At 38.1% G+C, this 62,445-nt stretch overlaps 1 protein-coding gene across 1 annotated transcript; it reads left to right on the forward strand.

Moving 5' to 3' along the window:
• The first annotated feature begins 31,122 nt into the window (after positions 1-31,122).
• On the forward strand, positions 31,123-55,758 carry DSCC1 (DNA replication and sister chromatid cohesion 1). The gene is made up of 9 exons (XM_001380987.5): positions 31,123-31,546; positions 34,128-34,296; positions 38,700-38,834; positions 39,348-39,438; positions 44,685-44,823; positions 45,122-45,174; positions 45,382-45,536; positions 54,420-54,568; positions 55,392-55,758. Exons 1-9 carry the CDS (start codon positions 31,368-31,370, stop codon positions 55,498-55,500), a joined length of 1,179 nt encoding a protein of 392 aa, XP_001381024.1. The 5' UTR covers positions 31,123-31,367; the 3' UTR covers positions 55,501-55,758.
• Positions 55,759-62,445: the final 6,687 nt, after the last annotated feature.

The following is a 62,445-nucleotide window of genomic DNA, read 5'->3' on the forward strand; positions in this document are numbered from 1 at the left end:
GTTCTGATGTTGATCCATTTCTCAGTCACCCCTGAGTCTTCAGTAGCTGTGGTTGCTAAAGAGAGGCACCTGAAAAAGCAGTTGTCCCGTCACATTCACAGGAGTTACTACCTGACCTGACAGCTGGCAGACCAAGTCTGGGCTGGATGCAGAACCAACTGGTCTGAAGAGCACTTTCATTCCCTGGCCTCTTAGGCCTGCAACCCCTTTGGGAGTGGATGGTGAACAATTGGTGTTGGTGGTAGTGTGGAAGGCGAGCCTCTTCAGTCCACCCTAGAAGCAGGGCTGGTGCTCTGGGGACTCAACTGTTCTCTGGGGCTCTTGGGTTCAAGGTCTTGGTCTGTTTTCATCAGTCTCTGAGTGGAAGTTGGAAGTCTTGGAAGTGCTATGACTTGCTGGGCAGTGCTGCCTCCTACCTTTTCCCTCAAAGTGTCATGCTGTTTCAGAAGAGAAGGAGATTAGAAATTAGTAAGGACAAGGTCAGCAGCCCCCTGAGATTCACTGGACCACTGTTTTATTTTGGAACCCAGTTGGAAATATTTACCTAAAGTATGTAAGACAGATAACTGTAGTTCCTTGTCTTAAAAATGTGTAGAGAAATAAATTAATTCAAATAGGAAAAAATATATAAATTAAAAAAAATTGTAGAGAGCAAAGTGGCTCAGTGGATTGAGAGTCAAGCCTAAAGATGGGAAGTCCTAAATTCAAATCTGACCTCAGACACTTCCCAGTTGTGTGACCCTGGGCAAGTCACAACCCATATTGCCTAGCCCTTATAGTTCTTCTGCCTTGGAACCAATACACGGTATTCATTCTAAGACAAAAAGTAAGGTTGTGTTTGGTATTTTTTTTTAATCAAGTCAAGATGGCAAATGGATAGAGCACCTGGTTTCGAATTGGGAGGACCTGGTTTCAATTCCAGCCTCAGGGACCTACTATATATGTGACCCTGGGTAAGTCACTTAATCCCCATCATTGCCTAGCCCTTATTGCTCTACTTGAGAATTAATAGAATAGAATTAATATCCATTCTAACACTGAAGGTAAGATTTTTAAAAAATCTCTAGGCAGGACTCCATGTTGACATTTCATACTAGATGGACCTAGATACAAGACGATTAATTAAAACATAAATGAATAGAGATTTAGGAGAAGGGAAGAGGAATGCATACAACTCTCACGTTCTGAAAAATCACAAATATTGTGTATAATCCTAGAGAAAAGGGATAGTTTCATGTTTTGTCTTTGTATTGTTGTTGTTTGTTGTTCAGTCATAAATTCATGGTCCCATTTATGAAAAAGGTATGGGAGTGATTTGCCATTTCCTTCTCTAGCTCATTTTACAGATGAGAAAACTGAGGCAAACAGGGATAAGTGATTTGTTCAGGGTCACACAACTAGTGTCTGAAGCCAGGCTTGAACTCATGAATATGAGTCTTCCTGTCTCCAAGCTTGTACTTTAATCACTCTGCTACCCCAGTTGCTTTACAAATATTATCTTATTTTATCATTACAACAACCTTGGAAAGTGTTATATGATGTTATATGATGGGGGAAGGTAGATTCTAAATGAACATCCTAGTGCAAACATCAACATGGAAAAAGGTTCTGATCAAGGAAACCTGTAAAACCCAGGAGAATTGCCCATTGGTTACAGGAATGGGTAGGGGGAAGGGAGGGAAAGAATATGATTCTTGTAACTAAGGAATACTGTTCTAAATTGACTAAATAAAATTGAAAGAAAGAAAGAAAGAAAGAAAGAAAGAAAGAAAGAAAGAAAGAAAGAAAGAAAGAAAGAAAGAAAGAAAGAAACCAAGTGTTATATATTACTCCCATTTTACAGATCAGAAAACTGAGCCAGACGGGATCAAGTGACTTGTCCAGGGTCACATGGCCAGAAAGAATCTACAACATAATTTTAATTCAGATCCTCCTGATTCTTAAGTCCTGACACTTTACTACCCTGCTACCTATACACAAAGGGCTGGATCATACTTCCCCTTTGTGTTTCATAGAGAAAAAAATTTAATGATTAGAAAGCACTCTGAAAATGATGCATATTATGAAGTAATGTAAATTGTAACAATGATTATTTTTCCAGTTTACAACCATATTTTATTATCTTGAAATGCTTTAGCCACATTCAATAAACTCCCCTATCCCATCACCACTACGACAACATAATAATAATATAGATTTATGATTTCTTTCAGAGGCCATATTTCTAGTTTTATTCAAGATGTTTTCCTTTCTCAGCAGAAACCCCCTTTCCAGGAAGGGGCTCTGCATCCAGAACAAGGAACCCCTTGGGGCCTGAGGATTCAAATAAACAATTACATTACTAAAAATATACTCAGTGACCCCCAGGGATAGCACATCCTGACCTACTACACCCCTTCCTTTGACACTTGAAAATCATACTAAATATCAGCTTTTTTCCCCCCATCTGGACCTTTAATTTCACTGGCACAGCTCAGACCATAAATTCTAATCATAAAAAATTACGTGGGACACTGAGAACTTAAGTAAATGATCCATGATCACAGGGTTAGTGTCAGAACTAACCTCAAGCTGGACCTCTATCTACTACACCCTGCTGCTGTTGAAACAAAAACTTAATACTTATAGAAATGGCAATGGTGTGAGGTAAGTAGTCTTCTAGGGCTTTTTTGAGTTGACAGTTCTATGATTCTATGATAATGGATTCCAAAAGGCATATGCTATGGCTCAAAGAGCACTAGGTTTGAGTCAGAGTACATGGGTACGAGTTCTGATTTTGATTTCGTAGGAGTTAGCATTTATCAAGAAGGAGATAAATGTCAGAAGTTTATGCAGCCTGGTGAAGAATGTGATATATTCAGCTCCAGGGCAGTTGACCCCAGAATAAATAATTCTCTTTGGGGATTGTTCCCATACACCCTCAATTACTAAGCCTCCCAGTGATTGGCAGGCTGATTATCCAGGGAATCGATTCTCCAGGCCCTGTGTTCTTCTGTATCTTGCTTTGGGATTACTACAGTGACCTGTAGACCTTCACCTGCAGTCAGATAGAGAATGGAAAAAGAGATGACTATCAAATGAGTCATTTTAGGCATTTTTTTTAACACCTATGCTGCTGAGGGATAAAATTGCCATACTTGAGATCTGTCTTATCCATGTAGTTCCATCTAAATTATCCCAGTTCTTCATAGATAACTGAGAATTGTTTGCAGTGGTGATAGTGGAAGGGGTCTTGGAACTGTTAGAAAACACCAGTTCTATTGAAATGACCTCCAGGAACTAATGCAGAACAAAAGGAGCAGAACCAGGAGAACCTTATACACAGAGACGGATATATTGTGGCACAATCGAACACAATGGACTTCTCTACTAGCAGCAATGCAGTGACCCAGGACATTTCTGAGGGACTTACAAGAAAGAACATTATCCACATCCAGAGGAAGAATTGTGGGAATAGAAACACAGAAGAAAAACAATGCCTTGATTGTGTGGTTCAGTAGATACATGATTGGGAATTTTGACCATAAGTAATCACTCTATTGCAAATATTAATAATATGGCAATAGGTTTTGAACAATGATACATGTATAACCCAGTGGAACTGCTTATCAGCTCAAGGAGTGGGAAGGGAAAAGGGGAGGAAAAGAACAAAAATCATGGAACCATGGAAAAATATTTTTAATTAATTAATTTTGAAAAAAGAAAGGAAACCCCAGTTCTAGCCTTTGGTAAGTGTGAAGATTGGATTTAGCTATCTCCTGATTTGTCACAATGAAGATGCTTATTCTAACAACATCAGGGATTTTTTGGGAACTTTGTATTACTCCACCCTACTTTGTATACAAAATTGGAACTTCTGTAACCATGCTTGAAGATTGATTGTTTAGGAGGATGGTCTTTGATAGAGAAATTGACAAATCAGAAATAGCTGACAGACCCCTGAGCTGTCCTAAGTCAAGCTTAGGCTACCATTGGTGTAGAGGAGACAGAGGAGAAGCAGGAAAGGGAGGAAGACTCATCTAGGTTTTTTCCTCACAGGGCTTCCTCTCCTCATGGCTCTGGCTGGCAGTGTGCTAAGCTTTCCGACATCTTGGCATGGTGGCAGCTATTTGTTTGGGTTTTGGCAGTAAGTTTTCCCTTGAGCTAATTCAGGTTCAAGCATCTTGGCTGAGCCCTCTTGGAGTTCAGACTGATTCCTTCCTCCTTCATTTTCCAAAACCTTATCTTTCTAAAGCCTCTAATCTTCCCTCTGGAACAAGCCAGGCGGGAGAAATCCTGTACCCTTTCCTTCTCCCTTCTTAATTTCTTTCTACTATATTAATTAAATCACCATAAATTTCCAGCTGACTTGGGCATTTTTTTTTAATTTGGGATATCCATGGTGACCAATAATTAATATAGTTTAGGTCACAACACGAAAATTATCCTTTACATAAGCCACATGGCCTTTCTAAGCCTCAGTTTCCTGATCTGTAAAATGGAAATAAGAATACTTGTACAAGTTCCCTCCTATGTTCTTATGAGTAAAATACTCAGCAGAATATAAGTGAGAACTATTCTTATTACATTATTTTTAAAAGTTCATCATAATGTAAACCTCAAAATTTCTCAGACTTATGAATGTTAGGGGTTTCCCCCATTGGGGAATCTTCTACTTCAAAAAATTCCCTAGCAGATAGTGAGAATTCTACTTGAATGTGAGGGCTCCTTGCCTTGGGAATATCCCTACTCCACCCTACTTAGGACTACTTTAGGACAGAGAGCTCCTTGAGAACAATGAAAAGTACTTTGATCCATGCTTATGGAAGGGACAGGAAGTTATTTGAGTCATGACTGTTTTAGAATTGATACAATGGGATACTAAGTACCTATAAAGGTGGGGCAACTTGTAAACTACTTAAACCTAAAAGGGTGATAACTTATTCAGAGGTTTTTTCTAATGAAATTTGTCGACATAGCAGCATTTTTTTCCTGACTTACTAAAGAGATTAAAACTACTCAGCTGTGAATTCAAAATGGGTGGTCCTTTAGAAACATCTACAGTGATTGGTAGATGTAAGGACTTAGGGGAGGTGACAGAGAAGATTTTGCCCTTAAAAATAAGAGCTCAGGGAAGAGCTGGGAAGTCATTCTGAAACATTCAGATTGGAGAGACTCATTTTGAGGAGACTGATTCTGAAACATTCAGATGGAGGAGGGAGCTGGTGAAAGCAGCTGAGATGCTGCTGGCCTGGTGTCATTAGAAATCCTTACTTAGACAGATCTTATGGTGAGTGTTAAAAAACTGACTGATTTCTCTCTTAAGGCTCAGGTCTAGGCTATATTGGCTTGAGGCCCTTCATACTTATTCCTTTCTTTCTCTCTCTTTCTTTGATTACTCATTGTATTGTTAATTAAAATCTCTATAAAACCCATTTGACTTGGGTATTTGAATAATTGGAAATATTTCCCTGGTGACCACCTTATATTTGATTTTAAACCCAAGACACTGTAGTGAAACATATTTCTGCGGTCAAACTTACTCACCCTCTCTTATATCTATCATAATTTATATCTTCCACTATTTTAATCACTACAGTTTAAGACCTCAACCATTTTAAATCTCACAATAATAAACACTAATTTGATTTTAATCCAGGAATAAAGAAGGGATTTTCCCAGCATACTATTACCTGGTTAGATTATATGTGGATTATTATGTTCAGTTCTCACACCTGAGTTTAAAAAAGACACTGATAAGGGGTAGCTAGGTGGATCAGAGTCTCAAATACTTCCTAGCAGTGTGACCCTGGACAAGTAACTTAACCCCAATTGATATTTAGTATCCATTCTAAGCCAAAAGGTAATGGTTTTAAAAAATACAACACTGAGAAGCTAGAGAGTTTCCAGAAGAAGGCAACCAAAATACTCAAGGGCCTCACTCCATGCCATGTGATGACCAGGTGGAACAATTAACTTTTTTTTCATCCTGGAAAAAAGAAGCCTGGAAGGGGGGAGAAGGAAGGATAATATAACAGTTCTTCAAAAACTAAAGGGTAAGATAGCTATTTTCCAGTATTTGGAGAATTGTTATGAAGAAGGATTAGACTTGTTTTATAGTCCCAGAGAGCAATGGGTAGAAGTTACAAAGCAGCTTCTTAACGATGAAAACTATCCTAAAGTGTAATGGGAAGCCCAGGAGATAATAGACTCCATTTCACTGACAATTTTCAAGTAGAAACTAGATTACTACTTCTCAGGTATGTTGAACTGAGATGCTTTTCCTGCCATATGGTTTGGATCAGGTGCCCACTGAAATCCCTTCCAACTCTGAAATTGTTCCTGTGAACTCTTGATTCTTTTGTTTCCATTACCTGTGGAGTCTCTTTTGGTAGGAATGATGGCATTACTACTCTGTCCAAATATTTCAGCTGACAATTTGTTTCTATGGGAACTTCCAGGTTCCCCGATTTCTTGTTATACTAATTTTGCATTCATGAATAATTAATATTTAGGTTCATGCTGCCACCTGTTGGCCTCAATAAAAATAACATTTTCCACTGAAGATTGTAAACCTCAAAATTCCTTAGACTTATAAATGTTGGAAATTTCACCATTGGGATATTTCATACTTGGAAAATTTCTTACTGATAGTCTATTGGAATGGGAACCTCATTGGCATGGGAGGTTCCTTCTCTTCCCTTCTTCAGATTACTTTAGGACAGAAACCCTTTGCTGAACAATGGAAAGGACTTTGACCTATGCTTAAGCATAGAACAGGAATTTCTTTGAATCATGATTGATTTTAGAATTGATACAATGGAGATACTTGGAATAAATCTCCACCCTATTCAGTCCTAACAGGATTGAGTAAGGGCTGCAGCCTAGATCAAAGATTTAATCATTTGAAAATATGACCTTCAACAGACATGTGCAAAAGCCAGAAACCTCTAGGCGGTCCTGGGTTAAGCTAGAGCCTCCATTGGCACAGAGAAATTGATGAACAGTGATTGGTAGATGGGAGAACTGAGAGGAGGAACTTGGATGGTTTCCGGAAAGATAGGAGGGTCTGGAGACTTGAGGGGGTTGAGGAGTTTGGTAGGGGTGATTGCCGTGGACTCGGAGAAGCTTGCGCTGAAGGAAGCTGAAGGTGGGGGCCTCTGAGACTGTTTCTCCATTTTGGTCACGTGAGTGATAGGGACTGATCTCTTTTCTTTGCCCCAGCTATCTAAGGGCTTGGGCCTTTTGGCCCAGCCTAAACAGAAGGGGTATTTAAGCCCTATTCCCTTCTCTCCCTTTTTCTCTCTCTCTATCTCTAATTCCTTTCTTGCTCCTATTGTAATTAAACTCCAAAAAAGGCTGACGGCTGACTTGACTTTTTCATTTAGGAATTACATAGCTGAATTCCTTGGCGACCTTAAATTAATATATATCAGTCTTTTAAAGTGATTCCCTTGTCACAAGATGTTTGTCCTTCATTTTTTGAAGAGGACCAATCACTTCACAGGATTATGTCTTGACTTGCTTTTGACTTGGATTTAAGTGAGGCAGAGTTGCACAAAAGTCAGCCTCTCTCTCTCTCTCTTCCAATGTCATGGAAGTCCACTGGCAAGATGAAAGCCAGGACTACTGGCAATGGCCTGGGATGCCTCTTCCATGTCTTCTTACCAAGCTCTAAGCACTCCACAACTCTTGTTTTAGCTGCCTTTGTGGCTGTTGGAGCAAATTGTTCTCATCTGGATGTTCCATTGGGAGAAATGTTCACATGCTTAGGATAGGCATTCCTTCATCTTGCCATTAGGTTTCATGCCTGTCAGTTACCGTCAACCTAGACTGAAGGGATTTTATCAGGATGCATCCACTACACATAGTTACAGTTTCTTAGAGCCAGAGGTGAGGGTTGGGTGGCAAGTGGACACCAAAGATGGATGAAAAGTGCTCAGCAAGACCTCACATGGGAGTCTTCCAGAGTCAGAGGTGGTCCAATTTGGAGGGGTGAGACAGAGGAGGGGGAAAAGAAGAGAAGGGGAGAGAGAGAGAGGAGAGACAGAGAGAGCATATCTCAAGACGCTCCAGTGACTTCTTGCATTTAGAATCAAATATAAATTTCTCTTTGGGGTATTTAAATACTTTCACAATGTGGCTTCCTTCCAACCTACCTTTTTTGGCTTAACTGTACATGATTCTCTTTCACTCAAAAAGCTTCCAGCTAGACTTTATTTGCTGCTACATTTCATCTCCCATTCCCATGCCTTTAATATACTTGTTTTGAGACTATAAAAGGGAGTGAGTTAAACTATTTATTAATTAATTGATTAATCTAAAGAATAAAAGGAGCTATGTTAAGAAGTCAGGAGCCTGGCAGTTAATAGAGAGAAAAACAATTCTACCAGTCCTTTGTAAAAAGAGTATGAATAATTACCAAGAGATGGTACTTTGTAATTTAATCAATCTATCAGAGATATAAATAAGTATCTATTGGATCAATCAAATACTTTGACTAAATTTGAAAAGTCCTCGATCAACTTAGATTTCTTTAAAATCCACTGATGAATTAGGAAGAATGTCAGGTTCCTTGAAGTACATTGGTTGTGCCTTTAACTTTGTGTATAAATATGGAAGCATTTTGGAACAGAGGGATTTGAACCTCTAGCAGTTGAATGTGGAAGTCTTCTAGCCAAGTCCCAAAGGATGGTTTGGGGCAGGAAAGCTATGCCACCCCTTTCAGATTCACCCATACCCTCCTTCCACTATCTTGGTTAGAGGAGGACTTTGTAAGCTCTGGAAGGTCCAGAGAATTTGGATTCTTGTCTATATCCCAGCAATGTCATAACTGGTCATTCTCTAGTGCTTCATTAAGTATAGTACTGTACTTCTTTTTAAGGCTATTTAAATTTGTCTGATTAATTTACATCAATTGATAATCAATGAAGGGGGGGGACTATTCTTGAGCAAAATACCTACCTCCCAACTCTTCAGTTACCACTAGATTTTAGGGAAAGAAGTAGAACCAAGATCTGAGAACCAGAACTTCAGGGGGAATACATTAGAAAAATAGTGTTAGTATGTGTGGTACACCTTCAGAGTCTAACTCAAGCCCCATTTCTTCTGGAAAATCTTTTATGAGATACTAAATAAGATGACCAAGGTCATCAGAACTAGGACTAGACTTTGGGCTAAAAAATTCTCAATTCATTATTCTTTCTGCCAATTATACCACTCTTCAAAGGCACCTTTTAGGAAGCAGATCATAATACAAGAAGATCCTGACAAACGTGGGTTTTAATACTGACTTTAAAAAAAAAAGAACATGTTAAACTTTTCACTCTGAATGCAAGTAAAACAAATTTGTCATATAGGTCTAGAAATACTTATATAGCAACGTGACAAGAGAATCAAATTCAAAGTACAAACATAGGAAAATAGAGATAAAATTATTTCTGTGAATGACCTGATAGTGTATTTAGAAATTTTGAGAGAATTAGCAAAAGAACCAGTTGTGCCATAAGCATAGGCAAAATAGCTATAATACAAAAACAAAAGATAAAACATTTTTTAAAAATTAAAAAAAAGCCTTTAGGAAAAAGTTTATATTTCTTTCCACAGAACTACAGTTTTATACACACATACTTACACATATACTCCTAAATATACATATGTATATATACACATACACACAACCTTAAAATGTTTTGAAATTAAAAATGGTTTCATTCAATTATCCTTCTTACAGAATTTATTTTTTCAGAACTTTATAGATAGTGAACATTTTCATACAAAGCAACTGACCTGGAGAGGAAAAAATATCCAGTTTCATGCTTAGAGTGAGTTAAGGATAGAATAGATTGCCGGAAGCTACATAGAAAGAAAAAGGTCCTAGGATTTAGAGATGTGGGTTCTCTACCTAAATTGTTTTAGCCTTTGGGCATATTGCTCAACTTCTGAGATCATTCTTTTGTTAAAGATATTTTGTTTTCCCAATTATATGTAATAAAAATTTTCCATATAAGTTTTATGATTCAAATCATCTCTTTCTCTCTCCCTTCTCTTTCCCTTCCCAGAGATGGTAAACAATTTGATCTGGGTTAAACATGTATTATCATGTGAAACATATTTCTATATCGTTCATTTTTATAAGAGAATAATCATTAAAACCAAAACTCCAAGATAAAAACTGAAATAAACTAAAGTGAAAAATAATATGCTCTGATTTGCATTCTGACTCCACAGTTCTTTCTTAGAGATCATTTCTTGCACCAGGCTTTGATGCTTAAAAATAAGAGTTGACATTTATATAAACTTTAAAGTTGGCCAAGTACTTGACATACATCATCTCATTTAATCCTGACAACAGTCCTTTAATATCATTTTTATGGGTGTTATAATTCCTACTTTGTGGAGAGGAAACTGAAGCTACTAAGGGTTCAATGATTTGTCACTTAAAGCTAGGATTTGAGTCCTGGCCTTTCAGATTCCCAAGTCCCCAATTCTTGGGGAAGTCAATTAATTTCTCTGAGCCTTGGTATTCTTTTCTGTAAATTGAGGGGTTTGGACTAGAAAATCTCTATCGTTTTACACTTTCTACTGTAAACCTATGATCCTAAGAAGAGATAACAGTATTGCAATTGAGAAACCCAATATCTCCACCTAGTGGAAAGTTTACCAATTTCTATTTAGTTAAATGAAAATTTCTTCTAAAAACTTGCATAGCTTTTTGTGGTAGCAAAAAATTGGAAAATGAGGGAATGTCCTTCAATTGGAGAATTGCTGAACAAACTGTAGTATATGATGGTGATGGAATACTACTGTGCTATGAGGAATGATGAATTGATGGATTTCTGTAAGAACTGGAAAGACTTCCATGAAATGATGAAAAGTGAAATGAGCAGAAACTGTAATATTATGGGTCAATCAAAGGTAATTGGCTTTCTACTAATAGCCATGCAATGATCCAGGACAATTTTGTGGTACTTAAAGAAAGAATGTTATCCACATCTAGAGAAAGAACTATGGGAGTAGAAATCCAAAAGAAAACATATGATTCATCAATTGTTTATATGGGTATGTGATTTGAGGTTTTGGTTTTAAAGGAGTTCCCTTTTTAAAAAATGAATAATATGGAAATGGGTTTAATTATATATGTATAATGCAGCAAAGCACTGTGGAGTGCTTAGGGCATGTTGGAGCACAAAGAACAACATGGCCATCCAATGCAGCTGAGGAAGTCTCCAGGTGTAACGATTTTTCATGCCAATGGACCCAGGCTTCCAAAGCCGAGAGAGTGGGACTGTCTCAGTGCATCGGCTTTTCCACTTAAATCTCCTTCATGCACAAGTGTCTTTGTGCACACTCATCTACATCACAGATGAAAGCGCACAAAGACAATCGTCTTCCTCTGTTACTGAGAGACTACTACTATAACCCAGTGGAATTTCTTGTCAACTCCCAGAGTGGGGTGGGATGAGGAGAGGAAGAAAACATGAATCATGGAAAAAATTTTAATAGAAAAAAAAATAAAAACTTGCATGATTTTACTACTCTAAAATTCAGATTATTTTATTTCCCAAGGTTTAACTCCTACTTAAAATAAAAATTACTCCATCAACAGTGACAAGATGGATGCAATCAATATCATTTTCATTATTTGTTATTGTTCAGTCATTTCAGTTGTGACTGAACCTTATGGGGTTTTCTTGGCAAAGATTTCTATAGTGTTTATAGGAGTGGTTTGCTACTTCCTTTTCCAGCTTATTTTACAGATGAGTACATTGAGGTAAATAGGTTAAGTGACTTTTCTAGAATTAAACAACTAGGAAGTCTGAAGCATAGATTTGAACTTGGGAAAAGAGTCTTCCTGGTACTCTATTCGATGGGCCACCTAGCTGCCAATTTTCATTATTAGCTATTAAAGCTGTCCCTTGATGCCTTCTGGTCATGTGAAAGAGACTCTGGTTCTTAGACTATGCCAAAGGAGCACAAGCTATGATAGTCCCTACCAATTGCTCAATCAACCAATCAGTGAGTATTTATTAAGTACCAACTATGTATCAGGTATTGTGCAAAAGTTTTACAGCTTTAAGTGAGTCTGTCTGGAAATTGCCCTGAAGTATCAGAGATCAAATTTTAAGTACTAATCTTGAGTACTTTTTTTTGTCTTAGAAGACTCTCTTATTGCATCTTTGTATTTGGAATATTGAAGCTTCTTCTAAGAGGTCAAGCCTGGTGCCTTGACTGTGTTCTGTCCTGTCCTGTTCTGGTGAGGAGGAGATACACACAGTAATTCAATACACAAGAGGTACTTTATTCAAGCTATAGCCTGGGTCTCTACAAGAAGTGGAAGACCCCGAGCATTGTGTGAGCCTGGTTTATATAGAGGGCTAGGGGTGAGGGGTTGTCCTGAAAACCAGGCGCCAAAAGGGAGACACATCAATCTTAGTCTCTGCTACCCAGATGTTTCTCTTTAACATATGGTCACAGTGACCTAGGTCAGGTCAGTGAAACCTGAGATAACATATCCTTAGGGTACTACATAAATAAGGACATGTCAATCTTAGTTCTTGGGCTAAGGGATCCATTAGGGGGTCAGCTGGAGGGCAAGTTCCCATGATATCAGTCTGTTTCTTCATTCCCCACTTCTTTTTAGGGAAATGAGGAATCCTACTCATGGGAATGGAGTCCTCTTAGGGGCTGATGTCATTTAAGGGTAGATATTGCTCTCTTAGGACTATGAGTTAGACTGTGTTAATCTGATCTTTCACAAACTGGACCAAGCGATTGAGTATACAAGGCCCAAAAGCCAGAAGGAAGATGAGAATGGCAAAGGGTCCTACAAGTGTGGAGATCAGGGTGGTGAGCAGGGGGATCGATTAAAGATTTGTTGGTACCAAGGCTCAGCCTCAATTCGCGCTTTCTGGCATTGGTCGAGGCTTTTCTTAAGTTTTGCTAGAGATTCCCTATGTGTAATTTTACTCACGAAAGCTGGACCATTGTCGGAGGCAATGATCTCAGTTAACCCATACTGAGGGACGATTTCTTCAAGAAGATTCTTTGCAACTATTAACGCAGTTTCAGTCTTAATCGGAAATGCCTCTGGCCATCCTGAGAAGGTGTCAACTAGAACAAGGAGATATTTAAACCCAAACTTTCCCGGTTTTATTTCAGTAAAGTCAATTTCCCAATGTTGGCAAGGCCTTTGTCCCCTTATTCTCTGCCCAATGTGTTTGTCAAATTTGGCTGCACGGAGGAGTTGGCATGCTGTGCAAGAGTCAACCAGCTGGAGAAGGAATCAGTTTCTCCCTCTATACTTGAGTTTGCCTTTGTCCAAGAATTGGGCAAGTTTTCAGTCTCCTAGGTGGGAGAGGTGGTGCAAGTGGTTAGTAAGGAGCTGCCTTAATGCCTCTGGAAGGAGCAGATTCCCTTCGGGGTCACAGTACCAAGCCCACTCTGCTTGTCCTAGGTGGCTCCTGATCCAAGTAAGGTCTTCCTCAGTATCTTAGGGTTCCCCATCCATTGGTGGTGGCATGATAGTTGTGGTAAGGATCGTGACTTGTCCCCGAGCCACCTGTTTGACTGCCCAATCGGCCAATATGTTCCCTTGGGCTTCCAAGGAGTCTCCCTTTTGATGTCCAGGAATACGTACCACAGCCACCACTTTTGGTTCTCAGACTGCCGATAGGAGATCCTGGATTTCAGGAAGATTACGAACTGGCACTCCACCAGAGGTAACAACCCCCCTTTCCTGATATATCGGGGTATGCACATGCAAGGTGGCAAAGGCATACCTGCTATCCGTATATACTGTGGCTCTTTTTCCTTCTGCCTTCCTAAGGGCTTGTGTTAGGGCATCCAACTCAGCTTTCTGGGCTGAAGTTCCTGTGGGTAAGGCTGCAGCCCACATAGTCTCACCTGCTGCATTCATGACGGTTGCCCCGGCCAAGTGGTGCCCATTTTCAAGAAGCTGCTGCCATCCATGAATAGAATTAGGTCACTGTTTGGAATGGGTTCGTCTTGTAACCCAGGTCGAGCAGTGATCACCTCTGCTAAAACTTCTCCGCAATCATGTATAGGGGCTGGATTAGTAGGAGATGGATTGAGCAGTAGGGTAGCTGGGTTGAGTGAAGAGATGACCCTAAACAAGATGCGTGAAGTATCTAATAACAGCGACTGGTAATGTGCCAATCTGGCATGTGAAAACCAGCGGCTCGGCAGCTGTTTCAACACCCCTTCAATAGCATGAGTGGTAGAGAGAATTAGAGATTGTCCATAAGTCAGTTTATCAGCATCTTTAGTTAACAAGGCAGCCTCAGCTACCGTGCAAAGGCAAAGGGGCCACCCAGAGGCTCCGGGGTCAAGGTGTTTATAAAGATATGCCACTGGTCTATTCTAGGGCCCTATCCTTTGGGTTAACACCCCTTTTGCAACTCCATGTTTCTCCTTGATAAAGAGTTGGAAGGGTTTTTCGGGGTTTGGAAGTGTTAGGGCTGGGCTGGGGCCTCAAGCATGGCCCTACGGAGATGTTGGAAGGCCTCTTCGGCCTGTGGAGTCCATTCCCAGACTGGGGATTCTCTGGTAGGATTGTATAAGGGCTGTGCAATCTCAGCAAAGGAGGGTATCCACAATCTAAAATACCCCACAGAGCCAAAGAACTCACGGAGCTGTCTGGCTGTGGAGGGATGTGGAATCTGCCAAATTGTGTCTTTCATGGCTTGAGTTAGCCATCTATGGCCACCTTTCAATTTATACCCCAGGAATTTGACTTCCCACAGGACCAGGGAGGCCTCTTTGGCACTTACATGGTAGCCTAAGTGGTCCAAGGTCTTTAAAAGAACTAGAGTGGTTTGCTCGCAATCATCTGAGGTGCCCGCAGCCAAAAGAAGATCATCTACATATTGGAGGAGGGTGACCTCAGGATGAGTAGTTTGAAAATCTTGAAGGTCCTGAGCCAGGGCTTCACTGAAAAGTGTGGGGCTATTTTTGTACCCCTGGGGTAGCCTAGTCCAGGTGAGTTTCCAGGAGGTCTGGGTACTTTCATTAAACCATTCGAATGCAAAAATTGGCTGACTGGAGGGCACCAGGGGTAAGGTGAAGAAGGTGTCCTTCAGATCTAGAGCAATATACCAGGTCAAGTTGGGAGAGAGAGAGCTGAGCAAGGTGGAGGGATTAGGCACAGTTGGGTGGATGTCCTCAACTCTAGCATTTACTTCCCTTAGGCCCTGGACTGGGCATAATTCTATTCCTCCCGGCTTCCGGGTCGGTAGTAAGGGAGTATTCCAGGGGGAGTGACAAGGTACCAGGATAACCCAAGCCTAGGAGTCTGTTGATCTGAGGGGTAATACCTCTTCGGGCCTCCAGGGTCATAGGGTTAATCCAAATAGGCATTGCACCTGGTTTTAAGGTGACAATGACAGGGGTCTGTTTTTGGCCAGACCTACCCTGGAGAGTTCTGTCCATACCCCAGGGGCCCGAACCACTCACAACTGGATATCCTTACAGATGGAAGCTGGCGGTTGGGAGTAGAGGGGCTCATAGAGGCAGTATTCTTCTGGGAGGGTTAAAGTCAAGACCTGTAAGGGGGCACCAGTATTGTCTGTGACAGAAACTGCTGAATCTGTAAAATGAATGTGGGCCCCAATTTTGTGCAAGAGATCCCGGCCCAATAAGGGAGAAGGACTCTCTGGAATAATGAGAAAAGAGTGGGACACCCGATGAGATCCTAGTTTAACAATGCGTTTCATAGTCCAATTATAGTAGTGGGTTCCAGTGACCCCTTGGACCCAACTAGCCCGCAAAGAAACATCTCCAAGGGGGTTCCTAAGGATGGATTTGTCAGCTCCAGTGTCTACCAAAAATTTACCCAGTTTTACCTCCACTTGAGCGGTTACCCAGGACTTGGGGAGGGATGACAAGTCCCATCCTCTTCAATCCTCCTCTCCTTGAAGGGCGAGGATATTTTGCCTCCTCTCTCGCTCCCCCCCCTCCCCCCGCGGGGTTGAGGGCAATTTAGTGCACAGTGGCCCTCTTCACCACAGTTAAAACATCTGTTCCTCCTCCCCAGTAGCCTTTGAGGGACAGATCTATTGGGTATCCCCTGAGGTCTTGGATTACCTGTTGGAGGAGTCTGAGGAGTCTGAACCAGGTTGGCTGCCAGGATGTGGGCCACCTCTCTTTGGCATCTACGGTCTTTCTGCTTCTCTTCCTGCCTGCGTTTCTCTTCCCTCTCTTCTCTCCTTTTTATCTCCTCTTTTTCTTCCAGATCCTTCCTTTTGGCCCTACCCTCCGGAGTTTCTCGGGTGTTAAAAACCCTCTCCGCAATTCATAAGAGGTCAGATATACTCTGGTTCCCTAAATACTCTGTCTTCTGGAGCTTACGGCAAATATCTGGTGCTACTTGGTTAACAAAGGCTAAAAGGATGGCAGCCCAACTAGTTTCTGCTTGGGGGGCCATAAGAGTATACAGCCGGAATGCCTCTTGCAGATGTTCTAAAAAAGCTGCCGGACTTTCATCCACCTCTTGCCTAACTAAATTAACCTTGGCCAAATTAGTGGGCTTGTGGGCCTCAGCCTGGAGACCGGTCATGAGAATCTGGCGATAGACAGAGACACTTCCTACCTTCAGGTTGTTCAAAATCCCAATTGGGACAAGTAAGAGGGAAGGCTTCTTCGATGAGGTGTTGCTGGGTCGTGGGACAGCCATTGAACCCATTAGGCACATTTTTGCGGGCGTCTGTGAAGATGCATTCATGCTTTTCGAGGGTGAAAAGGACCTGCAAAAGCTGCTGACAATTGTCCCAAGTGGGACTGTGGGTAGACATAATAGATTTGCATAGATTGATAAGTTTTGGGGGCTCCTGGGAAAAAGGAGGGTTTGGGGTCTTCCAATTATAGAGGTCACTGGAGGAAAATGGTCAATATTGGTAAAGTCGGGGGGGCCCTTGGAACTGAAGAACCCATGATCTACATAGGTAAGATGGCACTAATAGAAGGTTTCTCAGTCTTGGGGTCCGGGGTTGGCGCCCTACCTCTTCCCCTTGTGCAACTTGCTGGGGGACTAGAGTGAGGGCTAGTAGCTGTGACTGCCTCCCCCAGAAGATGATTTAGGTCAGGATACAAGGGGGCATAAGGAGGCGGGGAAGGATCAGGGGGGCTATTGTCTGAATCCTGAAGAACTGGTTTCTTGGGTGAGGAAGGGGGAGAAGTGGTTGCCTGTAGTTGGAGGGCCAGAACTTGGGGAGAGTCCTGCCTTGTGGGGGATAGGGAAGGGGAAGATTGCAAAGGCTGTAGGAAAGGCTGCAACCACAAGAGTGGGTTCAGAGCCAGATCCTGCCAAGCTATTATATATGGGGCCTGATCTGGGTGACCAGAGGATTTAGGGTTCAGGATACAGGAACTGTGACGGAAGATGACCCCAAGTTAAAGATGCCTCCCTTCGGCCATCCAAGCTCAAGGGTAGGCCACTTTGAATCACAATAGGAGACAAGGCATCCCTTCTTAACAGTGAGGGAGAGATTCTGGGCTCACTCCTTAAAGATGGAGAAGTGAGCCAGGACCAAATCTAAGGGGGTAGATGTTTGTTGGCCCATGAGGACTATTAAAGGCCCAGATATAGAAAGACACACGAGACTAACAATAAAGGCCAGACAACAAATAGACGTGGAAGACAAAAAACAGAGATACAGACTTTCACTAGGTTTCAGGATAGACAAGAGTACACTCCCCCAATCCCAGGGGCTTAATTTAGAGATCCTATTCCTTGGCACATCTGCCAGAATGGAAATTTTTCACACTCATCGTCTAATGGTGTTCCTTAGGACTCATTGGTTCCTCAGAGGACTCAAACCTCTGTTGCAGGGACCCAGTCCCTGTCCCAAGTCCAATTTGGGCAGGGGGCCTTTAACTACCTCAAAGTTCCTGTCCCAAGTCCAACTTGGGTGGGGGGCCTCTAACCACCTCGAAGTTCCTGTCCCAAGTCCAACTTGGGCGGGGGGCCTCTAACCACCCCAAAGTTCCTACTGAGCTCTCTTAACAAATCCTCTAGAAGGGAAATCTCTCAATTTCTCGAAACAACACTTCCACTTCCTGGCTGTTCCGGCCTAGCCCCTCACTGGACTTGGAAACCATGAACTTGACAGGTCCTCACTCAGAAACAGGTGAAAGGGGGTCTTAATGGATCCGACTTGGCATAGGCTGTCTCCTTATAATTCGAGGAGCAAGGAATCTGCCAGTCACTTAGCTGTATGCTGCGATCCAGACTCTCCCTTCCCCATACACATTCACACAGACAAACACACTCAGATTTCCCTTCAGGGATTCAAGTACCTTTACCACTGTGTGGTCCAAACCTTTGGAATCCTGGACGAGGCCCCAAATGTTCTGTCCTGTCCGGTTCTGTTTCAGATTCCAAGGAGGAGACACATGGTAATGCAATACACAAGAGGCACTTTATTCAAGCTATTGCCTGAATCTCCACAAGAAGTGGAAGACCCTGAGCATTGTGTGAGCCTGGTTTATATAGAGGGCTAGGGGTGAGGGGTTGTCCTGAAAACCAGGCACCAAAAGGGGAGACACATCAATTTTAGTCTCTGCTACCCAGATGTTTCTCTTTAACATATGGTCATGGTGACCTAGGTCAGCATCAGTGAAACCTGAGATAACATATCCTTAGGGTACTACATAAATAAGGACATGTCAATCTTAGTTCTTGGGCTAAGGGATCCATTAGGGGGTCATCTTCCCTATGTTCAACTTCCCTATGCAAGTTCCCATGATATCAGTCTGTTTCTTCAACTGGTCCTCCTAGATAATCCAGTCCAGAATTACTCCCCTCCTTATATTTCTTTCCAACTTCCTGATCATTTCTTTAAAATATGGATTTGCTTAGATGTAACCATTGTGACACTATTCTTCAATCTTTTGAAGATGTTAATTAGCTTGAATGTGTTCATTGTAAAGTCATTGTAAAGCTATTCAAAACTCCCTCTCCAACTACAGTAAAATGTTATAATCCCTTCTGGGAGACTTCACTGCATCAAGATTTTCATATAAATAAGGGATTTTTCTGTGAATTTGGGGGCATTTGTCTTGGATCAATAACTTGAGGCAGTGCCCCACATTTTCTCTGTAATCCCTTGGGGCCATCTGTCTTGGGTCCATGACTAGAGACAGTGCCCCTCCCACCCCTCTTTCTCCCTTCCTTCTCAATAAAACATTTTAAAAGATCAATTTTCCCATTCATATATTTTTTAATAAGTGGTAAAAGAGGGTGAACTTTGAAATTTCCAAGGTTCCTTCAATTTCCACTCCATACACTCCTAATCCCAGTCATTGCCAATTCGTGCATTATCTAGATCAATTTCAGTATAAATAATATCATTTCTTATACTTGTAAAAATAAATCAATACTCTCTTTCAGCTCTGAATCCATGGTCATAGAATTGCTATCAAAAAATATCATGGATTTAAAACTGGTCTCTCACTCTTTTTTTTTTCATGTCCAGTCCCCCAATTATGTCCTCCCAACTGTATTCCCATATTAGAAATGCCAGCAATTAAGAGATTAATACTGTTGGGTAGGGAACAAAGTTTAAACAACAAACTATAAACAAACTGATAAGAAACAGACTTTTTTCATATCAGAGGACAAAGGCATCGACTATAGTCTAAGGAGAAAAGGAAAATGAAGGATTTTTGTAGTTGCATGTATGTATGTGTGAGGTGGTGTGGCACTAACATGCTTCGTGCCAGTGTCCTGAACATGGTACTAATATCTCATTGGCTTCCCAAACTCTCCTGGATCCAGGGTGTTCAGCCTAAAGTAGAATCTAGAAACCCCCAAACTTATAGACTCCTGAGGTCTGATAACTCTCCAGTTTAGTTAGCTCGAAGGTGAAGACCTCAAGTTTGGCTTTGTCACATGAGTTTCCCCCTGAGGAAAAACTCAACTTCATAAATTCAGATTAACAATAGACTTTAAAGTAATTTAGGTGGAGCTAGCAGATCCCATCTGGTGTTAAGTACCCTTTTGTCCCAGTGGTTTCTCCCCTTAGGTCAAGGTCCTTTTTACCAAGGTAGCCCAGCCCTTGGCTGCATCTTTCCCTTTTGGGTCCATTGTAAAGCATCAGCCTCTCACTGATAATTCCACCTAGGGCTCCTCATTGTCTCTGTTGCTATTATAAAGTCAATTGACTTATTCTCCCATCCTCAGTCCTCAGTTCCCCTAAAAGAGTATATAAATTGCCCAGATTCCTTGGGGCTTCCAGAGTTGTCAATCTAGCATGGTTGACAAATCTCAGGGGTCTGTGGCCAGAGCAGCCATCTCTGGTCTCTGTGTGCTGTACTATGTGGAGGCCTGAGAGGAATTATGCTGAACCCCTCTCCCTAATTAAAGACTGTTTTTTCTGACTATTTAATAGTTCTGTATCTTTGCCCAGTTTAACAGGGGGAAGTTCTGAGTTCAAATCTAGCATTATATACTTACTAGCTATGTGACCCTGTACAAGTCACTTACTCATTTGCCTCAGCTTCTTCATCTGTAAAATGAGCTAGAAAAGGAAATAGACCACTTCAGGAGTTTTGCCAAGGACATTATGGGATCTTGAAGAGTCTAATACAACCAAAACAACTAAACACTTAACAAAAATTAATACATTATTCATTTGAGTTTCAGGTAATGATCCTTATTTTGCAGATGAGGAAACTGAGGCTGAGATTAAGTGAATTTCCCTGAGTCACATAGCTAGTACAAATATGAGATAGGTAAGATTAAACTCAAGTCTTTTTTTTCATGCTATATCTACAATGCCTTCTAGCTACCCAGTATTCTCCATGTTATTGTCTTCATGCTCTTGCAGCTTTTCATCACAATCTTTTATGATGGATTTGTCAAAGTTGGGTCCCCACCAGTGTGATAGAGTCATAGAGAGAGTGTAGAGGTCCTAAGGAAGGAAGCATTGAGGTTTCCTCTCTGCCAGTAGGCAGATCTCCTGATCTGCTTGAATAGTGTTACACAGAAAAAATACCATCACCAGATGAAGAAGATGGCACCAAGCTACTGAATGTCAGTACTAGTAGTCTATAGGTGATGAGAAGCTCCACAATTTACAGTTTAGAGCAAAATGAGTGAAAACTAAGCCCAAAAGTCTTCTCCCAAAAGACTAGCATGAGAACAAAGTTGAGAAAACTGTAATGTTTTTAAAATGTGAACAAATAGGCCTTTGTGATGGATAAATACATAGCTGGTTTGAAGCAACTGAAACTAATCAAAGATAGATAGGGCAAATGTAGAAAGACAAAGTAAAAAGTCCAAATTCATAAAATATGCTGTATTTATCATTGAGATTTATAAATAATGTTTATCAATGGAAAAGAAAAACTATTGTGTTTGCTTTGTACAAATAAAATGAAACATAATAAACAGAAAGAACATCTCTGAAAATCTAAATCTAAAAAGCAGATGAGAGTCCCCCTAGAAAATCAGTGTTTTTTAATAAAAGTAAGATTTTTTTTAAATTTAAAACCTGTTTGTGAATATCTTTTGGTTTTGCTTTATATTTATTTCTGAATTTCTCTCTCTCCTCCACTACCTAATGAACCATCCCTTAAGCTCATATGACCCTTTGTTAAAAAAAAGATTAATATAGAAAAAAAAATAGCTCAGGAAAACTACCCAGTATAAAATAGAAATAGACAATTTGTATAGCATTCTACAAGCAAGGTTTCCCACTTCTACTGAAAACAAACAAACAAACAAATTTACTTTTTGTCTTAATAAAAAACTCTAAAACAGAAGGGCAAGAAGTAGGGAAATGGAGTTGAGTGATTTGCCCAGGGTAACCCAGCTAGGAGGCCATATTTGAACCCAGGTCCTCCCAATACCAGGCCTGGTTCTCTATCCACTGGGCCACCTAACTGACCTGTCTCCTCCTTCTACAAAGAAAATAAGCAGATTTAAAAATTTTAATTTAATTTAATTTTGTTTGATTTGAAAATTTTTATTTAATTGATTTAGAATATTTTTTCATGGTTACATGATTCATGTTCTTTTCCTATCCTCCTTCCACCCTCCCATAGCCAACAAATAGTTCCACTGGATTTTACATGTGTCATTGATCAAGACCTTTTCCCATATTATTGATATTTACACTAGAGTGATCCTTTAGAGTCTACATCCCTAATTGTATCCCCTTGACCCATGTGATCAAGCAGTTGTTTTTCTTCTGTTTCTACTTTCACAGTTCTTTCTCTGGATATAGATAACATTCTTTCTCATAAGTCCCTCAGAATTGTCTTGGATTATTACATTGCAAGCAGATGTATTTAATTTATTTAATTAACTAATTAATTTGTTTGTTTTAAACCTTTACCTTCTGTCTTGGAACCAAGGCAAAAGAGTGGTAATGGTTAGGCAATGTGGCTTAAGTGAAGTCACAGCTGGGAAGTGTCTGAGGCCAGATTTGAACCTAGAATCTTCCATCTCTAGGCCTCACTCTCAATCCACTGAGCTACCCAGTTGCCCCCCAGATGTATTTTAAAATCCTTAATAGATTGTTACAATTTTGCAGTTTTCTGTTTTTGAAAAACAAACTTTTTACAAAAATCTGTGACATCAAAAAACTTATTGTATTATAGAAAGTTGCATACTGTAACAGTTAAAATTTAGGGAATATGGAGAGACCTGAGGCAGGTAGAAATTAGTTTCTCTGCAAGGAGTATTATATTTTTTTTGAGGTTTATTAAGGATTAAAGATTAAAGAAAAGACAGGATAAGAAACACGTGCCTAGGCCAGAGTGGCCTAGACAAAACCTCACCTACATTATGGAAAGAGCCATGTCTGCTCCAAAATGGAAGTCCAAAAAAGCGAGAGCTCAAAAGCCTTTCAATCAGCTTAAATACCTTCTCGATCTTGGCCCAGTTGAGATTACAAGGCATTCTGGGGAAGTGGAGCAAAGGCTCATGGGGATTGTAGTCCTGTATTCGAGTATTTTTTACAATACAGAGTTGCAAAGTTTAGTAGGAAAAACATTGGTACTAGCAATGGCTGTTTATATGGTCAAAAAGAAAGTTTGTAAGTCACATGCAAAAGCAGTTTGCAAATGGTTCTGCTTGCAAATAATAGGATGGAAAGAATTATCCACATGAGAAGACCTTTGCCATCAGTTGAAAAACAAAAATCTTCCTATTTTGTGTTTCAGGTGGATGAGCCAGTCAAAATATTCATTTGATTACACAAATGTATATACAAAGGTATGTGATTTGTTGTTGAAAATTGATGGAAGGAAGATTTTTAACTTTGCAACCTTGTTGCTAACAATGTTCTATCAAGAGAAAAGTTCCAAATGATTGATAGATTTTAAAATGAAAATGACATAATGTGAGGCGAATTAGAACTGCCAATATCAAGATAAAGTGCTAGTTAAAACGTGTATTCTTGTGGAATTTTGATTTATTACATGTGTAATCAGGATTTGAGAACAGATTGGCATGACAGATCTGAAATTCAGAAACACAAGAATTCTTTGACAGCCATGAGAACATTTTGGACTACTGTAATCTTTGAGCTTGAGTCATACCAAGAGGCACAGATGGCATTCGAATGGGCAGCCTGAGAGGAAGAAGCTGAGCAACAGGGAAGCAGATTAGAAAGCATTGGCAGGTTGGCAGGGATGGACAGGAGAAATTGAAAGGAGGGTGGGGCTGCATCAGAGAAAGGCAATGCTGAGGTGCACCATGGGGACTGTAGGCACCTCAGAATTGAGGGCGTAGGCTAAAGTTGAATTTCATCTTTTACTTAAAAAAATTTTTTTAATTAAAAAAAATTTTTTTTGCTCATCTTGTACTTTTTCAAGGACTTGAAGGAATTCTCTTCCTTGTCCCTAAAAGACCTGCTCTCCAGGCCGGCAGCAAGGTGGCTCATTGGATTGACAGTTAGACCTGGAGATGAGAGATTTTACATTAAAATCTGGCCTCAGATACTTCCTAGCTGTGTAACCACAGGCAAGTCACTTAACCTCCATTGCCTATAGCTTTTTTGCCTTTAATCAATACACAGTATTGATTCTAAAATGGAAGTTAAGTGTTAAAAAAAAAAGTCTGCTTTTTCCTCAAGTTCCCTCCTCATGCCTGTCTAATGCAAATATTATGTGTTCACTTCTGTTGCCTAAACATTTGCTATAATATTTGCTTCACATGTAGAGAGGCCAGCAGTTAGCTGGAAATACAGAAAACTAAAAATTAGGGTCCTACCTGGGATTCTGAGTTATTGTGATTATCCTACTTTTTTTGGTGGGTGTATAAGATTAAAATTAATATCCAGTAGCTCCAAGTAGTATATTTTATAAGATTTATTAGTATTCACTTGAAGTAGAGGAGAAGTATAGCCTGAGTAAAGAGCAGTTTTTCCCTACCATTTTCTCAGGAAAAGAGAGTGAAGACGGAGCTACACAAAACTTTATATCTTCCCTATGTTAGCTCACAATGTGAGGAGAGTGGGGCACAAAATTCTAATTACACAGGTGATAAATTCAATATAATTGCAGAGGAAGGGATCATATGGGCATGGGGCCATTATATGGCCCCAAACTATTTGAGTTAATTGTTGTAACAGGCTGTGACCAAGCATACCACTAGAAAGAAAGGAGGTTGAGAGTAGAGGATGATGACTGAAGAAACAATCACTCTCTAAAGATCCTCCAATGATGGTAAAGTCTGGAAACAATTCAGCTTTGCCCACCCTAATAGGAAGAATCAAGTTCTAACTGGTCAACTCTGCATTCCACAATACCCAACAGGATTATTACAAATATATACAAATTTTCATGGAAAATGAATCCTGCTCAGCCCCCTAAAGACTATCTTTAGGAGTCTAACTTCCTAGACTGATGATTTTTTCAAAGAAGATGATCACTGACTTTATTTTTTTTTCACTTTTTATTTTTTAAATTTTATTTTAATTAACTAATTAAGAATATTTTTCCATGGCTACATGATTCATGTTCTTTCCCTCCCCTCTTCCCTGAGCTGACAAGCAATTCCACTGGGTTATACATGTATCATTGTTCAAAATTTCCATATTCTTAATATTTCCAAAAGAATGATCATTTACTATGAAAATCCCCAATCATATCACTATCGAACCATGTGTTCATTAACTTTAGTCTGGAATCCATAATCCATACTATGTAAGGGGGGAAAGAGGTTATTTTTAAAAGGGTTTGACTTGATTATTTAAGAATGGTCACCAGCAATCTAGTTAATTCCAAAGAGATTTATTTTACAGTTTACTTACAAAATATAGAGAATGAAGAAGAGAATTAGAGAGAGGATAGGGTAAGATATCTAGCCTAAGCACTAAGTAATTTACTTCCAGCCCCTAGCCCAATCCGGGGCAGAAAGAGTTGGTTCTTAGTTGGTCTCAGCAAAGCTGAAGATCTGGGGAGAAACTCTCTCAAGAGGCTAGTCTCTCCTGAGGCTAGTTTCTTCAGAAAATATCCAGGAAAGGAGTCAACTTTTCACTCAACATGTGTCAGTTCAGTCAGCAGATTCTTTATCAGCCTCCACTCCAAGTTAAACTCCCAATAGAGCTCCCAGTAGAACTCTCTCTCACAGGAGGTTCCACTCCAAATGAGAGTTCCAAGTCAAACTGCAACTCAGGCAGTTGTCATTCCCTTTTACAGGTACTTTCTTTTGCGTCACTTCCACTAATTTTTATGTCTACCTATCACAGTTGACAGTTCTTCTTTTACTGCCCAGGGGTAGTCAGTTGATTTTGATTCGTCACCCACTATTTCAAATGTGTGTCATAGACCTCCCACTTAATGTGTGAAATGGGGTGTTTACACCTTTCGTGATTAAATCTAAAAAATGGGCAGATTTCCCCATTACTGTAAGTAGGGTGTTTACACTTTTGGTGATTAAATCTAAAAAATAGGCAGGGTTACAATTTACTCTTCACAATCCCAGGAGAGTTAATTAATTTCATTGTTATAATCAGGGGAGAGTTAAATTTAATCTTCACAACTGCATGGGGTCTTACTCCAGGAATCTGAGTGATCATCTTTCCAATTTCATCTGCAGGCACTTCCCTCTATTATTGTTGACTACCACTCTGCAGTGACTGCTTCCAGTTACTAGTGGGAGCACTATAAGTTCTGATGGGTCTCCTGAATTCATTGGGTCTCCTCTCTCAAAGTAATTCCCTGTTGGGGGTTTGACTAGAACTCCTGCATCTTTAAAATAGCCTGATGCTAAACAGCCTGATTCTGTATCATCTTGTTTGTGTGCCCAATATTTATTTTATTCAATCATAAGATATTTCCTATGTGGTGGTATCTGTATGTATCCCAAGGTCAAAATGCTTTATTTTCCTCATATTACTTAAGGACTTGTTCACACTTATTTTTTTAAATTGATTGAATCAATTGGCCTTTTGTGATTTCACCAGCTGGGGTGCTGGAAATCCTGTTCTTACTATCCTCTCTACTTTGTTCCTCCAATTAAACATTTGCTGTATTCAGCAAATCAACTAAAGTGCTTTTGGCAAAATTCATAACCTCAAATTCAGGATGGCTCTCTGGTGACTTGAGGAGGTTTAGGCATTGTCTCTTTCCAATGACTTGTACTAAAGAGTTTTGGGGGAAAGTCTGACACAATTGACATTCTTCTATATATCAAATTACTTAGTTTGCAACTTAATAAATAAACATCACTTAACAAAATTGCCAAAGGTTACAGTCTATCTTGGTGTTTGCAAAGGTCTTTCCCAATCTAAAAACAATGAGAAGAAACATCAAATTTCCCTTCTCTGAGGGAAATTGGTATCCTACAAAGCTCCTAGAACACATGAGTTTTTCCTCATAGGGATTAGGGACCCTAGGTTGACTGGAAGTTGCCCTCTTATCTTCAGGTAAAATCCCAAAGTATGCTAGATAAAAATTCTGCCATTATTCCCTTTGGCACATAAGGTGATCCAAGTGGAAGTCTGGAAAAAACATCTCTAAGTAGTCTCAGTCAATGAACCCAGATGTTCCTGATTCTGTGATGGGTAAATTTAGGGGTTATTTACTGAATATATTATACTAATGGTCGCCAAGGATTAATTCAAATCCCAATAAAAATACTTAAGTCAGTTTGGGAATTTTATAGTGGTTTAATTAATATAGAGGGAAGGAATTAAGAAGAAGAGAGAAAGAAAGGGGTATAAGATTTCTCCAGCCCAGCCTAAAAAAGGGGAGTTCAGAGACCTCAAATACGAGGCCTCCTCCAAGATTTAATCTAGCTCAGCTTCCAGCCATGAAGCCTCCTCCGAGATGAGGGTCCTCCTAGAAGGATAGAGTTTTAGGAAAGATAAAGGTAAAAAAGGAATCAGCCTAAACTCCGAGAAAGCCTCACCTGACCCCCCTCCCACACTGAGTTTCTTCCAGTCACCCCCCAAGGACCCTCACCCCCAAACCAGGACAAGAGCTGTAGGCACTCCAAGATGCCAAGACACCAAGACACCAAGACACCCAGCCCACTGCCACCAGCTACACCACTCAGCAAGAGGAAGTGACGTGAATATATAGACTTTTTTTTACATCATTTCCTGTGTCTCACATGTACCAGTGGTAGCTTAAGCTTGACTTAGGCCAGCCCAGGGGGTCTGTCAGTTGTTTCTTATTTGTCACTTGCTAGCACATGTCTGTCATAGGCCATCCTCCTCAACACTTAATCCTTAAGTAGGGGTGTATACATTCCTGTTTGTTAGGATTTTAAAAACTTAATCAGGGTGGAGAAAATCTAAAATTCAGAACTCCAAGCTCAATGCCCTTACCACTTTCATGATGCTTCTCATAGTTGTTTCAAAAGTAATCATGTTTATTAAAATTTTTCAAAATCGTGTGACAATATGGAAGTAGAAAAGGATATACTTCCATATTATTGCAATAAATACTGGATTTTTTGTTCCAGAGTACTTCAAAGAATGAGCTAAAAGAAGAAATTGCCAATTTTCTTTGTGATAAAGATGAAACAAATTCATTTGATAACAATTTGAAACTTGCATATTTGCAAGTTCCTGAAAAAAAACCTAACAACACTCTAAATCAGTATAAGACACTCAAATTCACTCTGTCATTTTCAAATTTAATGAAATTTAGGAATTTGTGAAAATTTTTGTAATTTATTATTTTGTAAAATTATGAAAATATTATAGCTAATAAACTTAAAAATAATATTTTTATGTTTCCCAAATTCAAAAACTAACCTTCTCTATAAATGTAATAGAATTGATCTAGAGAATTTGTTGTTGTTTAGTAGTGTCCCACTCTTTGTGAACCCATTTGGTGTTTTCTTTGTAAAGATGCTGGGGTGGTTTGCCACTTCCTTCTCAAGCTCATTTATAGATGAGGAAACTGAGGCAAACAGGCAAAAAGAGATGAATCTTCTTAACTCCAGGCATTTAATTTAGCCACTGGCCACCAACCTGCTTCTATAGAATTAGTCTCATTTAATTTTTTTTAAACCTTTACCTTCCATCTTAAAATCAATATATTGTATTGGTTTCAAGAGTGTAGGCAATGGAGCTCAAATGACTTGCCCAGGGTCACATAGTGAGGAAGTGTCTAAGTCCACATTGGAACTCAGAACCTCCTGTCTCTAGCTCTGGCTCTCCATCCCACTGAGCCTACCTGTCCTCAGTCTCATTTAATTTTAAAGACCTAAATATGAACAGATAGGCATTGGACTTATAATTTTATTTTTCAACATAGAGCAGTGATGTTTAATTCAAAAAGAAAGAGGGGCCATTAATATAAGGATTCCTGTGGACTGTGTAGACAATTTAAAAACATGATATAAAAGCAAAAACAAATAAAACTAAAAATGTGATATTTAAATTTATTTTAAAACTTAAAAAATATTTTTTCTTTAGTATTTCCCAATTACATTTTAATTTGGTTTGGAAGTCATTGGCAGGGTTGCGGGTCATAGGTTTGACACCTCTGGTACAGGGAACTTCTCCTATTAGTGGAAGGTAGCATTTTTTTTTACAACTTTTAGTCTTACTTGGAACACTGAGAAGTTAAATGACTTGCCCAGAGCCTGTATGTAACAGATTTTTGTTTAGGTCTCACTTATTCCTCAGGAATACTGGGAAATCTTCTATCTTATTGAATGTCCATTTCCCCCCTGAAAGAATATGCTCAGTTTTGCTGGATACATGACTGGGTTATAAACTCAGATCTTTTGCCTTCCTGATTCCACAGAAACCAAGCCTTTAATATTTTAGACATCTTTGCCAAAAAGTTAAAACACTAGTGACCTGAAACAACCATATGATGGCAGCCTTTTGGCCTCTTTATAGAAAAACTAGCCCTGCCCTTGTAAAACAAATGCCACCTCTACCATTCTTACTATCCCTAGATAGGAGCTGTCAACAGAACTGCTTTTTGTTGTAGTCTATTGAAACACAAATTTAAACCTGAAAATCTTTTATTTTGGCTATAGAGGTCTCAGGTTTATCAAACAATATGTCATAACATATTTGTATGAAGTACTGTGGTTGTTAAAAAGATAGAAATATTTTGATTAATGATTGAAAAAGGATCATTCATATCAATAGCATCATCTTCTGAAATACTTTGCAACTAAAAACAAGCTTACCCCTCACTTTACTGTTATTTTATGAATTATAAATAATATTATTTTTATATTATATATTATAAAAATATTTTTCATAAACATGTTTTTGTTTATATGTTTAAGACTTGTGTTATAAATACATATTAAAAATTTTTTTATTTGACTAAAATATGAACTAAGGAAATACCTTGAAAAGATCATTTTATGAAAAATATGAGCTTTCTTTTTTCTTTTGCAAAAAAGGAGATAATTCCTACATAAAGTCTGGAAACCACTATGCTAAGCAAAGATAATCAATAAAGTATTTACTACTATGTGCCAAGCCCTCTTCTAAGTGCTGAGAATACAGTCCTATGAAGTAGAAAAAAATGAAACAATCCCTACACACAGGCTTACATTTTATTGGAGCAGATAAGTACATGCAGAAATATTTACAGCATTAAATGATGTTAGTGATGTACAAATGATGTTGACAAAGGGCAAAGATCCTGGACTAGTCTGCCATTTGCCCAGGGTCACATATCTAGTAAGTGTTTGAGGTCAAATTTGAACACAGGATTATCTTCTAGACTTCAGGCTGGCCAACTTATCTATTTCACCATCTCCCTGTACATCCCCACTCCCACCCCAAGTCCATTCATTTTCATAATTTATTCAAATATGTTCTCAGTTCACATTTCATTAAAATGAAATAAAAAACGCATACTAATTTGATAAATTAATCTTTTTTTCCTTTTCTTTAAAAAAAAAAATAGTTTCTACTGTTTCATGATTCGTTTTCTCCCTCCCCTCTTCCTTTCTCCCTCCCAGAACTGACAATTCCACTGAGTTATATATGAATTTCTACTCAAAACCTATTTCCATATTATTCAATTAATTTTAAGCGTATAGTAAAAAATACATTTATTGAGAATTTTTAGTTTTATATTTATAATGAATAAAATTACCATATTAATGTAGGTGGTATTGTTTCATTCTATGTAAGAGCACAGAACTTCCATCATATCTTTATTTACAAATAATACAAGGCTGATTCGTTGCTCTTCGCGAGAAAATTAAATAATGTTTAGGGAGAATGACGGGTTACAGTAAGATTTTTAAAACTATCCTAGAGGGAAGAGTGTGAATTAGATTGCATAGGGTTTGAACTCCGAAAAGTTTAATGCGTGAGGCATTAAGTGATAGAGTGTTTGAAGGGGAAGAGATCCTGTAGTTCAGGATGAACTTGCTTTTAAAAAATGGCTATTTCAATATAATTTGTTTCCTTGGCAATCCGGTGTACTTTATCTTATGCATTTAAAAATATTCTGAGAGCGGGTCCATAGATTTTACCAGCCTGCCAAAGGTGTCCAAGGTTTAGAGCGCCTCCTTTAGGACCAACTCCGCCGCAGTCCCTCCCCCCGCATTACAAACGAGGAAAGGGCGATCCGGCCCCTTTCATTTTATTCCAGTCTGCAACTGAGGACCGGAAGGACCCAAGAGGGAATTCTCGGATCTTTCCAGCTAGCTCCCAAGCAGAAGTGGGGTGGGGTTAGCTCTTAAAAAAAAAAAAATCCTCCCTAATTTTGCGAGGAAACAGCTGCGAAAACGTCTCTCCGCCCCGGAAGCGCGTCCAGGAGCCTGCGCTATTTTGGCGCGCTTTTGAGAGTCCCTTCCCTTTTTGGCCGCGGGTCGCCGGTTTTGTAGCTAGTTTGTTTTTTTTTGCAGAACACACGCCTGCTCCTCTGGAGCCCGCTTGCCATCCTCCTTCCCCTTCTACCCCGCTCCTTTACCAGAGATGCGCACACGCGAGGAGGTGGACGCGACGCTGCAGATAGCGAAGCTGAACCCCTCGGAGCTGCTCCCTACCGTGCACTGCCTGAGTTTTAGTCCCGGGGCCAGCGGTGCTACCGCCGGAGACTTCTGCCTGGTGGAACTGGAGCCGGCTCTCTGCCAGCAGCTGGAGGCGGGACACAGGTAGGACTCGCCCACAACCCCCTCTTCCCACCCCTCCGCTCTCCTGGTAGTATTTAATGGGACACAAGTTCTCCGCCGTAAGTTGTCCACTTCTGGCCAAAATGATGCTATAGCACTTCACGTGCACTTATTATGCCTTCTCACCGAAAAAAAGTATGCACAGTCCAGCAAAGCAAAGCCCTACATTGGTCATGTTGCAAACGATGTCTATTTCTGCATTTTAAATGTATTACTTTTCCACCAGGAACTGAGTGGAAAGGAGAAAAGGAAGCGCCTGCTATGTGCCAGGCACTTGGAGAAGCGTTTTGCCAAAAATATTCATACATTTATTCCTTATAGCAATCCCGTGGCCAGTTTCGTCTTCAATATTTTGGACTTGGGGGTTAATCATTGCATTGATCAGAGTCCTAAAAAGTAGTTTTTGTCTACAATGTTGTGTTTAGTATAATTTGTCTTCTGCATACATTGTTCTGCATCATTTTACAGAGTTCTTCCTACTCTACTCTATAAAACTGTCAGTTTTATAATTTTTGAAATGGAAATTTAATTAGTTAAATTAAATTAAATTAATTAAAATTAAATTAAAATTATAATTTAATTCCTCCTAATTACATGTACAAATATGACACAATTACATTCACATGCCACAGTTTATTTATCCCTTTCTCAACAGCAGGGCACTTCCTTAGATTTCAGTTTTTGGCTGTTTCAAAAATTAGTAACACTTTGAGCATTTCCAAATGTATTTTATCCTTTTAGCCTCATGACTGCCTTGTTGTGACAGTGAAATCCAACAGATAAAATTTAGGCCTAGAGAGATTGGGATTTGATTTCGGTTAACAAGTGGAGAAATGAGGATCCAAACCCATGTATTGATTGGGATTATTATGCTCCCTGCTATTTTCCAGATGATCAAAAGATCAAAGATTTAGAGTTAGAAGGAACCTTAGGAAGTCATCTAGTTTTTTTTAACTCTTTGGCAATCTCCCTAATAAACCATGCTAATTCTCCTTTCCATTTAGTGGGTTCTATTGTTGCTTTTCATCCTTTGTTGATCAGCTGTTTTTGTCCATTGTATTTTCTATTTTCTATTTTTATTTTCGACCTTTAACTTGTATTTACTAGCTCATCAAATGAATATGCTAGCTGAACTAGGTAATTATTGTAGTTGTTGTTCTACCTTGGTTTTTGAAGACTAGTGATAACTAGACTTGCAAGTGAGTTAGATTTAAGTGAGACACAAAATCGTCAGCCTCCAAGAAACAAAAAGAAAGCAAAGGAAAAACCTTCGTCCCTACTCTCTTTCAGAATCATAGGAGTCTAGTAAATAGACAGAAATCAGGATGACCCAGGATTGTAGTAGAAAGTGTCAGCAGACTTGTGTTCTCCAGTCCTAATTGTGACCAGCTGGGCAACCTTTTTTCATCTGTGAAATTGGACATTTTTTCACTTGAGTGTTATTTGGGCACAACCCACAAAAAAGTTGGAAAGTGAATATGGGGAGGGCCCTGGAAGTACTTGGAAAGGGGGCACCTTTTTCTGGTGTTGAAACCAGCAGAGCTGCAGATGGAGAATGATGAGTCTTAATTTCTGCCTATTAGGGAAGGCTTTGGGAAGAGTTTAGTTCTCCCTTCTTCAGCCCTCTAATTAGAGGGGAGAGGAAGCTATAGAATGTGAAAAGGTGTCTTGAGTAGCCAAAGCTGAATTAAAAGCATGGTAATTAGATTAAAGAGGCACTAGGTGTTGCAGTGGATAGAATGAAAGACCTGGAGACAGGAAGACTCATCTTCCTGAGTTCAAATCCTGCCTCAGACACTAGTGAGGTGATCTTTGGTGAGTTGTTTCACCCCATTTGCCTTGGTTCCTCATATATAAAATGAGCTGGAAAAGGAGGTGGCAAATGACTTTGTCAAGAAAACCCCACATGGGGCCATGAAGAATTAGACATGCTTAAAAACAACTGAACAAAATGAGATTAAAAGTGATCAGCTGATCCCAGAGATTAAAGATGGGGAAAGAATCTATTTGTACAAAAATATTTATAGCAGCTCTTTTTGTGATGGCAAAGAACTGGAAACTGAAGGGATGTCCATCGATTTAGGAATGGCTGAACAAGTTGTAATATATGATTGTAATGGAATACTGTTGTGCCATAAGAAATAATGAATAGGACGATCACAAAAAACCTGAAAAGATTTATGAAATGATGCAAAGGGAAGTGAGCAGAACCAGGAGAATGTTGTATATAGTTAACAACCATAATCCATGATGATCAACTCTGATTGACTTTAACTACTATCCAGATCAACCCCAAAAGACTTATGAGGAAAGGGGAGGAGGGATGGGAGCGAGGGAGAGAACATGGTTTACAAAATGTCAGAAAAATATTAAAAATTGAATCTGGAAGAAATAAAAATTTTAAAAAGTGATCAGCTGATCATTATCTTGTGCCATAGAATGGAAACAGGCTGAGTCTTATGGAGAATGAATGAATATACATATGCATGCACAAATGGAAATTTCTTTCATAAAAGTTTCTTACAGTCTCATCTCTATTTTTCCTTTCCCTATTTTTCTCTAGTCTTGTGATCCGTGGTGACAAAGACGAACAGGCAGTGATTTGCAGTAAAGAGAAAACTTATGATCTGAAAATAGCAGATACTTCAAATATGTTGCTTTTTATCCCTGGTTGCAAAACTCCAGATCAAATAAAAAAGGAGGAAATGCCATCTGATATAATTCACACTGAGGTACCACTTACTTTCTATTCACTCTTTTTGATTTCTACAATAGTCAGAAATGATTGATGAGCTAACCTAACACAGCTTTTAATTTGTTGAGCTTTAATTGTTGTTTGTAATGTAATAATAGTAGCTGACATTTGTAAAGTATTTATAATCAATCACTTAACAAACATTTATTAAGCACCAACCATATATGTAGGTACTATGCTAGGCACCGAGTAAACAAATGTAAAAGTTAAACAATCTCTTCTCCCAAAGAAAGGGCTTTATACTGTACTCGTCCTCACACTAACCTTAGGAGGTAGGACATACAACTATTACTATTCCCATTTTATTGATGAGGAAACTGAAGCTCAGAGAATTTAATTGGCTTGGGCATAATCACATAACTAGGAAGTGTTGGAGGTTGGAATCTAAACCCAGAGTTCTTCTAGTCTTGGACAAGTCAAGTAACCTTTCTAGACCTCATTCTTATCTGTAAAATGAGATTTTTTGATCAGTTTTGTCTACCAAATGTCTCTGCTGAGCTCTAGTCTCACACCTCCAGCCACCTTCAGATATCTTGAGCTGGATGGCCAGTCAACATAATAAACTCACTTCCTCCTCTACCCTCCCTCCTTCTGTTTTCTGTATTACTGCAGAGGCAGCAAGCTTCTCAGAGACTTCTGCTTCCAGGAGTCTTACACTTTCCACCCTCCTAATCCCCCCACCCCCAGATCCAGCTGCTGCGAAGACTTGTCAATTTCACTATTATGTCATCTCTCAGAGGCCCCTCCTGTCCTCTGCACTGACACTGCCCTAGTGCAGCCCTCCTTACCTCCCAGCCAAATTACTATGCCAATCAAAAGCCTTTCTTTCACATGGAGCCTTTCCCAATGTTTTTAATTCTGTAAATTATTTCTTATTTATCCTCTATGTGGTTTCTTTGCATAAATTTATTTGCATTTTGTCTTCAGCATTAGATTGTAAGCTCCATGAGAGCAGGGACTATCTTTTGTCTCTTTTTATATTTATAGTGCTTAGTTCAGTGGAATAATGGGAATTAGGGCACATAGGAATAATAATAATAATAGCTAACATTTAAATAGGGGTTACTATATACTAGGCTCTCTGTTAAATGGCTTACAATTATCTCGATTTGATCCTCATAGTGGGGTGGGTGCTGCTATTATCCCCATTTCACAAATGAGGAAACTGAGGCAAACAGAAGCAGTTTAAGTGACTTGCCCAGGGTTGCACAACTTGGAAGTATATGATGTCAAATTTCAGCTTTAAAGAAGTTCAAATTAGGCAAAGGAAGACCAAGTGACTTTTTTTCTCTAAAGCAGAAGACTGTCTTTTAAGTGATTCATTCAGAAAAACAGACCTGATTTTTAGCAAGTTCTTTATAGAAATGTTTTGAAGGAATATTTCTTCATGCCATAGCCACTGCATTTTGGAAAAGCTTGTGAGGATAGAGAAATATAAAAATTATACCTTGTTAAAGAAGGTATTGCTTCATTGCTTTAAACTCGTCAGTTGGTTAAATTTTAGAGCCTAGCCAGTTCTTAATTACTTTGGACCAAAAGATCCAACACCACCATTAAACAGTAGTTTTCCCCCAGTCTACATTGGCTACACAGAACATTATAGTGGGGAGATCCAGCATTAAATAGATCAATAAACTAAATATAATTTGGGGAGAGATACCAAGTAGTTAGTAGGAAGATTTAATTAGACTGAGATTAGCCAGCAAGTTGGGAACCTGCTCCCTTAAATATATTAATGGGCCAGAAAGAAGAGAATGGAGATATTTCAATGATTCACATGAAATTACTGGAATAAAGGGATTTCCAGTTCTTGTTTTAATTCTCTTAGGGATAGGTTCTTTCAGATCATTTATGTTCCTTCCTTGGGAGCCAGTGAATTATGGTAGAAATGATTTCCTTGGGATTTGTTTCTCTTTGTAAAATATATATGATGTTTACCACCAATTTGGCTTAAAGAAACTTGCTGAGAATGAGTTGATACATATGAACTCCTTGCACCTCCTTAACTTACAGCATCATAGATGTGTAGAGTGTAAGGGGACCCACATCTCACCCTGTGTAGGAACAGCCAAGTCACCCAGTGAGTTCAAATCTGACCTCAGGCACTGACTTAAGTGACCTTACTTAGGTCACTTCTGTCTGTTTCAGTTTCCTCAGCTGTAAAATGGGAACAATAATGGCTCTTAAATCCCAGGGGTGTGGTGAGGATCAATGAGATAATAGTGGTGTAGCACTTAGGTACATAGTAGGTACTTAATAAATGTTTGTTCCCTTCTCTTCCCTCCTTCTCTGTCTTATAAACTTTCTCCTTGTCCTATAGATTTCTTAATGGTAGTTATGTGTGTTGTCATTTTGTTTTCTTCTGTAATCTTTCTTTTACTAGTTTTTTCAGATTTTTCTTCCCCATATTCAGTTTCTGACCTTCTTCACAATTCCTATGACCTCTGAATCTCCCTCATAATTCCAGCTCCTTCAAGTCTTTGACCTGCTCTGTCTTCCACAGATGTTCAGTTCTGCCCTTTGTTCAGTGGTTACTCCCCAGAAGCCACCAGAGAAAGATGGAAGAACCACAGGGCATATTTTTTGGCCACTAGGAAGACGAAAAGGGAAACCACAAGGGCAAAGCTACCATTTTTCAATGGAGTCCTCTTTTTTCACCTTCCTTATTACTTCAGTTATTCTTGATGGTTTCTTGAATCCCCATACTTTTGATCACACTCTTTTGAATAGACTAGTTCATTGGCATCTTTCTTTTTTGTTTTAAATCCCTTATCTTCATCCTAGAATCAATACTGGGTATTCCAAAGGAAAAGAGTGGTAAGGACTAGGCAATGGGAGTTGAGGGACTTGCCCAGGATCACATAGCTAGGAAGTGTCTGAGGCCCAGTTTGAACTTAGGACCTCCCATCTCTAGGCCTGGCTCTCATTCCACCGAGCCACCTTGCTGTCCCCTGGCATCCTTCTTATGGCAAAGCACTGAAATGACTGGTTTCTACTGACTTTGTTATTCTGTCATTCAGTCACGTCTCACTTTTCATGACCTCATTTGGGTTTTTATTGGCAAAGATATTGGAGTGCTTTGTCATTTCCTTCTCCAGCTCATTTTTATAGATGAGGAAAATGATGCAAACAGTATTTAGTTACTTGCCCAGGATTACCCAGCTAATAAGTGTCTGAAGCCAGATTTGAATCCAGGAAGACTCATCTTCCTAACTCCAAACCTGCATTCTATCTCATTTAGCTTCTATCAAAAGTCTATGAGAGTATTTCCTGGTAGTACAGGTATTCCTTCCACATCATGGGGAATTAGGAATGTAATACCCCTTACATCTAGAAAGACCTTGTAAATTTTTTTGGCCTTTGACTTTGTACCAGAGAAGAAATCTGAATTTTTTCTTTTTTCTTTTATGGGGTGCTTACAAGTACTTCATTGTAAAATTTGGGCTCAGTATTTGGTCAGTTTCTCAACTTTTTTCTGTGTCATCTGTTGCTCTTCAAGTATCCACAAAACTTTAGAAAATTCCCATTTCATTTCTTTTTTTTTAAAACCCTTACCTTCCATCTTAGAATCAATACTGTATATTGGTTCCAAGGCAGAAAAGTGGGAAGGGCTAGGCAATAGGAATTAAGCGACTTGCCCAGGGTCACACAGCTAGAAATTGTCTGAGTTCAGTTTTGAACCTAGGAACTCCATCTGTAGGCCTGGCTCTCAATCCCCTTAGCCACCTAGCTGCCTCCCCATTTAATTTCTTATATGCCAACTTGAGATATAATGAAATCACAATTTCATTATTGTTATATTGGGAAAGTTGAGATATGGAAGGAATACCTGTATTTAAATTTTAATTCCTACCTAGATAGTGTTTTAGTTTAGATATCCTTTTTATATGCGAAAGTCATGTTTTCAAAATCATTTGTTCCACTTAAATTTTTAAAAGCAGTTTTATTGTTGCCTTTTATGTTTGTATCAACCATTTTCTTTTAGATCCTTCCTGCTTGCCTTTCTTTTAAGAACAACAAAATTATTTTGCAATACTATAGGTGGAACTGGAAAGGGATTTGAAAGCCATTTCAACCAATCTTCCCATTTTAAAGATGAGGAAACTGAGGATCAAGTTGGTTAAAGGACCCATCCGAGGTCATACAAGTAGCAGATATAATTAAAAACTCTACATGGTAACAGACACTGTCACACATAATACATATAACAGACCTGATAAATGTGGTTTCCATCCCAAATATTTGGGGATAGTTTAAGTATATTTCTTCTTGATTCTGTTGTGTTTCTTTATTCATAGATACTTTTTTCTTTTTGGATTTTCTTTGGTGATTTTCATTTAGTACAGTATATAAATGTTTAAAATGCTTTTTGGATTGTAGATCTTTGGTTTTGCAAACAATTATTGGGAATTAAGAAGATGTAGGCCAAAATTAAAGAAACTGAAGAAACTTCTGATGGAAAATCCATATGAAGGACCTGATGCTCAGAAAGAAAAGGATTCAAATCATTCAAAAGTAAGACTTCTTAAGTCATTTTGTTCACATGATCTGTTTTTATAATTAGAGAATTAGAGATTCTCAGTGGTGATATTTTATAAATGAAAAGAAATTGTTATAGATTAATAAGTGAAATTATAGTTTAATAGAAGCAAAATTAATTTGAGATTTCATAAAAAGTATTTCTTAAGGAAAAGCATTATGCAAATGAACACTTTTGAATGTATCAAAATTGATTCAAGAAAATGTGGAATAAATTAAATCAGAATAAAACTATTTTGTGAGGAGCATCTTTAAAAAAATAAATTCAAAATTAAAAGCTCTACTATTATATTAGAATTATTTTTTGTTAGCAGATGTTTCCCTGTGATTTTGTTTTCACTCATTACAAAGAAAACAAATTAAGATTCTGTCATTGGTCCAATTAAATAAATCTGTTTTCATCATCCAGGGCCAAGGTCACAAAAGGAATTATGGAAAGCAGCCTTGGATTGTATGTCTGATGCTCATGTATCCATTTTTGCTTTGCAGTACACAATGGCAGACTTGCTTGATCAAATTCAGGCAAGTGAGGAGGAAATCCTGGCCCATTTACAAGCTCTTCATGCCTGTGAAATTGGAGGTGGTATTATTTGTTTTCATCATTAGTAGCACTAGGAAATAAGTAACTGAAGAAATATTCCAAGAGGTGGAGTACTGGCCAATACATAGTATTGAGTCTAAGATGTGTTTAAAAAAATGTGCTTGTGGATTGATTGATATACTGAATATTCAGTGGGTAAAGCTCAACCTTTCCTCAGTGGCTAGGGCTACTTGCAGAGTTTATCCTTATTTAATTGACTAGAGAAATGATTTAGCAGTGATGCAGAATTCCCAGATTAATTTCCCCTGCCACTATCAACACTGAGAACAACTTTCTGTGATGCAAAGGCCACCAGGCTAAGTTGGAGAGATTTGGAATAGTGTTGTGTAAGGATAATTTTTTTTTTTTTAGGGTTGTGACCTAAAACTAAATTATTTATTGGTCTCCAGGGGATAACCCAAATAAAATACCCAAGTCAGCTGGAAATTTATGGTAATTTTAATTAATATAGAGGAAAGAAATTAAGGAGAAGGGAGAGGGAAAAGGTGTGGGATTTCTTCCACCTGGCCTGTGCTAGGGGGAAGATTAGAGGCTTTCTCTAAGAGGATAATGTTGGAAGGTAAAGGATCAGCCTAAACTCCAAGAGGGCTCAGCTAAGATGCCTGAACCTGAACTAGCTACTCAGCTTCTCCCAGTATAGTATCAAGGAAAACTCACCCCCAAACCAGACAGTAGCTGCCACCATGCCAAGATGTCGGAACACTTAGCACGCTGCCAGCCAGAGCCACCTCTCCAGGGAAAGAGAGCCAAGAGAGGAAGTGATGCGAAATATATGGGCAGTTTTACATCACTTTCCTGTGTCTCACCTATACCAAGGGTAGCTTAAGCTTGACTTAGGACAGCCCAGGGTTCTGTCAGCTGTTTCTGATTTGTCATTTGCTAGCACATCCTCCTAAATAGTTAATCCTTAAGTATGGGTGTAGACATTCCTGCTTTTGTTAGTCTAAGTAGGGTGGAGTAATCTAAAGTTCACAGTTGACAGCAAGCAGCATGATAACTGTTTTGTCCATAGCTATCCTCTGAGGTCAGTTATTAGGACAGAAGGGAGCTTCAGTTTCATCAGTAAAGTGATAAAATCACATAGAATCCCAGTACTTGTTGTTTCATTACTTGTTACCCAGTGTGTCTAGAACACACTCTCTCTTCTTGGGATCCCTGGTGTTCTCTGAGATTTGGTTCATGAAACTTTTATTTGTCTCTCTATCTTTTGAAGTACCTTCCACCACCCTGTTGTTTTCATTTGGTATGATTTTAGTATATACTCATATATACATTGGCTCCCCCATACATAAGCTCCCTGAGGGCAAGGACTATTTCACATTTGTCTTTGTATTCCTAGAATTTTGACACGGTGCCTGACCTCCCAGAAAGTACTTTGTAAATACTTTTGATTGATTGAAGTACTTTTGTGTTGTTATTGTTCATTTGTTTCAATCAAGTCTGACTCTTCATGACTCCATTTGGGATGTTCTTGGCAAAGATACTTGAGTGACTTGCCATTTACTTCTCCAGCTCATTTTACAGAAGAGGAAACTGAGGCAAACATGGTGAAGTGATTTGTCCAGGGTCACATACTAATAAGTATCTAAGGCTGTCAGGTGATCTAGATTTCAGGCTCATCACTCTTATCTACTCAGCCTATTTTTACTATATAAAAAAGCTACAACTGCCTTAGTACTTGAATCTGGATTCAAGGAAACCAAATCTGAGAAGTTTTTAAAAAGTTTTATATTTTAAAAGAGAATTCTTAATTTATCTCTAGACTCCAAACTTCCGGAGCCTTTAAGTTGTTGACAGTTTCAAATTACATAATACTTTCTGCACAGTTTATGGTACCTAGTAAATGCTAAATTTTTTCCTCCCTTAGAAATGATAGGGTAGGTTATTTATATTTTTTCAAAAGTAGTGATAGGTCTGTACTGCTTCTTATTAAAATCTCTGGAAGAGGGATGGTGGGTAGAATGCTAGACTTGAAGTCATGAAGACCTAGATTCAAATCCTTCCTTAGATACTTTCTAGCTATATGACTCTGGGCTAAGCCTCGGATCTCTATAGGCTTTAGTTTTTTCATCTGCAGATTGGGAGAACTGATCTTTGTTCTCTAAAGTTTCTCCTAGCTCTACATATATGATCCTACGGAATTACATTTGTCTTGAGTTTTTTAACTTTTAAAAATTCTTTAATATCTTATTATCTAGTTTCTTCATGTGTAAAGTAAGAAGGTTAAATTGTGGTAGAGAGGGGTCCAACAACCTCTACCTCAATCAATGTCAGCAAAGCAGATTGGATGAGAAGAAGTTCTAATCAGATTGAAGAGATCAAGGTGCCTTGATCATTGGATGAAGACAGATGCTGCCACAAATGAAATGTGTGATTGTTGAGAGCTTGTGATTGGCTTAAAGGGTCAGATGTACCTCTGGACCTGTGTAGAAAACAGCAAGTTTTCTTGCTGTTTTCAGTCTGTGTTCAGTCTGAAATTGTGGATTCCAGGCACATGTCAACCTAATGGTGTAGGAACTCAGTCAAGACTCTGAGGAGAGAATCATGGTAGGAGAGAAAGAGGGGAAAAGCTCTTCTCTTGGTTCTGCACATTCAGGCGTTCCATCAGAGCTTCCCTGGGCAACCTGAAGCATTATGGCATTCACCTCAGAGGGGCAGTGGCTAGTAGCAAAGGAAGCACCTGCAGAGAATTATGGAGAATGAATACCGAGACCCCTCATGCTAGACAGAAGAGCCATTTATGAACTCTAGGAAGGTGTTGATCCACAGAGTGCAGCCGAGAGCTATACCTAGGAGAAACTTGATAAGGACAAGAAAGAAAGGATTTAAAAGAAGCTGGAATTGTGAGTTTATCCTTTGGTCTCATATGTTCTCTAGGTGTGACTCCACCATCATATTACTGTTCCTTAGTTTTTGGGGGAACTTTGAAGATGTGATGGGAGGTGATATTTTATGCCATTACTTTTACTGTAACACCTTAGTAGATTGCTTTGAGACTACTGATTGGTAATCAGACAGGAATGACCAGTTGGGGCTCTTCAGAGGCAGCACTAGAAACTCTGACCCTTGAGGGTTAACCTTGGAACTCTCAGCAGAATAGTAGTGTGAAGATAGAATCTTTATCTATTTTTAGCTAATCAAGTCAAGTACTTAAATTATCCCTACTTAACACTAAGTAAGAGAGTTCATAAGTCACTAGAGTAAGCTCACACCTCCAAAGGCTATCTACCCCCTTTCTCCCACGACCACCCTTGGTACTAGGCAAATTGAAAGACTGCCACTGGCTTCTGTGAAGAAGGGGGAGTGATAGGAAGTGATATGGAAAATAGAAGCATAAAAAGAAGAGACTAGCATAGTCTAGAGGCATTCCTTTCCTGGCTTCTGGAGAGTTTGGTTCCAGAGATTGATTCCCTTCCTGGTGTTTGGAGGGATTGGTTCTGGAGATTCCTGGTTTGAGGAGACCTTTTCCCTGGACCTGCATCAACTTGCTGGGTGTATACCTGAGGTATGACCCTTACCTTCTGTCTTAGAATCAATAATGTGTATTGGTTCCAAGGTAGAAGAGTGGTAAGGGCTAGACAATGGGGGTCAAGTGACTTGCACAGGGTCACACAGCTGGGAAGTGTCTGAGGCCAGATTTGAACCCAGGATCTCCCATCTCTGGGCCTGGCTCTCAATCCACTGAGCTATCCAGCTGCCTCCCTAAAAGTCATTTTGATTTAAGCTATAATATTTTAAAATTGGCAACTACAACATTACTTTAGAACTTTCATATTGGCATAAAACCTAAATTTTAAACTCTTATAGTAGGCAGCTGCCTCCTAGGGACCTGACTCACCAATGTGAATAAGAGGTACTAAATTAATAAATAAATAATAAAATAAAATAATAACAATAAAATTAGTACCTGAGTGAGGTTCTACAACTGGATGAATTACGAAGTTCTTTCCAGTTCAAAATCACATGAGGCTATAGCCATTTATTTGATTTTTTTTAAAGAGCACTTAAAAATTGCTATATTTATTAGATTATTATAAGTATGTGATTTTTGAGTAGAAAAAATCTGAAGGAAAAATTGTATTTTTAAAGATCTTTTATCATTTAATTAAGAGGAAGGGGGAGTACCTCTTAACAGGGAGAAAAATGTGGGACTTAGAATTAGGACATGGGTGAATTTGAATTTGTGTGACCATGGATAGTACTTTACGTAAGGGACTGTTGTTAAGATTCAAGGAGAAAATGTATTTAAAGATCTTTGTAACCTCAAGATGCTATATCAATGTCAACTATGTATTATTTGTCTCAGTCCTAAATCTATTAGAGAAATATATTTTTTTATTTCCACACTTAAGCTATCAGCAAATTATTTAATGTGTTACATTGTTCTTTTAAAAATAAAACAAAACAGGATTAAACAATGGCAAAATCTACAATAAGATGCAGAACCATTAAGGAAGGGAAGGAAATGATTTTTTTTTCTATACATAGGTATTAAGGAGAAAATGCAATTTTAATTTATTTTTTTATTTTATTATATAATAGGTATTATACAATGTTATTGTATTTTATTTTTTAAATTGTTATATAAGGAATGATTTATTTAAAATTTAAAACACAATTAAAATACATGTATGTGTGTGTATACACATACACAGACACATATATAATTTCTATTCTCTGTGGTAGTCTACAGCATGATGGAATAACTTTTGGTTGACTAGTGAAAAACTATTCTTTATTTTTGGTCTAGGCTAAAGTGTATATAACTAGAAGTCAGGAGATCTGTATTCTAATTTTAGGTTTATCAGTAATGAATTAGTTGTGTGACCTTAGATTAGTTAGTTATACTCTGTTGGAAAGCCACTCATCAAATAGGAAAGATTACTTAACTTGCCTACAACAGTTCAGATCATCTGTTGGATAATATTTCATTGAGATATGGGTACTTCCTCCAGCAAAGTAGATTATAGCCTTAACTGACTCATTGTGAGTTAGAAGTGACCCCACCGTACCCTTATAGCACTTAGGTCAGCTTTGCGGTCACATCCAGAAAAAGCCTACATTGTTTCTAAGCCCAGATCCATTGTAGCTAGCCATAGAGGAGTTTATCACCAGTATGGTGGCTACCAGGTGATGAATTTGTTTGATATATGGAGTACAGGTCTTTAAATGATGTTGGTGGGAAGTAGTCTTTCTGATGCAAAATGTATTTCTGATATTAATAGGTTATTGGAGGAGACTTGAATTTGATTATGAGATGAAACTTCTAAATCATATAACCCAGCTTGTGGATTCAGAATCTTGGTCTTTTAATAAAGTTCCTTTAACTGCTTGTCTTCAGGAACTTGGACCTTTGGAACCAGAGTGAGTAAATACTTGTTGTCTACAAGATTTCTTTTCAAATGGAAATATAAAAGAAAAAACTATTTTTATTTTTCTAGCCTGATGAAGTATTGGCAACCAGTCAAGTTATAACATTTAAAAAGTTTTCAAATGTTGAGAAATTGGATTTGTATGTAACTGAAAGGAATTTTGATTCTTAGGAACCAGGAATTTTGCTATGATTTGTGTCAACTGTTGGGGAGTTGATAAAGATTCTCCAAGTAATCCATAAAAAGATTATTATGAAACCTTTTAAAATCTCATTTTTAATTTTTTTCAGGCAAATGATAGAACACTGCCTTGAATGTTATGGAAAGAAATATGTAAATGAAGGTAAGATTTGGTAAGAAAGATCTATCTTAATTGTACATTCAGGTTAAGAAAGTAACCTTAATATTTGATTTTGAAAATTCTGGACAATATCAATATAGGGAAGGAAAGTAAGATAAGGAGTTAAATTTGGCTGAAGAAGAGAACTTTGAATAGAAAGAAAAAAATAAGTCTAAATATGGCCTAAAGTGAGCTGTTTTTCTTCCTTAGGCGAAGTTTATTTTGAATTGAATACCGATAAAATATGCAGAGCAACAGCACAGATGCTATTACAGAATGCAGTGAGATTCAATCTCTCTGAATTTCAGGAAGTGTGGCAACAAAGTGTTCCCGAAGGAATGACAACTAGAATGGATCAGCTGAAGGTAATATCACAAGCTGACTTTTGCGATTTGATTTTATATTGTAATTTGGTTTTCATAACTTTGTATATTTAATATTTAAATTTAATTTTAAGAATTTTGAATTGAACAAACACCAACTGTCATGAACATTTCCATGTACAAAGAGAACAGAAAAAAAGAGGATGTGACATGAGACTATGAATCCCTCTTAGATACAGCTTGCTTTCCCTTTTAAATATATTAGAAATTAAATGTGTAATTTTCAAAGCTGACATTCTTATCTGTTTCCTTCTGGCTTTCCTTCTGTTCTTTTATATGCATTTAAAAAAATGTTTCATTGACTCTCTTTTTCTCTTTCTTTTCTATCAATAGCACCCCATTCATCTTCTCTCCCTACCTTCATTGTAAAAAAAAAAGAAAAAAATAAAACCCATGTAGCAAATATAAATAGTCAAATAAAATAAAGTACTGAATGGGCTGTATTCAAAATATACATTTTCAACCATAATTCCAAAAGACTCATGATAAAACATGCTGTTCACATCCAGATAGAGAACCAATGGGCTCAGAGTATAGACTGAAGCATTTTTTTTTCTTTTTTTGTGTTGGACATGGCTAATGAAGAAACTCGTTTTGCATGAATATACATATTTGCAATAGGTTTTGTTTTTCTTGCCTTCTCAGTGGTGGGGGAGGGGAAAAGGGAAAAGAATTTGGAACTGAAAATAAAATAAAAATATTTTAAAAACTTAAGCAAAATCTGTATGTATGTGTGCATGTGCATGTACACATCTTATTCTGACTTTGAGTCCATCTTCTCTATCAGGAGGTGGTAGCATACTATATCAATAGTTCTCTGGAATTTAATGTATAATTGAAAGGAACTTTGATTCTTACAGTTTCTTAAGGATCCAGGAATTTGGTTGGTCATTGCATTGATCATAGGTGTTAAGGCTTTCAAAAATTGTTTTTCTTTATGATGTAATTTTATGATGTGTTTTCCTGATTCTGCTCACTTCACCCTGTATTAGTTCATACAAATTTTCCTGGGATTCTCTGAAACTATTCCTTTAATCATTTCTTGTGTTGAAAGCTTTTCATGATTTTAGAGGTATTTTTTTGTCAGTAAATGAAACACTCTTAAGGTGTTAAATTTTGAGCAGAATTTTATTTTGTATTTGAAGATTACATATGAGCCTTTTTTTACATAAAACTTTGAGGGTGATATATAAAAGCAGTTTCCAACAAACAAATTGTAATAAAGAGAGTGTTTTATTTTTGTAAATTGTTAGTTTGGAACTTAATGGATTTTGCAGTAGAAAAACTGTTACAAAATAGTGGTTTCAGGGAAAACAAGATAGTATATAATCAGTTGCTTGAATATTTGAACATTCAACATATCTGGTGTTTGTACATTGGAACAGGAGGAAGGGGGAAGGGAACAAGCAGTACCAGGCTCTGTGCTAAATTCTTTATGAATATTACCTCATGGTTTTGTGGGAAGAGTGCCAAGTCGGAGGACCTGGGTAAGAATCCTCAGATAATATCTGTGTGCCCTTGGGCAAATTATTCCTCTAGGCTTCATTTTCTTTATCTGTTAAATGATGAGTTGGGTTTAACATCCCTTCTGGTTTTAAATCTGTGATTGATGAGTGACAGTAGTTGTAATTTTTGGCTTTTTTATTGTCATAGGTTCTAGTTCATTGAGTTCCCTTGATTATGGCTTAGACTTGTAAAATCTTACGGTTCGAAGGGATCTCAGGTCATCTAGTTCAATTGATATCTGAACAAGATTCCTCTTTATAACATGCCTGACAAGCTGATCTAGCCTCTGCTTTAGTAAAGAGGAACCCACTAATTCCCAATTCAGCCCTTTATTAAACTTAGGGATAACTTTAATTATTAGGAATTTTTTCTTGACATCTGAACTAAAGTTGTCCAATCTTCCATCTTTTATTCCTAATTTTATTAATGATATTCTGTACACAAACAAAACTAATGCTTCATCTATGTGCCAGCCTTTCAAAATACTTGGAAACAGCTGCTCTGTCCCTTGTTCCTTTATCTGAGCCTGATATGGCAGATCCATCTTGATCAACTTCCTCAAATAGTGGGGCATCCTTGAACACAATTCTGAGATGTGATTTGGGAAGACAGTGAACACTGAACTACCTCTAGTCTTAGACACTGTTCCTCTCTCAGCTTGATGCCCTCCATTATGCTTCAAGATTCCTCAGCCTGAAATATCTCTTGAAAGATCATGCTACTTGATCCTCATCCCTCTCCTGATTTTTTTCAAATTATTATATATCTTTTTGGAGCCATAGTTTAATTATTCTACTAAGTTTCAGAGATACCCATGACATGACATCAAATAAGCCTCTTGGCATTAGGAACTCTTTTCCACCATAGATTACTACCTTTTGTGTTTGTGTATGATCAATGGAAGCTATTGTATTTTTTGTTGACTTTTTTATGGATGTTGTCTCATGAATTGTCTTGCTGTTGTAGAAGACAAGTACACTTCTACCTTTTTCTTTTTTAATTTTAAAGCCCTTTAAATTAGATTTGCCAGACTCCAAGCAAATACATTTTTACCACTCTTTTTTAAGTGTGCTTCATTCATGACCAAGAGCCAACCATTCCTTTGTTTTGAGCTGTAGTGAAGAAACAAAAGCCATTAGTGGAAAGAACATAGGATTTGGAGTCAGAAAACCTGGATTCAAAACCCAGATTTGCTGCTTATTACCTGTGTGACTTTAGGGAAATTACTTACTGAGACCTCTGTGGATCTTCCTTGCCTGAGCTGGATTCAGTGACATCTAGGTTTCTCTTCCAGCTTTTAATTAATGAGTAATAAAAATCCCATTTTGAGATTCTTGTTATTAATTAATTCTGCTTTTCTCTTCCAGAGCAGTGAAGGAAATAGCATCTGTGCCCCTGAGGTCTTTGGTTTCTTGCCCTAGACACATAATGCTTAGTAGTCAGTGCTTTCTAGATTCCTTCTGAAAGTGTCATTCCCATGTGAGTCATTATAAGTGGGTGGTAGTTGTCAGGTTTGACAGGTCTTGGGAGCTTCTCTGTCTTGACCTAGATGTGTGCTCTTGGAAGAGAGCAGAAAGAATTCTCTCTTGTTAATGTGTTCGACATTAGCATCAGTACTCCTCATCAAGTAGTCACTAACCACTATTACTGGCCTCTCCTCGTGACCTTTAATGAATCATAAGATCATAGATTTAGAGATAGAAGATTACTTAGAAGCCACTTACAATCCCTTTTATTTTTACAGATGAGACTGAGAGAGTTTAAGTGATTTGCCCATGGTCACACAGCTAACGTGCAGCATTACCTGAGGCAGGATTTGAATTTTGGTCTTCCTAATACAAAGCCCAGAGCTCTTGGTACTTTGCAGTCTAGTCACCTTAGCTTTTCCCAATAGAACCTATCGATCCACTTCATTATTTCTTGCCAGAGGAATAATTACCCCTCTTCTTCAAAGATGAACTTAATTTCTCTCTTGCTTATATCTAAATGTTCAGTGATTTTCCTTTTTCCCTTTGTCTTCTGTGTTGCATTCTTCTACCCTCCAACCTCTTGACTCTGGTCAGGATTCCTTTCTGCCTCCATGTATCCTTTTTCTTAATTGCATTTATATTGAAGCCTTTCTTCTACTTTATAAAAGGACACTATGGTCTTTTATCCTAGAGACTAGAGAGTTGTGCTAAGTATAGAGTGTTTGTCTTGAGGCCTCAACCAGGCAACTTATCTATGCTAAGGGCTCAGATGGAAATTTATTTAAGAAAATTGTAAATCCAAGTAAGTTCCCAGCAAATTAATGGTTTCTACATTCCAACAAAGAGTAATAATTGCTGTTTGAAAGCAAGACTAGAGCACTACTTGATCAATGTTCCCTTCCAATTTCCCAGCTCAAGGGATTACATGGGGGAGACAAGAAACCCCTAACTGATTTGTTGGTTGGGCAGAGTTAAAAGGCATTCTCTGTTCCAAGACAGGCACACAGTTTTATCACTGTTTCAGAATTTGAAACATTAATTTCCTAGAACTAGTAACTTCCCTGAGGTGGAGGGTAGAGAGATCAACTCTTGCTCTTAATGGTTATTTTGTCTAATTTCTCTCATATTTGTGAGAGGATGAAGGGAGGATGGGAGAGATAAGAAGTACATGTCTCCATGCTTCTATGCATCCTCTCATGACATGGAATCACTGTGCTTAAAAAAGTTATATTCTTCCTAATAAGCCATGATCTTATATGAACAGAGGAGAAGAAAGCCGGTATACACACAAACACCTGAGACTATTTGGCACTGGGTAAATCTTTCCAGTTAGAATGGTTGGTAACTACAGATCCTCACTCCCTTCTCTCCTTTCTCTGGTCCTCAAATTGGTTTTCCAAAGAGTTGATAATGGTAAGAGAACAGAAGAGGCTCAGGAGGATGGGGTAAACTGGAACCGACACCCTAGGACCAAGTTTCAAAGGCTTTACAATCTAAATTACCCACTTTCCTACAGTCCAGAGTTTTCCAGGTCTCATATGGTATGGAGGCACCTTGCCCTAACCCAAACCCCCAATAGATAGATAGATATTTGCCACTCCCTCCCTCCAAGATCCATGCCAGTGGGCTAATAATCCACACATTCAACAATAATCTATGGTATCTTGTTATCTGGTCAAGTGACAATATGTGCATGTGAAAGGGATGGATAATGACAAAAGTGAAGGAAAAAACAGGGTGGGAAGGGTGGTGGGTTAGGGGATAGGAACTGCTGGAAGGGATGGATCCTAGGGCCTAAGTGAGATTTCTTCATCTTCCTCCTCCACACTGTTGAAAAGCATGCTGCTGTCAGCTGAATTCAGTTTGCAAAGTGGAATACTGCTGGTAATAATCTTTTTTTTTTTTAACCCTTACCTTCCGTCTTGGAGTCAATACTGTGTATTGGCTCCAAGGCAGAAGAGTGGTAAGGACTAGGCAATGGGGGTTAAATGACTTGACCAGGGTCACAGCTGGGAAGTGTCTGAGGTCAAATTTGAACCCAGGACCTCCCGTCTCTAGGCCTGGCTCTCAATCCACTAAGCCACCCAGCTGCCCCCTGGTAATATTCTTAATGTTCTACATGTGCCTCTTGATGAGGAGATTCTGTAGATAAGTAAACTCACAGTATCTAGTATTTTTGGCTCCAATGATGCCCCATTTAGTCTTCCTCCCAAGGATTCACAATCACTTCCTATAGCAGCAAATGAAATAATTTCTCTAAATTTCTCATTGACTAGTCTGTCTTCTGAGACCTCATCAGATTCCTTATAGGGATATGCACTCATACCATTGGACAGCAAATTAGCAGTGATATTTTGTTTGAAGTAATTTCTTTTCTTCCAGCATTGGGGTGTCAGCTTTTGCAGTAAATGGGATGATGTTGACCACTTTGCTAAGACATCTCATGAATCCAATATCCATTGGCCAGAGAGAATGGCTATTGGTATCACAGAATGGTCTCTGGGACACAACCATTGAATTCTCCCTGATGATAGCAATAATAATACCTTCTAGGTGTATAGCATACAGTGTATAGAATGTAAGTTTTTAAATTTAGTTGGTCATTGTGAATCTTAAAACTGCTCAAACTATACCTTAGAAGATTTGGTTAAGCTATTCTCCATTTTAAACAATGCAGGTACTTGGTCAGGAATGTATTGAGAACTTTAAAGTTACTCCATCCTTCTCAGACAGTGCCTTAGGGGAAGATAAAGTTGTAAACTCCTGATGGAACAATGAAAAAGTCCCTAACTCATACTTATAGTAAAGCTAGAACCTTAAACTAGGTCTATTTTTAGATCTAATACAAAAAGGGTGCTAAGTACCTATAAAGGTTAAATTAATCACTAAAAGGTCAAGCAACTTACAAAGGGCAAGCTTAGCAAAGAGGTGTGAAATACTCAGAAGATATAATCTAATCAGAGAAGGTGATAACAAAAGAAGATGTGAACTAAGAATGGTCAGTCCTGGGGAAACAGTCTACTGTGATTGGTAGATGTGAAAATTTAGGGGAGGTGACATAAGAGAAAATTTCTTTAAAAGGAAGGGACTTATAGAATTTGGGTTAGTTGGAGTTCAGACTAGTTGGAGTTCGTAGTTCAGTTTGGAAACTGAATTGGAGGGTCTCTCTGAACACTAGAGTTTTGCTTGGGACAAATCTTGTGGTGAGTGATAAGACTGACTTAGTCTCTCTTAAGGCTCAGGCCTAGGCCATTTGGCCTAGGCCCTTCATACTATTTTCTTTTATTTTTTTCTCTCTCTCTTTCCTTAATTCCTTCATTTGTATTAATTAAAATCTCCATAAAACCCAGCTGACTTGGGTATTTTCATATTTGGGAATTTTTCCCATGGCGACAATTTTATTTTTTATTTAAATCAAGACACTAAAACTTATCTTTACAGTTTGACAATTCACAGTCTTGAAACCCACATTTTTGTGGTTACATCTTCATTACAATTTTAATGAGGTAGTTTGTTATTTTTCCTACTTATTCAGATCTTTTGTTCCCACTAGTAGCTGCCCAGGAAAAATGCTCTGGGTAACTACTGGTGTGGCCCTTTAATTCCCACTCTCCTTATTTCTTAGCAACTAGGGTCTTGACTGCCACACCTGACTTAGCCTTTTTGTGGCTGAACTCTAGACTTCCTTTAGTTTTATCCTTCATCCCTGAAGCCTTACTCTGCCCATAGGTCTTTATTAAGAGGAAGATTCATGTCAGCCCTGGAATTCACACAGTTGCAGTACTTTCTGCCCTTCAGCCTCTTCCCCTGATTAGATGACTCCTCCATTTGAGGAGGATGCCCAGGCCATCTTCCTTCCTCTCAAGACTGCTCTCTGATCTTCTCTTCCATGCTTCTCTCATCCTCCCTGTTTAGCTTCCTTTTCTGTGTTGTCTGCCCCGAATAGAATGTAGGCCTCTTGAGGGCAGAAACTGTCTCTCTACTTGTATTTTATTCTGTGCTTGGCACTGTATATACTTAGCACTTTTTACTTGGTACTTAATGTTAGTTGACCCAAATACTTCATCTAGTCTTATCTACTTCTTTCACCCTGCTATCTACTTAAGTTCTTCCAGATTTCCTCCCTAGATTAAAATCATTCCTTCTTTTCCTTCTTCAGTTGAAGCTCTTCTCTAGTTTCTTTTCCTACACAACCTTTTCCCATCAAATCTGGAAATGGAATCAGTAGTATTAGGGAATGTTTTCAAAAGCTATATTAACTTTCAAGTCAGCAAGTTTGGATTCATTTCACAAAAGGTGTTAGATTATTCTACCACAGTGACCTGTGCTATCCATTCATTTCAGGATTGGACTGAAGCAATTGACTGGCTTTGGCACCAGTTTTGGCATTAGTTATATAATAGTTATCTGAGAAAATAGTCTGTGTCAATGGCTTTTTAGTCACTAATTTCCTAGGGATAGTTGGTAGCACTGCTTAGTGAGAAACAGTTCTTGTTTTTTTTCTTCCTTTTCTTTTTAAATTTTTAATTTTTTTCCAGATTACATAGCAATACATTTTGTAATACAGTAATTGTTTTCTGATGTTTTATGATCCATATTCTTTCTTTTTCTCCTATTCTTCCTCTATCCCCAAGATGGCTGACAATATGATAATATATCACACAATAAATATTTCCATGTTCATCTTATGAAGACACATATCACTTATACTAGAGAAAAATTAATAGGGAAAATAAAGTGAAGAATGGTTTGCTTCACAATTTGCATTCAGACTCCATCAGTTTCTTCTATGGCAGTGTGATAGCTGGTTTGTTTTTTGTTTTGTTTTGTTTTATTTTTTTAATGAGTCTCTTGGAATTGTCCTGGATCCTTGCATTGTTGATAATAGCTGAGAAAACAACTCTTTAGGGAAAATATTGGCTTACAGCCTTCTCCATCTTTACTTGATTCCAAGGGTTGCCTTACTGTTGGTCAGGCTGAGGAATAACTAGTGTGTAAATTCAGCTGAGGTGTATTATTGTCTTTTTAAAAGAAGAGCCCATCAGTTACTAAGGTAGTTTTGAGCAAGGACTCAGAGGTCAGGAAAATAACATTAGGTAGAAATCTTGGAGTTAGTATACCACCTCCTAAAATTTAGAGAGAAAATTTATAGAAAACAATGCTATGTCCAGCAGTGAGATTGAGCATGCATAGGAATGGAACTGGGCATAAACAAGGATATTAGTGAGCATATTATTGCTTATTTTGCTGGAAGGCTGGTTCATATAGTAGGAGGCTTGTAGTCTTCAAGAGTTACCCTAGGCATTGATGAGACAAGTGATTTGCTTAGGGTGAGACATCTAGTATGTGTCATAGAATTTGAACTCTAGTGATCCTCTTAGGTAGATTGTCTGCCTTTACACACAGATGCTATGCAAAAACTAAGTGAAATAATTAGAATTTCGGGAGAGAGTAATAAGAAAAAGTAAACCTTTCCATATTAGGAGTTTTCAGGTAAAAAAATTTGACATTTGTATATTATTGTCTCTCCATTGTTATTCAAATATAGTCTATCTCTGAGTTCCTTTGAAATCAATAAATAAGGAAGGAAATGATGAAAGAAAATACAGATTTTGTGGAGTTGAGTCCTAGAAAACTTATCCCACATTTTAGTGACTTAACAAAAGGGTAAGGCACATATTCATTGCTAATGACAGGTTTGTTGGAAGATATAGAAAAGTAAAAGTTGCTATTTATCATTGGTTCTGTATTAAGCCTCCATGGGATTTCTGATAAATTAGTAGCAAATAACATCCTAAATACTTTGAGTTAAGTTAAAATGAAATGTAAACTATTTTTTATGTTTAAGATCAAAGCCAATTTTTCATTTCTTCTCTCTTGTTTTCTATAGGGCTTAGCACTCATGGATAAATACACTAGACCAGAGACTATATTTTTGCTAAAGGTAGATGATTTACCTGAAGAAAATCAGGAAAGATTCAATAGCTTATTCACTCTAAGGGAGAAGTGGACAGAAGAAGATATTGCACCATATATTCAGTAAGTAATTTATTAAAGCTATGTTTTGAAGTGTGTGTGTGTGTGTGTGTGTGTGTGTGTGTGTGTGTGTGTGTGTGTAAAAGAGAGAGACAGAGAGAGAGAGAAATTTAAAGTGACTTGGTGACTTGGTTTTGGGCAGCTTAATACAAATAAAGCAGGTTATCGTGACCAGTTATATCTTCAAATGAAACATATCAGGTATTTTTTAAGTGAGTTACATGCTTCCTATTTTTACATCTTTTACAATATACTTGTGCCATATTCTATGCTTGGGAAATGGTCTTCTTCCTGCTATAATCCCTTATCTTAAGATCTGCTGAAATCTCACCATTCAGAGCTCAAATACTAGCCTCTTCATGAACTCTGTTCTGCTTTTCTTCCAAGATAGAAGTGATTTATTCTTTTTATACTGCTTTATATCCTCTTAATATACTTATCTCATTCCATTTTAAACTACTTTTGTACAAGCCTTATCTCCTCTCCTCTTCTAGTCTATACACTACTTGAGGGGCAGGTGCTCTGTATTAATCATTATTTGACAAAGGGTATTTTTCAGTATCTGATACATAGTAGGCAAACAAATATCTGTTGGTTATTGAATCACCATCTTAACATTACCTAATAGAAATTCTGCTTGGGAAGTTTGTGAGAAATGTATCACTACCATTAGGGTAGATTTGCTAGGGAAAAACAGTATCATATACTCTTAAGACTTGGAAGGGAACTGAGGCTCTATTTAGTTCTTTCTGAAATCAGTATTTAATAAAAATTCTATAGTCAGCTACCTATAAAGTATTATGCTAATTTTTTTTTCTTTCCTCAGAGATCTGTGTGCAGAGAAGCAAACAATTGGTACATTGCTCACAAAATATGCTCGTTCATCGATGCAGAATGGGGTTAAAGTTTATAATTCTAGAAAACCTGTCTCTTAAAAGCCAAACATCATTTACTTTAGTTGTTGACTGTAATTTTTGTGTTTGACCTGTTGATATTTTGTTTTTCTCTTTTAGCAATAATTGCTTAGGCTTTCTGTTTATCATCTATTTCAGGGCCCAATACTATATTTTTCATTTCAGACCTTTGGGATATTTGTATACTATTATATCCTACCATTTTAGGTAGTGTTAGAAACCCTGTATACCATTTTATATATATAATAACAAAAAGAAAATGATATTTTCCATACTTAACATCTCTGTGCTACTTGTGTCATTATTTAAAAAAGAGGATTGTCTTTTTTTGTGATGACCAAAAATTTTCTTGAGTGAGAATTTAAGAATAATAACTATAAATTGTAAAATAACTTTTCAAAGAACTGAATTTATAGGGGGCAGCTGGGTGACTCAGTGGATTGAGAGCCAGGCCCAGAGATGGGAGGTCCTGAGTTCAAATTTGACCTCAGACACTTCATAACTATGTGACCCTGGGCAAGTCACGTAACCCCCACTGCCTAGTACCACTCCTTTCCCTAGCCATTACCAATACAAAGTATTGATTCTAAGGAGGAAGGTAAGGATTAAAGAAAACCTGAATTATAACTAATCATAATTATTTCGTTGACAGAGGAGAATTATCAAACAATAAAGAGAAAATAAACCCATAATACTATGATTAAGTTCAAAAACTTGAAGAATGCTTTTGGTCCTAGTGAAGTATCTACTGTGTGCAAATGATTTACTGTGCTAGAAACTGAAGAGGTAAAGATAAAATGAAAAAGTCCTTGGCCCTCAAAGAGCTTACATTTTAACAAAGGATATAATATGTAACAAAATAAGTGTATATGGTAATGGTTTACAGAAAGAGAAGACTTTCTACCTTGGAGGATAAGAATAGCTACATGACTAAGCCTTGAAGGGATTCTAGAAGGCAAAGGTTAGGAGGAACATCTTATGCATGACATAATCTGTAAAAGGCACAGAGACAAAAGAAGGAAGCTAAGAGCAATTAGAATAGTTTTGCTGAAATATAGAGTGTATGAAGGGGAATAATATGCAGTAAGAACTGAAAGGTAAGCTGGATCCAGATGTGAAGGACTTTTAATGTCAATCTGATAAGTTTATTTTCAATCCAAGAGGAAATAAGGAGCCAATAGAGATGACTGAGTGGGGGAGTAACATAACTTGTACATTAAGTGGAGTATTTCGACAATTAGGTGGAAGATGAATTTGAAAGGGAACAGACTGACAGTAAGGAGTCTAATTAGGAGGCTACTATAGTATTTGAGGTGAGAAGATGAGGACCTGAAAGAGGTTAGTAGCTGTGTGGGGACAAATATAAGATATATCAAGGAGGCAAAATGCACAAATTTTGGCTTTCGCCACAAAGCCTTTTGATTGGACAGAGCCAAGACGGCAGAGTGGGTACACAGACCTATGTGATTTCTACCACAGTACCCTCCAAAGAGCAGTGAACAGCTGAAGTAGCAGTAAAGGCTTAAGAGCTCTCATCTACAGATGGGGTGTGTGTGTGTGTGTGTGTGTGTGTGTGTGGACAGATGCTCAAAAGGAGATTGCAGGAGTTCCTTTGCTGGCTCTGGGTGTAAGACTTATTGTATTACTCATACATGGAACCAGGTCATAGTCCTGGAGTGCAGTTGTAGGATGAGGAAATACTTCAACATGTACCACCACTTGTAGTTACAGGGGAGCAGGGGACCATGGTCACAGTACCAAGGAAGAAAAGAGTGCTTTGTGTTACTCACAGACCACAGCATAAGCCAGAAGAGTATTAAATACACCTCACTGCACATCATACCACCTTGGAAGAACTGAAAGCAGATAGATCTCCATAGCCAGTTCTAAAGGCAGCTGCACAAAGAACCTAAAGCTTGGAACAGTGTTCCCTTGACCATAGTTGTAGAGCCTAACTTCAACAGTTTTTTAAACTAAAAGAAAGAAAAGGTCAGGAAGATAAACAATTAAAAAAGAAACTCAATTTAGAAAGTTATTTTGGTGACAAGGTAGACTCAAACTCAGAAGACAACAAAGTCAATACTGCTGCATCAAAAGCCTCCAAGAAAAATATAAATTGCTCTCAGCCCAAAGAGAACTAGTAGAAAAGGTCAAAACCGATTTTAAAAATCAAATAAAAGAGGTAGGAAAAAATTGGGAAAAGAAATGAGTAATACAGGAAAATAATGAAAAAAGGAGTCAATGGCTTGGTAAAAAGATGCAAAAAAATACTGAATAAATTAATATCTTAGAAAAACAGAATAGGCCAATTGCTAAAAGAGGCACAAAAATCCAAAGAAGAGAACTTAAAAAGCAGAATTGGCCAAATGGAAAAAGATATACAAAAATGCATCAAAGCTTCTTGGAAATGTAACGGTTACATTTAATGGTTGGACAATAACTTTATGAAATTATATGGTCACTGATATTATATCTTTGGTCTGAAATTTATTTACAAATATTTAAAAAATGGAAAGGAAATGAAAAAGCAGAGAAATGTGAAGAGGTTAGAAAGGTTATCTTAATCCAGGGAGAGATTAATTAGCTCTCAACCAGGAAGGCCAGTATTAAGTAATCAGGCAGCCTCCTCCAAGACAGAGAAGCTAGTCTCTCCAGAAACTAGGAAAGGAGTCAGCCTTTTACTCACCCCACGAAATAGTTCAAGAGTCAGAGTCCAAGTTGAAGCCAAGATCCAAGCACCTGAGCCAAGCCGAAGTCTCCAGCTAAGCTCCTTTGAAGACTATCTCCAGAAGACATTGTTCATACTATCTTCTCAAAGACAATCTGCTCTAAGGGAGTTCCAGGGCTTGCTTTTATGGTGCTGAACGTGTCAGCTCTTATAAAGGCCTCTGAAGGTGTCAATTCTGATCATAGGATTCACAAGTTTGGAATCCATACCTCTCATCCTCTGAAGGTGTAAACTCTTTATCAAAGGATTTACAAATTTCTGGAGTTGTTACCTATTTAAGTAAGTGACTTGAAAGGCTCCATTTAGTTCAAGCTCTTTGTTGGTTCAATCAAAAGGTAGACAAAGGAGAGTTAATCCTGTCTTCAATCTAGTGAGGTACTAAGTGTTAACTCAAGATAGACAATAGAGTAAATAATTCTCTTTAACAAAAGACAGAATTGGCCTTTGGGAGAAAGAGGTACAAAAATTTACTGAGGAAAATAACTCTTTACAAAGTAGAACTGGTGAAATGAAAAAGGAGTTATAAAATCTCAATCAAGAAAATAATTTAAAAAGTAGAATTGGGCAAGCAGAAACTAATGATTCCATGAAGCATCAAGAAACAATCAAAGTCAAAAAGAATAAAAAAATGGAAGAAAATGTGAACTATATTATAGGAAAAATAACTGACCTGGAGGATAACTTAAGAATTATTGAACTACCTGAAAGTCATGGAAAAAAAAATATTTGTGGGCAGCTGGGAGGCTCGGTGGATTGAGAGCCAAGTCTAGAGATGGGAGGTCCTAGGTTTAAATCTGGCCTTAGTCACTTCCCAGCTGTGTGACCTGGGCAAGTTGCTTGATCTATATTGCCTACACTTTAACACTCTTCTGCCTTGCAACTAATACACAGTATTGATTCCAAGATGGAAGGTAGGAGTTTAAAAAATGTATTGTTTAGACATCATATTTCAAGAAATCATTAAGGAAAACACCCTTATATTTTTGAACCAGAGTGAAAAATGAATTTGAAAGAATCTACCAATCACCTCCTTAAAGAGATCCCCAAAGGATGACTCCTTAGAATATTGTAGCCAAATTCTATAACTCCCAGGTCAAGGAGAAAATATTTCAAGCAGCCAAAAGAAAACAATTCAAATATTGTGGAGTTGCAGTCATGATAAGATGAGATTTGGCATCTTCTACATTAAAAAATTGGAGTAACTAGATTATTATATTCTAGAGAGCAAAAGTGCTAGGACTTCAACTGAGAATCACTTATGTAGGAAAACTGAACATAATCCTTTAGTAGAAAAAATGTATATTCAAAGAAACAGAGGACTTTCAAACATTCCTGATGAAAATACCAGAGCAGAATGGAAAATCTGACTCAAATACAAGACTCAAGAAAGTCATAAAAAGGTAAACAAAAAAGAGAATCAAAAGGCCTTCAATAAGGTTAGTTGGAGGGATGATTCTTTTAATGCCAAGGAACTTTATAATTATTAGGACAGTGAAAACAAGTATATACGTGCAGAGGGCAAGGATGTGTTGAATATGATGGGATGATATAAAAATAAAATTAAGACAAGAAAAAAGAATACATTGGTAGGAGGGGGAAGGGAAATAGATTGTGGTAAATTATTTCACATAAAAGTGATATGAAAGACTTCAAGGTGGGGGAAGGTGGAGAAGAGAGCATCTAAACTTTATTCTCATCAGAATTGGCTCAATGCAGGAAGAACATACACAATTAATTGGGCATAGAAAGCTGTTTTATCCTATAGGAAAATAGGAGGGGTAGGGGATAAGAGAAGGGGTGGGTGGGTGGGGCTGACAGAAAAGAGGCCAAATTGGGGAAAGAGAAATCAGAGGATGGAAAGTAATGCACAGTAATCATAATGATGCAAACATTTTTTTACAAGTTCCCAAGAAAAGTAATTATAGCTTTCTATGATTGTGAAAAAATGCTCTAAATCACTATCATTTAGAGAAATTAAAATTAAACTCTGAGGTACCACCCCACACCTATCAAATTGAATATATTAAAGAAAAGGAAACTGACAAAACTTGGAAGGGATATGGGAAAGGTAGGTCATGAATACATTGTTGGGGGAGTTGTGAAACTGATTTAATAATTAAGGAGAGCTATTTGGACCTATGCCAAAGGGCTCTAAAGCAGTACATATCCTTTGATCCAGTAATATTATTACTAGGTTTTTATTCCAAAGAGACTAAAAAACAAAAATGGGAAGGACTTGTATATACAAAAATAATTAAAGCAGTTCTTTTTAGGTGGGTACAGAGATCTGGAAAGTGAAGGGATATCTATCAGTTGTGGAATTGTTGAGCAAATTATAAAACATGAGTTGGTGGAAGTCTATTGTGCTGTAAGAAATAACTAGCAGGAGGAGCTCAGAAAAACCTGGAAAGACTTAATTTGAACTGAAGCAGAGTGAAATAAGTAGAACCAGGAGAACATTGTATAGTGGCCGGAATACTTTACAATGAACAACTGTGAATAACATTCTCAACAATATAATGATCAAAAACTATATCAAAGGACTCATTAAAAATGCCATCTACTTCCACATGAAAACTGAGATTGGATCCAGCTCAAAACAAACTTTTTTCACTTTAATTTTTTTTTGTTTGTTTCCTTCCAAGATTGCTCATGTAAAATCTCTCTGAGATTGCTTACCATCTCAAGAGGAATGGGATGTTGGCTGTAAAGGGGAGGGAGGGAGAGAATTCAAGACTTAATATTCTTTGAAACTGTTATTCCATGTAATTAAGGGAAAATAAATTGAACTAAAGAAAAACTAAACTATGTAAAGTTAACAATATTAATAGCTAGCATATATATATATATATATATGTGTGTGTGTATCTCCCTTTCTTAAGTTTCTCTTAACACTTCAGTGCTGAATTAATTTTTTAACAATTGAATAAATAAATGTTGAGGTATCAGATAAGGAAGGCTTCCTGACACTCAGCATTTACTGAGTGCTTATTATTTGCCAAGCACTGGAATGATAGTTAACGTGTAACTCTTAAGGTGTTATCAATAACAGTGCAAAGTACTTTATAGTTACCCTGTTTGATCCTCACTGCCCTGGGTGGTAGGTGCTAATTATTCCCATTTTACAGCTAAAAAAGAAGGAAACATTAAGTGCCTTGCTAAGGTTGCACATCTGTTGAGTGTCTTGAGGCTGAATTTGAAATCAGGGGACTCTGGGTCTCTTCATCTATTCACTGGGGACACTAAGGGAAGGAGGTGAAAGGAAGTTTCTCCAGATGGAAAGAGTGATTCAGGAAGAAGGCATGAAGACCACTTTAGTAAGTGAAAGGTCAGGTACACTGACCTTTTTCAGTTACGTCTAGGTCTGACCATATCATCATACCCCTTTTTTTTCTTTTAATTATATTTTCCCGTCATATTTATAGGTAAAAATTTTAATCACTTTCTGACATTTTGCAATCCATGTCCTTCCCCTCTTTCTTTCCCCTCCCCAAGATGGCAAGTACTATGATATGGGTTATACATGTGCTATAATGCAATTAATATTTCCATTTTTGTCATGTTGTGAAAGAGTATTACATATACCAGGAAAAAACTCATGAAGGAAATAAAGTGAAGAATGATGTGTTTAATGTCAGTTCTGACTGACAGGGGTCCGACTTTTGGCAAATGAGACATAGAGTTGAGTAGTACAGCAAGACTTTACTGTAGGAAAGGGGTGGGTGGGTGGAAGCTGAAGTGAGAGCAAGGGGGGAGCTGCAACCTGTAGTTGGCTAGGAGGTCCCCACCTGGGTGGAGAAGGGGACAATCTTTATAGAGTAGTGGTCTGGGATGAGGTAACCTGTGTTGGCCTTATTGGTCGAAGTGGGGTACTTGTGTCCACTTGATTGAATAGCCCCAAGGGGATTGGGGACCTTGGTTTCTGGTGGTGGGAAGTTCTTAGGCCTGATGGTCAGTGGTGCAGGAGGTCATTTGTCTAGGCTTGACAGCAAAGTCCTGATGTTCTGCCAAGTTTTACTGGGGCTTTGCCTCACTGTTTGATTAGGTGCTGGGAGGCTATTGTTCACCATAGGAAAGGGGCAAAGTGGTATTGGTCTTGGGATCCATCAACTCCCATCATTTCCTTCTATGGTGGTAGATAGCATTTATCATTATGAGTTCCTTAGAATTGCTTTGGAACCTTTCATTGCTATTACTGTGTATTATGTTCTGGTTCTGCTTATTTCACTTTGTATCAC

The sequence above is a fragment of the Monodelphis domestica genome, chromosome 3 (assembly GCF_027887165.1).
Source record: "Monodelphis domestica isolate mMonDom1 chromosome 3, mMonDom1.pri, whole genome shotgun sequence".
In the NCBI taxonomy this organism is placed as follows: Eukaryota; Metazoa; Chordata; class Mammalia; order Didelphimorphia; family Didelphidae; genus Monodelphis; species Monodelphis domestica.

Bases quoted from the DNA above. Each gene is read 5' to 3' on its own strand.
- DSCC1 (XM_001380987.5), top strand. From the start codon at position 31,368: ATGCGCACACGCGAGGAGGTGGACGCGACGCTGCAGATAGCGAAGCTG. The intron at 45,175-45,381 runs GTAAGATTTGGT...TTTCTTCCTTAG, and splicing joins AAAGAAATATGTAAATGAAG to GCGAAGTTTATTTTGAATTG. The intron at 54,569-55,391 runs GTAAGTAATTTA...TTCTTTCCTCAG, and splicing joins GATATTGCACCATATATTCA to AGATCTGTGTGCAGAGAAGC.